The sequence below is a fragment of the Gossypium arboreum genome, chromosome 6 (assembly GCF_025698485.1).
Source record: "Gossypium arboreum isolate Shixiya-1 chromosome 6, ASM2569848v2, whole genome shotgun sequence".
NCBI classification, from domain to species: domain Eukaryota; kingdom Viridiplantae; phylum Streptophyta; class Magnoliopsida; order Malvales; family Malvaceae; genus Gossypium; species Gossypium arboreum.
In genome coordinates, this window is record NC_069075.1 from 103,727,049 (window position 1) to 103,799,137 (window position 72,089).

General features: G+C 34.5%; 4 protein-coding genes and 1 non-coding gene across 6 annotated transcripts; 1 reads left to right on the forward strand and 4 right to left on the reverse strand.

Moving 5' to 3' along the window:
• Positions 1-8,402: 8,402 nt before the first annotated feature.
• Positions 8,403-12,611, reverse strand: LOC108485548 (transmembrane 9 superfamily member 10). Its single transcript, XM_017789403.2, has 7 exons — positions 12,282-12,611; positions 10,596-10,760; positions 10,397-10,506; positions 10,202-10,310; positions 9,987-10,099; positions 9,745-9,895; positions 8,403-9,628 (listed from the first exon to the last, which is right to left on the reverse strand). Exons 1-7 carry the CDS (start codon positions 12,402-12,404, stop codon positions 8,471-8,473), a joined length of 1,929 nt encoding a protein of 642 aa, XP_017644892.1. The 5' UTR covers positions 12,405-12,611; the 3' UTR covers positions 8,403-8,470.
• LOC128294592 (small nucleolar RNA Z279/snoR105/snoR108) lies at positions 11,729-11,831 on the reverse strand. The gene has a single exon (XR_008284900.1). It is a non-coding gene; the product is annotated as a small nucleolar RNA Z279/snoR105/snoR108 (small nucleolar RNA).
• Positions 12,612-16,350: 3,739 nt separating the features above from the next.
• Positions 16,351-20,526, reverse strand: LOC108486472 (leucine aminopeptidase 1). The gene is made up of 10 exons (XM_017790534.2): positions 20,192-20,526; positions 19,178-19,592; positions 18,891-19,085; positions 18,529-18,754; positions 18,054-18,180; positions 17,772-17,867; positions 17,576-17,653; positions 17,409-17,469; positions 16,883-17,070; positions 16,351-16,775 (listed from the first exon to the last, which is right to left on the reverse strand). Exons 1-10 carry the CDS (start codon positions 20,417-20,419, stop codon positions 16,647-16,649), a joined length of 1,743 nt encoding a protein of 580 aa, XP_017646023.1. The 5' UTR covers positions 20,420-20,526; the 3' UTR covers positions 16,351-16,646.
• A 15,019-nt stretch (positions 20,527-35,545) lies between these two features.
• LOC108486741 (uncharacterized) lies at positions 35,546-39,262 on the forward strand. 2 transcript variants are annotated; one of them, XM_053029593.1, is made up of 7 exons: positions 35,546-35,690; positions 35,917-36,023; positions 36,251-37,052; positions 38,068-38,125; positions 38,242-38,325; positions 38,402-38,543; positions 38,726-39,262. In XM_053029593.1, exons 3-7 carry the CDS (start codon positions 36,578-36,580, stop codon positions 39,089-39,091), a joined length of 1,125 nt encoding a protein of 374 aa, XP_052885553.1. In that variant the 5' UTR covers positions 35,546-35,690; positions 35,917-36,023; positions 36,251-36,577; the 3' UTR covers positions 39,092-39,262. The 2 variants fall into 2 exon arrangements, with proteins under 2 accessions (XP_052885553.1, XP_017646437.1); XM_017790948.2 differs by lacking the exon at positions 35,546-35,690 and having other exon boundaries at positions 35,700-36,023; positions 38,726-38,860; positions 38,956-39,262.
• Positions 39,263-40,759: 1,497 nt separating this feature from the next.
• Positions 40,760-44,329, reverse strand: LOC108484189 (probable WRKY transcription factor 32). The gene is made up of 5 exons (XM_017787890.2): positions 43,884-44,329; positions 43,681-43,730; positions 42,172-42,837; positions 41,891-42,042; positions 40,760-41,317 (listed from the first exon to the last, which is right to left on the reverse strand). The coding sequence occupies exons 1-5, from the start codon at positions 44,131-44,133 to the stop codon at positions 40,960-40,962; spliced, it is 1,476 nt and encodes a 491-aa protein (XP_017643379.1). The 5' UTR covers positions 44,134-44,329; the 3' UTR covers positions 40,760-40,959.
• Positions 44,330-72,089: the final 27,760 nt, after the last annotated feature.

Consider the following 72,089-nt stretch of genomic DNA (forward strand, 5'->3'; position numbering starts at 1 on the left):
AAAATCAGTCCTACTCCACATTTCCAACCCTTATATTCACACATAAGGGATCAACTTAACCAAAGGCCGGAAGCTCATTAATTGACTGAGCGAATAATATTCAAAAGGAATTTACTACTCCAATGCATATACGAAACGTACCTCATCGTTGGGATTTACGAGCGTATCAATTTAAATTATTACAGCAAGATCGCTCATTCCCAAACCAAGTACCTTCAGAGTTTAGCCGGATATAGCTACTACCTCAAATGCCTTCGGGACTTAGCCCGGTTATAGTAACTCGCACAAATACCTTCGGGACTTAGCCCGGTTATAGTAACTCGCACAAATGCCTTCGGGACTTAGCCCGGTTATAGTAACTCGCATAAATGCCTTCGGGACTTAGCCCGGATATAGTAACTCGCACAAATGCCTTCGGGCTTAGCCCGGAATTAGTCACTAGCACAAATGCCTTCGAGACTTAGCCCGGTTATCAATCCGAATATCCATGCACATATCAATAAATCATGACACATCAATATTTCATTTTCATAACTAGAATTTAAACACAAGTCACTTATCAAGCATTATCATTTTCGGCTCAATAGCTACATACAAAGGGCATGATTTTGATTTGCTTATAACATAATCTAATCGAATCATAATCTAAGTTTCATTACTCGAAAACTTACCTCGGATGTTGTCGAACGATTTCAATGGCTATTCGATCACTTTTTCCTTTCCCTTATCCAACTTTGGTCCTCTAAGCTCTTGAGCTAATTCAAACAAATTTAACTTATTAAAGTCTCATTATGCTAGCTTATGGCCGAATATGACAATGAATTTGATAGGTCATATGGCCACCTTTAGCTCAAATACAAAATGGTCATACGCATTTTTAATCACATTAAGCAATTTAATACCATTAATCTAACATTTCCTCATGTGCAACTTTATGACCGAATACACATATCATTAACTCAATATCAATTAACTAAGCACTTAAACAAATTCTCTTTAACTATACACACATTCGACAATGACAAAGGCAATTTAGCAAACCTTAAATTCAACTTATAACTATATATATATACTCCATATTCAAAGCATTTAACATCACTTCACCATAATTTTTACATTATGGCCGAATGTTCCTTTGAACCATTTACCCTTACAAGGCATAAATTTCACCATCAAAACTAACAAGCTTATAATCCCATGACCGAAACCTCTAACAACACCAATTAAAAATACTTCATGGGTTTGAGGTAAAACCAAGAAAGAAACTCATAAATATCGAGATATAAGCACTAACATTGTTCATCTAGATTTAGCATGAAACAACATCCATCACCCTTATAATTACCATAGCGAAAACCTTACTCATTCCAAAATCCAAATCTCAACTTGGGTCACAAAAATAACTTGATATCTCATCAACACAACATCAACACCAAGCAAGAATGATACATCCATGGCCGAGTGTCATCTCCATCACATAGCAAGATTTAGACCATGGGCTAGGTAGAACTCAAGCTAACAACTAAAACATGCATGCATCTCATGGAACATCATCAAACATACCTTAATTTAGATACAAGTATGGCCGAACCTCTTCAACCCTTTCTCCCCCTCCTTCCTTTGATTTTTCGGTCAAGAAGAAACAATGAGAACTTTTTTTCTTTTTTTCTTTTTCATCATCCTACTAACCATTATTATTTTATGGCCCATGCTCTTTATTTTATTCTTTCCAACATGAACATTAGCACACCATGCTTAAAATATGCTATGACCCATAGCATGGCCGGCCACTAGCTCAATTTTTGGGCAATTTGACATGCAAACCCCTCATTTCTATAACTTGCATTAATAGGCCACTTTACAATTGCCTAGCACATTTCTAAATTTTCTCACATAAGTCCTATTGACTAAATTCACATGCAATTTACTAAATCGAAGCTTAAAACTTTCACACATTCATATTCACATATTTTAGACAATAAATATCATATTCAAATAATTTGGTGACTCGGTTTAGCGGTCCCGAAACTGCTTTCCGACTAGGGTCACTTTAGGGCTGTCACACCTAAACCTCTAACCTCTAAAGCTTAAACCCCAACCCGTAAACCATAATCTATAAACCTTAAAATAGTAACTCATAAACCTTAAACCCTTAACCATACACCTTAACCCGTCAACCCTAAACTATAATAATAATTAATTCAATATTTTAAAATTAATATTATCTCTTTTACAATTATATAAGAAAATATTTATCATATAAATTAATAAACACTAATTAATCTAAACCCTAAACTTCTAATCCCTAATTCTTAAACCCTAAATCCTAAAACATAAACACTTAACCCTAGACCCCTAGACCCCTAACCCCTAAACCTTAATCCCCAACCCTTAAACTATAATCCCTAAACCCATAATCCATAAACCTTAAAATAGTAACTTATAAACCTTAAACCCTTAACCATATGCCCTAAACCGTAAACCCTAAACTATAATGATAATTAATTCAATATTTTAAAATTAATACTATCTCTTTTACAAATATTTTAAAATTAATACTATCTCTTTTACAATTATATAAGAAAATATTTAACATATAAATTAAAAACAATCAGCTATATACCAAAAATCTTTAAAATTATTTTAAATAATAGTATATTAATTTTTTCATTTTAACAAATATTTTCTATGTTTTTACTTTCAAATTTTTTCTACGTGTCATTATTTTTTCTGAAGAATTTAAATATTCAATTAAAATAAATTGTATTTTAATACAAATAATGTAATGCCCTGCACCGAGACTGTCACGAGTCTAACACGAGGTGTTAACAGACTTAATTCATTACTTAAACATTTCATACAATTCATTTTAAAATTTCAGACAAGTCGCCTAAGCGCATCACATCGCTTTAAATATCATATCTCGAGTTTCAAACTCAAATCCAATCCGTAAATTTTTCCTGAAACTAGACTCATATATATATCTAATTATTGTTTTCTAGAATTTTTGGTTAGGAAAATTAGTACATTTTACTAGTTAAAGTCTCCCCTGTTTCAGGGTTCGACTACTCTGACCTCTGTGTATTACGAATCAGATATCTCCCTGTACAGAGCTTCAATGACTATGCTGTTTGTCTCTAATAAAACAAGACTCAATAAGGAATCTTTAAATATAAATCATGACTTCTAATTATCTTTGTAAAATTTATGGTGAATTTCCAAAGTCAGAACAGGGGATCCAGAAATTGCTCTAGCCCTGTTTCACAAAAATTTAAACATCTCATAAAATATAGCTCATATACCTGTTTCGCTTCTTCCATATGAAAATAGACTCATCAAGCTTCGATTCCATAACTTATTCATTATTTAATTCCATTTCTACTATTTTTAGTGATTTTTCAAATTCACATCACTACTTCTGTCTGAATCTATTTTATGGTAAATTTTACCTATTTCATGGTTTCCATGGATTAGCTAGCAATTTGACATACATAACACCAAATATGATCATGATTAGCCATTCCAATGGCTAATCATTACCAAGCATTTCCATACCACTCAATAACCATATCATAAGACCATATATACAAAATGATTATAATGTTATACATGCCATACTCAAAATATACAAGTCATTATGCCAAGATGGTATACGGATAGTGTGAGCGAGCCTCCGACCGTTCCCGATTTCCGAGCTGGCTTGTCAAAACTACAAGGAATGAAAAGGAGGGAGTAAGCATAAATGCTTAATAAGTTCACATGCAAATAGCAAGTAACATAACCATATAAGCAAACATAAAACATCATTTGCATAATCATCACCAAGACATTCATATCACATTTTCATTTATCATCTTACCATATTGTTGTTATATCGATTTTTCAACCCGAGGGTTAAGTACATACCTGTTCAAAGTACCCATTTCACAACATTTACCAATACGTCCCTTTCATCTTGAGTATTCCTCCATTTCAGTAGAACTTTACCCGTTGAACACATCAGAATATAATTCGGATACATGGAAAGTTTGCACATAAGTGCCACATATGTAGCCAAGCTACCATGTAACCCGCCCATAAGCGAACTCGGACTCAACTCAATGAGCTCAGGTGTTCGCATCCATAAGTGAACTCGGACTCAACTCAACGAGCTCAGATGCCTAGTTACATCTCACGAACTCGGACTCCACTCAACGAGTTCGGACGCTCGCATCCATAAGTGAACTCGGACTCAACTCAACGAGTTCGGATGCCCAAATATCCCAGTGACATGTCACTTGTATCCTAATCCATTCCTAAGGTTCAACGGGACATTTTTCCCAATCATATGTCTCAACCATCTTCTATGGAATGTCGATACCGATAGTCGGTAGTATTTCATATTTTCCAAGTATATCACATAATTTGACATATTATCAAACAATTGTCACAAGTATGATGTTTCATAATAATTATCATATCATTTAAATAACATTAAAACATTTAAAATAATAACTATATTACCAACATTTACATATGAACTTACCTCGTATGCGAAAATGGCTACTTTTACCATTTCGTCTACAACTTGGTATTTTCCTCATTTTAGCCCGAATTTCAGTTTTCCTTGATCTATCATTTAAAATATATTCTAGTTAGGACTCACATTATTCAAATTGACCCAAAATCATATTTTGGAAAAATTACAATTTTGCCCCTAAATTTTTGCATATTTACACTTTTGCCCCAAAGGTCGTAAATTAAACTTCAGCCTATTTTCTTATGTTTTATGACATGCTGATCATTTTTCCCTTCTATGGAAACATCAAATTCTCACTCTAACATGTGCTTATGACTATTAGGTATTTTTACCGATTAAGCCCTTTTGCTCGTTTTCACTTAAAACCGAGTAGCACAAGTTGTCTAACATAATTTAAAACCTCATATTCTATCATAAAACACCAAAATACACAAATTTCACCTATGGGTATTTTTCCAAATATAAACCCTAGGTTAAATTATTGCTAGCATAAGCTAAATCGAGCTAGGGACTCCAAAACGTAAAAATCATTAAAACGAGGCTAGAACGGACTTACAATCGAGCTTGAAAGCTTGAAAACCCTAGCCATGGTTTCTCCTTGCCATATTCGGCCATGGGGTTGAAGATGAGCAAAATTGGCTTTAATTTTGTATTTTAATTCATTTTACCCTAAATGACCAAAATGCCCTTACTACTAAACTTTCCAAAATTCCATCCATGTCCAATTTTGTCCATAGACTTAGAAATTGGTAAAATTGCTATTTAAGACCTCCTAATTAATATTTCAAAACAATTTCATACTAGAAACTTCTAGAATGCAAGTTTTGCAAATTATTCGATTTAGTCCCTAATTTCAATTTAAGCACTTTATGCATAAAATTTCTTCACGAAATTTTCACACAATCATGCAATCATATCATAGACCTTAAAATAATCATAAAATAATTATTTCTATCTCGAATTTTGTGGTCACGAAACCACTATTCCGACTAGGCCCAAAATCAGGATATTACAAATAAACCAGTTAAATTATAAATAGACAGATGAAACGTTTTAAAAAAAAACGCTGCTAAAGCCACTAAAAGCTCAATATAAAACGAAAAACTTTTTGCGGCGTTTTTAAAGATCAAGTATTAGCGGCGTTTTTTAAAAAGCGCCGCTAAAGGTCTACCTATAGCGACGTTTTTCTAAAAAGCGCCGCTAATACTTGATCTTTAGCGGCGTTTTTTCTCAATATAAGACGACGACATTGTGCAAAATTTTTAGCTGCGTTTTTTCAAAGCGCCGCTAAAGATCGAGCATTAGCGGCGTTTGTTAAAAAAGCGCCACTAAAGATCGAGCATTAGTGGCGTTTTTTAAAAAGCGCCGTTAATGCCACTGAAGCTTAGTTAAAACGACGGCGTTGACCATAAGTTTTGCGGCGTTTTTTGAAAAAGCGCCGCTAATGCTCGATCTATAGTGGCGTTTTTAATTCAAACGCCGCTAAAAGTCAGTTTTGCTGTAGAATTTATATGTTAATGTTTAAATGAAATATAATTTTTTAAGAAAATAATGTAAAATTTGGTATTAACTATTTATCTATAGTTCAACCCTAACAAGTTAGTAAATATTCTAATTAAATATTGAGTTTTACAAGTTTTATAATCGAATTTTTAATGTGTAAACTACACCGATAGTCATCCAACTATTAGTGAATTTCTTTTTTGGTCACTTAACTATGAAATGTTACAAAATGGTCACCCAACTATTTGACATTTTTCTTTTTTGATCATCCAACTATTTGAATTTTTCTTTATTTTATCTCTTGTTGTTAACTTACTAATGGAAAGATAACTTGGCAACTTTTAAAATTGACATAATAACAACTTTAACCCTTAATATTTACACATATATATATATATATATATATATATTGCGCTTTACTTTTATTTGTGACATAGAGGTTAATTTTAAAAGAATGAGAAAAAATGAAAATTATTATCTTAGATTTTAGGTGTTCCTATTTTGGGGATATTTACGGTCAAATTTAGTTGATAGATTTGTTTTTCTTTTTAGCTTTTTGATGAAATTGTCACAAAGAAAAGCAAAATTAAAATAAAAATAAAAACAAATTACACAATGTGTAAACATTGAGGGTTAAATATTTTAGAATCAAGACTAAATTGACACGGTATATAAATACTGAGGGTTGAAGTTGCTATTATGTAAATTTTAAAAGTTGCCACATCATCTTTTCATCCGTCATTAAACGATATTTGATTAAAAAAGAAAAAATCGAATAGCTGGATGACCTAAAAGAAACTTACCAATAGTTAAATGACTAAGAGTGTAATTTATCATTTTAATTAAATGAAGAAATAGAGATTTAATAAATTTTTAAGTATTATAAAATTCTACTAAAAAAACATTTTCAAAACCTTCAACTCAAAAAATATCGGAATTGAACTTATCTAGAAATTTGTACTTATGTTGTCCAAACTTAAACTCTTAAAATTAGATTGATTCGTTTCAAATTGAATTATAAAACTAAAAATGAGAAAATTGTTGGATGAAGTACAAAAATTATCACAAATTGGGTGATGTTACAAACTCTCCTAGGTTGGTTTTAGTTGGTGATAATACAAAAGCCTCCTGAGCTTAGTTCACTGCTGTAGATGCAGATATGGATATGAAGGAAATGAAGTATACTCATATCCATTCATAAAAAATCTGAATTGGACAAATTTTATATATATGTAGTGAGATACACTTCACGTTGTAAGATACATGGTATAATAAAAACTCAGATCTCCCCAGAAACTACGAAATCAAATCAAACCTCGTTCAAGGACTTTTTTCTTTTACAATTACATTAATAAGAAAAGACATTTGTAGATTAATAATACAAGGGATCCGTGGCGCAATGGTAGCGCGTCTGACTCCAGATCAGAAGTTCACGTCGGGTTCAACTCCCAATGTTTCCCTTATTTGAAAATTTTCACTTTCAGTCCTTTTGCGTTGGATTATTTTCGGATCAATCACTTACAAGTTTGAATGATTTTAGTCACTTTTGCTTTGGAATTTTTCAAACGGTTTGGATTAGTTTTGTGTTCATTATCATTCAATAGGGTTAGCTTGTATGAAGCCATAGAGGAAGTCATTTAGGTGTTTTTAATTTGAATCAGTTTTAAGACCATTATGAGTTTAGATTATTTTCAAGTTATTTTATGTTATTTATTTGAGTCATTTCTATTCAGTTATTTTTAGTTTCAGTTATTTTAAATCATTTTGAGTTTGAATCAATTTATATTCAAATTAATACAAATTCAAGTTGAACATATTTAAATGATTAATTTTTATAATCAAATCAAATTAAATCAATTTAGATTTAGTCTAAACATTCAAAAACATTTATAAGTTTCATATGCTTGAATATAACGAAATTACCATCTGGATATTATGAATCCGACGTGAATATGTTTGGGTCATTATTATTAACTCTATGTTCTATATGCTGTGAATCCTCTACCCACTCAATTGCTTCATAAAAAAACAGTAACAGTAAATTAAAAAAAAAAAAAGAGATCGAGTAAAAGTAATGGATCCAATTAAACAAGTAGAAGAAAAACACGAGAGTTAAAATATGTTTTCAAAGAATTTAATCTCACTTTCATTTTCAAGAATTAATCCTTCAATTTTTTGGATTTAAAAATATAACTTCAATTATAACATTATTAAAATTCTTGAGTCAAATCTTTCCTTTTATATATATATATATATATAAAAGAGTATAGGAAAACCAGTAACACCAATGAACCTGTAATGCTAAAATAATTAAACAATTTGTATGATCAATGATTCAAAAATTGAACTCAAATGGCAATTTCCATGGCCAATGATTTCCTGCATTTCTGATTCTGTTTGGGATAATACCTTTGATGAAACAAATTTGCAATTTCCCCTCAAAATAGATCATTCAATCTTCACTGATGAGTATATGAGCCTCGTGAACCGGAAGCATGCATAGAAACCGATTGTCCCCGTCAGCACGAAGAATGAGTAAGACACGATCAACATGTACCCGAAGTACAAGACTCCGGATACAGGCTTGGTGATGTCGAGTTTCGTGAAGAAGTAGAAGGCAGCGTAGAGGAATAAGTAGAGAGCAGAAGAACCTGAAGTCAAGTAGGATCTCCACCACCATCGGTAATCCTCGCTGCATAGCTGGAAGTAGCAGAGCACAATCGTGATCTCGGCGCAAGTGACAATGAGGATGACAAAGACAATGAAGAGGAAGCCAAATATGTAATAAAACTGATGCAACCATATCGAAGTGAGGATGAAAAAGAGCTCGATGAAAACAGCCCCGAATGGAAGTATGCCCCCAATTAAGATGGAGAATGTTGGGTTCATGTACCAAGCCTGTTCCGGGATTTGCCTTGGGATTTTACTAGTTTTCACTGGATCCTGAACTGTTGGCTTCTGAAAACCGATATGACTACCTATGAAAACGAGGGGGACTGAGATACCAAACCATAGCAATACCAGAGCAATCATGGTTCCGAATGGCACCGCCCCAGACGATTTCTGTCCCCATATCAGAGCATTCAAGGCGAAGAAAATGGAAAAGACGGTAGCAGGGAACATAAAAGCCGTTTTGAGTGTAATTTTCTTCCATTCTGTTCCCTTGAACAGCTTATAAAGACGAACTGAGGAGTATCCGGCAAACAGGCCCATGAAGACCCAGAGTAGAAGCATGGCTGTCATTAATCCACCTCTATTTGAGGGTGATAGGAAGCCTAGGAGAGCAAAGATCATGGTAACAAGAATCATACCAAAAAACTGAACCCCGGTTCCGACATACACACAGAGCATGTCAGAGTTTGCTGGAGCCCTAAAAACATCTCCATGGACCAACTTCCACCCTGTCTCCTCTTGGGCTTCTTCTTGGATTTCGAGTTGGTTATACTTGGAGATATCCCGATAAAGAGTTCGCAGCATGATCATAGCCACCATTCCTGAGAGGAAAAGGACAATCATCAATGAATTAACGATTGAGAACCAATGGATCTGATCATCAGCCATCAGAAGATAGGTATCCCATCGGTACGCCCACTTTACATCACTTTCCTGCAAGACGACAACAAGAACCAAGTCAGTTAGAATAAAATAACATCAGGTAGAGTAACCAAGCTGTAAAAAGCAGCACGCATTCTCTTTTTACGGAGTGGCACACAAGGCCTTACCTGGAGCTCGACATCATATGTAAATATGATTTCCCTTGTTTCTTCAACCTCCTGAGGAGATTCGGAACTAGTAACTGCACGTTTTGCCTGGGGATCACAGGTTGTCAGACGGGTCTTCTCATTCCACTCACCCTTGTATTCATGTTTAATACTGCATTCATCAAAATGATTTGCCAAGAAGCATAAAAATAAACACACCATTGGTAGGAGAAAGTAAAGGTAACAAATAAGAAAAAATTAACCTGAATGGTTTGACCTCAAATCCGACAATCCTAGCCGAATCCGCATGTGGATCCTTGTGATATTTGACTGTAAATGTCAAGTGATTGTTGATAAACTGTTTTTCTTCCTTGCTCTGCAAGTAAGAACAGCAAAACAAGCATTGCTTGCACGGAAATAATATTCTGACCAGTAAATTCTAAAAAGATACCGAAATGCCGATCAATCAAGCACTTACACCAGCATAACGTCCTTTGAGACCGACATGAAATCCATGCTGATACACTACACCATTTTCCTGGTTGAACCTTCTTACAGGAACAACCAACGGAAGGTTATCCAAAATCCTATCAATAAGACGTAGTAAAAACCAGTCACTAACCAAAGAATAAACGGAAAACTACAATAAAGATTTTCATAATGAGATCCTCACATGTTAACTCTATATTCATCATCGATCTTCTCCTTGAATGCCTTTGCAGTTTTCTTATCAAGAACTTTACGACATACGATATTGCACATTCGTGGTTCTCTCATTTTGAACTGCAAACAAACAATCCTATAAATCTCTAAGGAAACAAAAATACATAAAAGAGACATACACAAGTATGGTCTAAGGAGTTAAAACTCACCTCATAAGGGGAGTTTTCGATTCGATCGCCTCGAAGGACTTCCCCAAGATTCTCAGCATTGTCAACTATACGCTCGGGCTGACAATAAGGTAAGGAATAGTAGGAAAATGGGAGTTGTGTTTTAGTTGAAGTCAGCTTATTCACTTTTACATACAACGGATCCCCCTGCATAAAAGGAGATAAGGATAAAAGTACATTAAACCCTCACTTGGGTTAATTCGAAAATCCGCAATGTTGATTATTGAGCATCAAAGATCCATAATCTTTAATCAACGTAACAACGTTTAAATTTCGTAAATGTTCCTCAATTTTTAAGCATGAAATAAAATGAACTCCTTTTCCGAATACAAAATTTAGGTGAGTACTGAAACATATCTCACATAAGCAATGTATCTATGCTCTTAAGAGATTAATACTTATTCCAGCATCATTTATACTATGAACATATCCAGACTGAAGATTGTTAAAGCTTGAGATATGAAATCCACTTATCTTAAGCATTTCAGGCTTGGCACAACTGAAAGGTTGCTTGATGGTGAGTTAGGGCTAAGTGTTCAAGTTGCAAAAAGTAGGAATATAGTTGCTTTTTATCCAAGTAATAAACAATTGGAAGAAATCTCCAAAATATTGCTTGAAAGATCATGTTTCAGGGGGCTTAAAGAGCCTTTTCATTTCATGAAAGATCATTGGACATTCGAAGCTCCGGTCAATGTACATGAAATTTCAGGTCTTCTAAATTTTAGTCAAAAGGACATAATTCTGTTCCAATGGCATACTAGATACGTGGAGGAAAAAACCTAAGATTTGGCAAATTATCTGCAATCAATAATATATAAGGTAAACGAACTTAATGATTCAAAATGAATTTCTGAAGGATCATGTTTTCTCCTCCATTGCTAGAATTTTAAAAACTGGTGTTTTAGACTATTAGAGTTTCTTGGATGGTTTTGCTCAAGGGTTCAATTGGTAAAAACCTATTGGGAATTGGCAACCAAGGTCGAAGGGGATCAACCTGAACTGGGTCACCAAACAGCAACAAGAGCCTAGCTATCCACAACACCACCATTAACCAGCCAGGCTTTAATCTGGGCTAAAATTTGTTCTTGTTTTAATTATAGTATCCATTCAAGATTGGGATCAGGTGGTAAAAAGGAGAGCGCCCGAGTGTCGTAACCAGGCTTTGGGGCGGACACTCATCCCACATCGATTGTGAGAAATAACCACTTATCATCTCCCGTTACTGCCTGAAGGATCATACCTTTGACCGGATTCGCGCATCTACTTTATAGGAGATATTAGCTCATACCTCGTCTCGCTAGGCGGTGTGGGATTACCAGTGCACCGTAAATTTTAAAATTAGCTTAGGCTTTTGAGTTTTAGCCAAGTAAATCAACAGCTAATTATAATTTAATCTTCTCTTATTCTATTAGGGTAATTATGTGGTCACAAATTGATTCGAAACTTTTCCTATTCTCTGTATGGACAATAAAGTACAGGGAAATACAACTTTTTTATGTTAAATATGTTTGATAATCTTATTCATAACCATTGAAACCAAAATGGCGATTCTAGAGATAATAAAACGCAGATCTAAACAAAATCCAATAACAGAATGGAAAACACAAGTCAAAATGCATGATGATGATGTTAAATCAACTATGCATGCATGCATACGAAGAAACTGACCTTTTGTAAATCTTCAGGGGCAACACCAGGGAGGTAGAAGCAATGGGCAGGGAAGAAGAATAAGAAGAAGCAGAGAGGGAAAACGGAGAACACCCATCCCACCTGAAACCTATGACCCTCCATGGGTTATGCTCTGATCTAGACCCGATTATCCGAATTCTCACTTCCCCCCTCTATCTAAAATGGTACTAATTATATATATATATATATATATAAACAGCCTGCTTTGCTTTGCAATGCTATGTTTTGCTTTGCGTTTGGTGTTTATTAAGTTTAAATTTTCTTGTTTGTGAAGCAAGAAACAAGAAGAGGGAGAAAGGGTTGTCAGTTGGGAACAACAAGAAGAAGCAGGCCGATTATTTATACATGGTTAAATTAAATTCTAGCATACCTCCCCAACCTATCTTACTTATTTCAAACCAGTCTCTAAATTCTAAATTTTCTAATTGAGTCCCTTGAAGTATTAGTATTGTATCACTAAATGCAATGCTTTAATAACCGAACTGATTGATTCAACCACTAGTTTAACAATAATTAAATAAACAATTAAGATTCATGAAAATTTAAATATATATATATATATATATATATATATATATAATGGGATAGTTTCTAGTTTTTTTTAACAGTTTCAAATGGTTCGTTCAGAGATTAGTTTAATCCCTATTATCTAAATAGTATACTAACTGATTTTTAATCCAAACGGCCAGTTCATCCCAATTAAAATAACACTGACAAAATGTTAACCTATTGGTACCTGACTTTAACTCTCTCTTTTTTAACGTAATACATGCCTTGTGTTTTATTTTTAATGTTAATGTGCTACTTATATTTTATAAAATTATACATTTTAGTTCTCAAAAGTAAATGTATTTTAATTTTTAATTTTAATTATAAATTTTAAAGTTAATTTAATGAAAGTTAATTGTTTAAATCTTTATGATTTTATTAATAGAATAGATTTGGTGTTAATTATGAATTTATTTAATATAGTTTGATGGCTATGAATTTTTCAAAATTTTAAGATTAATTTGATAAATTAATAATGAATTTTTATCAAATTAATCCTAAAATCCAAATTAAACATAAAAAACTAACCCATTATTTTCAAATACCAAAAATATAATTTTTAACAAATAAAAACAAAACATATTTAAATTGTTGAAATAGTAAATACTTATAATTTAATTCCATATTCTAATTATAATCCATTGGCTCACATTTAAGCATTCAATTAATGATTAAATTGATGTAAAAAACTAAATTATTTATCGATCATTTTGAATTGAATATCGTACAATTATCACCGTTTTCTAGTAACAATTTTTTTAAAATTCATTGAAAGTTTTAAAAAGAAAAATCAATTTTTTATGTATTTCGTGTTTAGAAAGTTACTTAGTAACTGTATTTGAGTGTAATTGTACAATGATCATATATTTGGTTAACCATTGTAATTTGTGAATCTTACTAAATTGAGTGTAATTGAAGCACCCAATTACATTTTTCAGTTCTTAATAGGGTTGAGAATCGAAATAATTACGCAACTAATTACCCTTAAATCCAATTTATGTCTTTTCAAATACTCATACATGATTTAATTTATAAAAGATCTATTTTTATACAATTTTAAGTTATGAAAATTATATTATAAATATGAATACATATGAGTGTTTGAGATGATTATGACAAAATTTTTCTATAGTTATATTATAAATCCTAAAAATAATTTATATGTATTTATAAAGTTATAACCAATAATTATATTGTTTAAATCTTAAAAATCTAAAATTATGGCTAAAAAATATCAACATACATTATTTATATGTTAGTTATATTATAAAAATAATATACTTAATTTTTAAAAAGCATTATAATTTTTTACCATAATTTATTTATAAAAATGATTTTTAGAGTTATGATAAAATATTATATTATTTATAAAGATGATTCAACACTATATAATTTTTTTATATAGGTTACTTATATTATTTTTAAATTAGTTTACGAATCAAGGGTTATTATATAGGATAAGTCTTTCTCCAAATTAGTTTTATGTAAGTTTTATAATCTAAGGTGCAAATTGTTTGCACCGTAAATTGTACATGGAAGAAAGAGATCTTGATAATCTTAACAATACAAATTCGATTCAAATAACGAACTCGGTCAATGACCAATAGATAATGATAAAGAGTTTGTGTTGAGTGTAAATTGAATATGATGCTTATTTTCTTATTATTTTTATTAGTAATCATATTACCAACTACTTTATTGGATTAATACATTTTATATGATGATTTTATTTTAATTTTTGTTAGTTGTTAAAAAATTTATCGTATTGATAATTTTATAATAATTAATGTTCTTTTAAAAATATAAACTATGTAATTACAATTTTGTACTACCAAAGATACATGGGAAATACAATATAATACTCTCTGTCAACCAAATACGTTTACGGAATTACAGTTTTTGTAATTACAAAGGATGCAATTACTACCCTAATAATTACATTTTCATTCAATTACTCTATGTTATCTAAACAAACCCTTAATATGTAGTAAAAATCACGAGGAGAGACAAGTTTTTGACAAGAAATAGAACGGCATAATACATAATTTCATATTCAATTTTGATATTTTTAATATAATACTAGTATTTGATAAAAAAATATTTTAATAGCTAAAATTTATAATGTTAATTTTAAATATTTAACTTTCATTGAATCAACTTTAAAACCCAAATTAAATACTAAAAATTGATATGATTATGTTTTAAGACTAAAATCGTGTAGCCAAGCTTACCCCATTAAATCATTCTATTTAAACTCTTTAGTTATTAATTGAATGAAAAATGTTTCATTTTTGACCTTCAAACAAATAATAATGCAATTTTGATACTTCCAAAAATTTATAATTTTATCTCAATCTCCTTAAATAAACCTTTATCTTGTGTATAATTTTGTCAAATATAAGTATCAAATTAATTAAAAATAAATATGAGGGTACCAAAAGAATATTAAACCAAAAAGAAGATGAGTTTACATGTTTTTAGAATTGGTTTCAAGCTCATTGTCAGTCTCTATCTAAATGAACATTAAAAGGAATAATAATTGCAGATTGAATAACCCCTTTATTATCAGTTCTATCATATTTTCCCAGAAAAAAAAGGAAAATGATTTAGACCTCTCAAACATGTATGATTTTGATGCCCCTTTTCTCCTCTATAACGTGTAGTAAAACAATGGGAAGCAATGTGGATAGTGAGAGAGTGATCTCCTAACAGAGGAAGACATAAGCTCATCATCAAACCTTTAAGACATGAAAGGGATGGGATATTTTGTTTATGCACAATAATCATTCAACGAAGTTGCAAGTAACATCATCATTTCTCCAACCAACTTAAAATATTGTTTTGTTTACAAGCTAGTTAGATCAAAATTTGATGACAAGTTTATAGATTGAAATGGACTTAATTGTTAACTTAAGTGGATAAAAAATATGTATCAAAGTGAATTTAATTATCAAATTCAATTGCTAAAATTAACTTAATCATCCTTATTTCAGTCTTCGGTAGCTTTTTGGGTCCAATCCAATAGCACCTAAAACAAGTAGAGTTGAAGCAAGGCTGCTCCAATCCTAGGGAAGCTAGCCAATGTGTCGAACACACAGCTATCTGTCACAAGTCTGTTTTGGTGTTACTTATTTGGACAGTCTTTTCTTGTACAACTTAGTTCCTAACATAAACAAATCACCGCAGTAGATAATTCTTACACCTCAAACTCATGAGGTGATTTGTGAGATAAACACCAATAGGTCTAAGCCTAAAAAACCTCATGATGTGATTTGTGAGATAAACAATTATAGTCCTTTTTAGGCCTTAATCCTTGCTACAAGGTGATGCTTGTGGTAAAAGCACTTTATCTTTCTCATCTTTTATGTACCAAAAGAAACTAAAAAACTTGTTCACAGAGGAGAAAGTTTTCAATTTATAGTACTTTTCTAATGTGTGAATAGAAGAACAAGTATCATACACCAAGATATTTTCTGTCTATTTTATGATCTATAAAAAATTATTTTTTCAAAATTTGTGATTATCCTTTCCAACAATTAAGCTTAAACTTACGTTTATCCAAGTTCTTCACTTCACAAAATATCACAAACATCAAGGTAGAACACAATCACCATGAAAAAGACTTGGTTCCATAATTTTACTTTAAACAATCTCAAAGGATATATACACACACGTATATATGTATATATCTAGCTTCCCTTTCCTTCCCCCCTTAATTACCAAATGTTTTATTCATGAAATGGATCTCACGGTACCCAACAAACAAAGGTTTTCAATCCTTCTCAAGTTCTTCATTTAAGAGGAGTTTTTCAGCACCCATTCCACCAAAGTTGAGACGCCAAAGCCGGTTGCTACGCGCTTCTTTTCATTCCAGACAGGGCCAGCCAAGTCAATGTGCATCCATTGTACTTTTTCATCAACGAACTGTGAAACCATAGTTCAATAATCAAGTTTTAGCAACCAGTGTAACTAAGGGATTCAAATATTCAAGTGTGTAAAGTGCAGATAAAAATGTCAAAATGATCACTTACCTGTTTCAAGAACAGAGCAGCTGTGATAGCACCACCTGGACGACCACCGGTATTTACCATATCAGCAACTCCTGATTTCATAGACTCCCAATAGCTTTCCTCTAGTGGCATCCTCCAAAATTTCTCACCACTGATCTCTGAAGCTTCGAATACCTCCTTTGCAAGTTCATCACTAGGTGTGAAGACGCCTGAAAAAAGAAATAGAACCCCGAAGAATCAAACATGGAGGGAACTTTTGCTTACAATTGAGCAACAACAAATGAAAATGAAATGGCCTTCTGAACTATGAATCGAGAAAAAACTTTCCACGGAAAGAAGGAAATTCTTTGTAGTTATCCCTACCATATGCATGATTAGTGTGCAAAACATTCAGATACCCTATTGCTTCTCCAAGCTTAATTGTCATCGAGAAAGTGATCATCATAATTATTAAAAAATAACAAAATCTTTAAGTTTCCAAAACTAACAAAAAGGACGCATAACACTATTTTCCAGCAATTATAGAATTCAAATGTCATGTACATACCTGCAATCGACGGTCCAAGAGCAACAATACAAGCCCCAGTTAGTGTTGCCAGGTCGACTATCTGCAATATAAGCAAATGTAGTCTTAGAATACAATTCCAATCGTCCATATAAGATCAGGTTTAAAACTGTCATCACAAAAACCGGATGTGCATCATTTGGCTTTACCTTCTCGACACCTTGGTTGCAAGCATATACCAAAGCATCTGCGAGTGTAAGCCTGCCTTCTGCATCAGTGTTATTAACCTGAAAATCAGCAAAGTGAGCAACAAGCCACTTATTGCAGTTATAAATGTCACAGCACCAAATAGTTTATGAATACTTCGATTTTCCTTTCTTTTAATCAAATCAAACAGAGTATTACCTCAATAGTCTTTCCATTTGATGCTGTGAGGATATCTCCAGGTCTCATACCCGTTCCACTTATCATGTTTTCACAAGATGCAACAATAAAATGAACCTGCATGTAAGGATAATTTTACTAAGTGACAACATAGGTTCCATGAAGAAATCGGAAAAGCATATGAACATGAATGAATAAATAAAACACAAGAAAAGAGACCCTTTTAAAATATAACTTTCAAAAGGATACAGCGAGAGTAGTGGAGCAGAATAATAGCAAAATGAGACCAAGCAAATGACATACCTCAACTCCAGGAGGTTTGATTTGCCCGAGAGCTTTCGCTGCACCAAGAACTGCTGCAGAACCTCCCATGTCTATCTTCATGACATCAATTGAGCAACCAGGTCCAGTCTTGATATTGTAGCCACCACTAAGAACATTTAAGACAAGTATTAAAAACCTATATGGTATACATAGCCACCAGGGTAAAAAAGAACAAAGGTAGTATTCCAACCACTCATTTTAGAAAGATCCCAATAGCATTAAGAAGAAATTTTGTTCAAATTATTCGTGTAATATACTGCACATAGAAATAAGTGAAAAAAAGGGAAATGAGATCCCATGTTTAGTGGTAACACTAGAGATGTGCGCATAAATATACTTAGTGAAGAACAAGTTATTATGGCATCTCGTCTTTATCCTTGTTTTATTTCCTAACGTAACTAAAACATGAAATATCTTCTTACTAGTATATGCCAGTAAGTACATATGAAATTACCTGTCAAAAGTCAATCCTTTTCCAACTAATGCTAACTTGGCTTTAATAGGTCCACTCGAGGGTTTGTAGCACAAATGGATGAAATAAGGGGGATTATCAGATGCTGCAGCAACTCCCAGGTAAGATCCCATCTTCAACTCCTTGCATTGCTCTGCGGTCAAGATGTTTGCATATATAACATCGCTGTACGAGGAAGCAATTTTTGAAGCCTCTTCTGCTAGTGCAGCTGCAACAAGAAAAAGACAAATTAGATCAAAATTTAATATTTCTCTCATCTTTCTCAAACAAAAGCAGCCCTATCACCAAGTTAGAAATTCAGTTTTCGATACTTGATGAAAAGCAAGAATAGCACTCATACATACCGGGGGTAAGTACATTGGCTGGTGAGTTCACAAGCTCTCTTCCAAATACTATGGCAGAAGAAACATCTTCAGCATACTTGAGCTTCTTCTCCAACTCTGGTCCAGTTCCAAGACCAAGAATATCCAAAGATTTAAGCTGTGGTTTCTTTGACTCTGACTTGTATCTATTATCTTCGTGTAATCCCAACACCGTTCCTATGAGAATGCAAACCATTCAACATCGATCAATCTCAATCTTTGCAAATAATAACATCAGTCATCATATTAAGAAATCATAAGAGCACTACCAGATGCTATTGCTGAAGCAAACCCAAGCTTGGACTCATTTGAGAGGCCTTCGGATGAGGCAAGGACCACAGCCACGCTATTGGCTTGAGCAGTCTTTGCTGCTGCAGCAACAGCCTCGCCGAGTCCACGGAAAGCAGATGGTGATAAAGCTGATTGTCCAAGACCAATCAAACCAACCCGTTTCGAGCCAAGGCCAGGAAGTCTAAGAACTGTTGATTGGCCAGATTTCCCTGTGAAATCCTCCTCGGAGGAGACCTCAGCTAAAAGACCACCTAACAGCCTGTCTAAGTTCTTCAAAATTGAGTTTTGAAACTTGGAGTTTTCATCCTTGGTCATGTCTTTCTCAGTGACACCAACAGCAAGCATGTCCCCTTTCCATTCTCCCACATCGATCTCTTTTGCAGCAAATGCGATCTTTCCAGCATTTTTCACAAGAGAGACAACAACCATTTTAGTATCATTGTCTTGGAATTTCATTACAGTGAAACATACACAAAGAAACAACCTTTACATATTGAAACCAAGAATGAACCCAAGGATCTAATTAAGATTATCTTACCATATTAATATTAAATACTGACAAAGTTTAGCTATAGCCCTCAAAGATCAATTCTTTAGAAAACAGAATTATCTCTTTTGCAGCAAAACCTATATTTCCAGCATTTTTAACAAAAGAGAGAACATCCATTTTAGTACCATTTTTTTGGTATTCACTAAAATGAAACACACACAAAGAAACAACCTTTACATATTGAAACCAAAAGTGAGGCCAAGGATCTAAGTTAGATGACCTTATCATATGAATATTAAGTAGTGGCAATTGAGCCTATTTCCCTCAAAGGTCAATTCTTAGAAAACATAAGTATATCCTAAAAACCTACCAAAAAGTTCACATTTTTTTTTCTTGAGAAAGATATCCCATTAGCAAAAGGGTAAAAACAATCAACCCAAAACTCTCAATCTAAAACCCATTTTTTTTCTTAATCCCACGAGAGCAAAAAAAGAGAGGTGACCTTGGGGCTTTCGATGTTGGCGGGCTGAGTAAGACCAAGATTGGCGGAAGCGAGAGTATGTGCCATAAATTTGGCTCTTCGAGAACACAAAGGAGCAACTGCAAAAGAAAATCTGAGCCTTGGTGAAGACCGTAACTTGTTGAAAATCAAAGACGAAGTAGAAGAAGAGTGAGCAACAGATGAAGCTAAAAGAAAAGAAGGCAAAGACGCTACAATGGTGGCCACCATTTTTTTCAATGTGGGATAGTCTATGTTACTTATAATGAACCCCCAATCTCAAAAGCATTGCACTTTTTAAACTGATTGGTGCATTGACACCATTTTCTCGGCCATCCCATCTGATCTATTCTCACTTTTTGGGACCTTATGTTATAGTTCTGGGCTCTTGATGTTGAATTCTTAAACTTGTTTTCAGTTGGGCTTCATCAAAAGCAAGTCCAAATAACTTAGGGCCTATGCCAGCATCAAGCTCCTTTGCAGGTGCTCACTAATATTGCAGATTTTCCCGGGGAAAAAAAAGCCAGAAACTCTACAGAACCTCCCAACAGCACTAGCATATGGAATTACTGCACTGGTTGAAAGGTTAATATTAATAAAGTTAGAAACTTTCTTGCACCATTTGCTTAGATCAATGGTATTGCTGTTGCAATCTGTGTATTAGCTCAGGATTTCACTTGATATGGATGTTTGAAATAAATACCCTTTTACAAAATGAAACTAATGCACCTTTGCAAAACCTTTGAGAGATTTCTAGCATACCCTTTGCAAATGGTTGTTGACATAGCCCATGTCATCATCCCTTGATGAAATTGTTGGAAGGAGGTAGAAGCGAAATAGCTTTTTAGAAAAGAAATGAACACACTTTGTATTAAACTTTATCTTCTTTATATTGTCTCTTTCCATGCTTCACCACTATTTATATAGTAGTTGTAAGTGAGTATTGGATTCAACACATTCATGTATCCTAATTAAATACATGCATGACTACTAGATGCATCTTCTCAAAATACATTCATTAAATATAAATACATGCAAGTAATGCGTAAATATATTCTAGAATGTTACAAATTATATCCAACAGTTCCCCTTAATTTGATCTTTTCTTGATTACGCCAAGTTTATCACGCATTCTTCGAAAACTTTCAACCTTGAGAGGTTTTGTAAAAATATCCGCCATTTGATCTTGAGTCTCCACAAACTTAAGCTTCACTTCCTTCTTGCCAATATGCTCTCTAATAAAATGATATCTTATGTCTATATGTTTGCTTTGATCATGGAACATAAGATTTTTCACAAGTGCTTGTGTAGACTTGTTATCAATGCAAATTTTGGTTGCTCCTTCTTGTGGCAAATTGTAACAGCCCGATTTCAATGGTGTTGGAAACAGTGGTTTTGAGACCACAATTTTCGACAAGAAAGTTAGTAAATATTATTAATTTAATATTTATGAACAATTAGTAAAGTTGTAATACCCCTTATCTGTATTCGATGCCAGAATAGGATACGAGGCATTACCAGACTCATATCGCAAACAAACATACAATTTCGAGTCATAAATTTTCATCCAAATTAAAACCATTTGTATTCAAACATAAAGTCCCTAACCTACGAAGCCCAAAACATGTTTCGGAAGTGGTTCGGGACTAAACTGACAACTCCAAAAATTTTTACAGAACTTAGAAAATTTTTGCTATGAACAGGGGTCATACGCCCGTGTGCCCCGTGTGGGCTGACCATGTGGTCACACACTCCAATGTCCCTAACTCCTGTAACTCTCTGTTTTGCAATGCATAAACAAATTGAGATTACATAGCCAAGTCATACGCCCGTGTGCTAGGCCGTGTGGTTAATTTAATTTTCATAAAAAAGGTGCAGACTTCACATAGTCGGGACACATGCCCGTGCCTGAGGCTGTGTCCCTCACACTGCTGAGACACACGTCCGTGTCTCTGCCCGTGTGCTCAATTCTAAGCATTTTGTTTCTCAAAAATTAAGGTGCAGGGGACACACGGCCGAAACACATGCCCATGGGGCAAGCCGTGTGTGGCACACGGCTTAGACACATGCCCATGTGTCTACCTGTGTGGACAAAATAAAAGCTATTTACCAAGCCATTTGTCACCCTTATTTACTCCTACACATGCCCAAGTTCAAGGCATAATTCATAGCACACTTGAACTACCAATACATCCACAAATAAGGCATATACATGTCATTTCATTATCCACACTCAACATATTTACATCATCATATTTTTCCAAACCAAATCACACCAAACTCACATGCTACAAGTTTCAACATGGCTACCAATAACATGCATAATTTTACTTAGTTTTCTTAGCATACCAATGAGCCATCCTTAACCATTAAACAACAACCTATTAAGTCACATTCAACCATTTATCGAGCATTTACAAACCACATCACACAAGAGATAATTGCACATGTATGTATATATATATAAGCTTACAACCAACTCAACCAAAATGAGCCAAGTTACATGGCTAAATACCACATCAAGCCTTTGACAGTTACAAGCCAATACATTTGACCAAGTTCATAATGACACATATAACAAAATGACCAAGTCCTATACATGTCATATTCTCAAAATATTTAAAATCATCGGTACCCAAAATAGCAGTTCAGTAGTGTGATACAATCTCCGACGATCTCTAATCCGAGCTAGCTTGGCGACACTATAAAACATGGAAAATAAAATGGAGTAAGCTATATAGCTTAGTAAGCTTGTATGAAAGAAATAAGCTAACCTTACCATACATTAACATGTAAGTAATACATCATAAGGAAATGTAATTTACCATATTCTCATGATCATAAATTCATTCCATCGCAACTTACCTTGAGTTCCTCATTTAGAGAATTTAATAAATCATAAGTTAAAGTACATACCTGTACCATATCGTAATAATTTCATACTTACTATCATCGTTGTCATACCCAATGAACCACTCGGAATAATAATATCGGATACACGAGAAACCTTGCACACAAGGTGCCACATATGTAGCTATTGTTGCCTTTATCTCATAACACATATGTGCTCGCTCTCGAGCTATCAACGGGTCTGCTCACACAAGTTGTCAGTCGAGACGTAGCTACACTGTGATGCTCACACAAGCTGTCAAGTAACCGCAACATATGCCGGTATACTTAGCCACCGGTAGGACGTACAGGACCATCACCTGTGATCACATAACATAAAACTCTAGTGACATGTCACTTGTATCCTAATCTATTCCTAAGGTTCGATCGGGATTTCTCGCTTGTCAAAATGTCATTAAATGTGTCTGTAAGATCGATTACACAATTCATGCATAAATTAAAGCATTTAGAATACATCTAAAGTAAAGCCTATTTAACATACAAACTTACCTCTGTTACAAAAACGACCAAATGACCTATTCGTCAAACACTTTGTCTTTCCCCCGATCTACACTCGAACTTCATTTTTCTTGATCTTTAATACTACATTTAACTTATTTAATCATTACATTATTCAATTCAGCCCAAAAACACATTATAGAAAAAATTATATTTTTGCCCCTAACTTTTCAACATTTTACAATTTAGTCCTTAGACTTGTAAAATGAATTTCATCATAACCCTAGCCTAGCTAATTATTATTTATACTCATAATAGCCCAAAATTTTCATTTATTCACACTTTTCTACACATTTTATAGACTTTTACAAATAAGTCCCTATTTAACGTTTTTATCAAAAATCACTTTGCAAACGTTGTTTAACTAACAACGAACATGCATTTTCTACCATCAAACATCAAAATACAAGCATATTTAACATGGGTAAAATTTTAGACTTTAGTTTTCTTTCAAATTCGTCCTTGAAATAGCTAAATCAAGTTACAACTATCTCAAAAATATAAAAACTGTTAAAAAAAACGGGACAAGAACGGACTTACAATAGAGCTTAAAAGCTTGGCCAAACCCTAACTATGTCTCCTCTTTTAATTTTCGGTTATAGGGACTAAATTGAAGAAGATGACATCTTTTATTTAGTTATTTTGGCTTTATTTACCAAATTACCTATTTACCCCTCACTTAAACTTTGAAATTTTACCTACTCCATATCCATTTTTGTCCATTCTAAAGTATAATGGTCTAATTACCATTTAAAGACTTCTAATTTAGAATTTCATAACAATTTACTACCTTTAGCCTATAGAACTCAAATTTTGCACCTATTGCAATTTAGTCCTTCTAGTCAAATTGAGTACTCAATCGATAAAATTTCTTAACGAAAATTTCACACAATTATTCTATCATGCTGTAGACCTTAAGAAATAGTAAAACAAATATTTCTACTTCAAATTTGTGGTCCCGAAACTACTGTTCTGATTTGACCCAAAAACGGGCTGTTACAAAAGTTATATTAAACTTTAGTTAGGAAATTTAAACGTTTAAAACACTAATTAAGCAAAAAGGATTAAATCGTAAAAACAAAAAAGTTAAATCCTATTAGTTAAATAAATTAAATGGTCATGAAAAGGGAAATAGGTGGACCTAAATGGCAATTATGCCATGTCAATGGTTAGCGGACAGTTTGGTGACCAAACCCTTGATATTTTCATGATGCAATTATAATATTAATATATTATTATTAGGTATTAAGTGATAAAAAGGAAGGAAAAAAAATCAGTCGCCAAATTAGGGTTACGGAGCATTGTAGTACAAATCAGGACATTTATCATCAATCTGAAACAAAATATGTAAAATAAATAATAACATTCAATAGCTTATAAAAATCAGGGTAAAAATACACTTACGAGGGACTTAAATCGAGCTTACGGGGCCTTAAAAATAGTTTGGGAACAGTCTGGGACAAATTTGAATCAAAACAGGCAAATATGCAAAAATTTGAAACTTTAGAAACAGGAGTCACACGGTCGTGTGGCCAGGCCGTGTGGAATAGCCTAGGTCGTGTGGTTTCACACATGGCTGTGTGGAACATCCCAGGCCATGTGCACCTTAAAAAGCTTCTAAAACAAGGTAAACTTTCATCCAACCCTTAGGTTCCAAGCCAAATTAAAAACCAACAATTTCCATACTTTAAAAACACATTTAAACAAGCTTAAAACATGCCAAAACAATTAATACTATTCACATTCAAAAGGGCATGCATAAGAATTTAACATCACATATCTATACCATGTTTACAAAACATCCTAAAAAAAGGCAATAAAACACAAATAGACTTGACACCTAATCAAAACAAACCAAGATAATATTTAAGCCCTATTACATGCCATTTATAACCTTAACCAAAGTAACTGAAAGCTACCAAAACGATGATTGGATAGTGTGATTGTGCTCCAACAAAATTCCAACCGATAGAGCTTACCGATGATCTACAAGAAAAGAAAGACACATACATAGGCATATAATGCTTAGTAAGAATGTATAAACTTAAACAAAAACTTACCAAATAGGCTCAATTTATAAAGTTAATACATTATTCCATTAGCATGCTCATATGTATAATTGATTCCTAATTTCAATCACCATTCTTACAAGTTAGTGAACCGGTACATAACATTCAACATATATGTAACATTTATACATCTCACACATTTGCTTAAACTTTAATACTTATTGAACCAAATGGATTTACTTAGGATATACGGGAACTATGTTCACACAAAGTGTACCTATACATGTAAGTATAATTGTATCATGTAATGCTCACATGAGCTGTGGGTCAGGATGTTAGGTTATACGATGCTACTCACACGAGCTGTGGAGAATCCGTAACAAATGCAGGACCTCAGCCATCGACGGGACACCCAAGAGCAGCACCCGAAAATGTATAATCTCTAATGACGTGTCATTTGTATCCTAAGTATTCATAAGGCTCAAACGGAGCATGTTTCCATATCATTCCCTAATCCTCAATGTTTTACACACATTATCTTAAATTACACAAACTTACAATATCACCCAAATATCAAATTAACAATTTATATACAAAGCGCAATATAAATAAATTTTCCATCAAATTACAAGGTTGGTTAGTTTACCATTAAACGAACTTATCTCGTCTACACGATCGCATAAAAAGGTACTGACGACTAATTTAAAACTTTGGCCTTTCCACAATTCAAGTTCGGTTGTTACGTGTCTTGATTTGAATAATAATTTTATTCAATTAAATCATTCAAAGTCATCTTAAAAATAATTAATTTGAACCCATAACCCTTTTGAAGGTGATTTTACAAAATTACCATCAACACTTTAACATTGGTATAATTAAGTCCTTAAACCAAAATTCACAATTTAACCATAATCCATGCAAAAACCAAACTAGCCAATTTTTCTATGTATTCAATTCAACCTAAATTTTCTATCATTTCCTATTATTCATATTGCATTTTACTATCCTCTCAAATAGGTTCTTAAACTTAAAATGATCAAAAATCATCTATTAAAAATACTTATACTTAACCTTCAAACTCAAGGATTTAACAACCAAGTTCACAGGCTTACTTACCATATTCATGGTAAGTCCTTAAACTTCTAACGATTTCACAAAAAAAAACCCCTGGGATAGCTAGACTAAACTAAGACGAACTCAAAAACATGAAAATCAAAAGAAATGGAACTTAAAAACTCATCCAAGCTTAGAAGAGAGTTTGGCCGAACCTTCTTTGCTCTAAAAATGGAGTTTCTCACGTTTAGGAAGATAAACAAAAGAAAAAAAAATGTTTTCCTTCCTTTTATCACTTAATATCTAATATTAATATATTAATATTATAATTTCATCATGAATATATCAAGGGTTTGGTCACCAAACCGTCCACTAACCATTGACATGGCATAATTGCCATTTAAGTCCACCTATATCCCTTTTCATGGTAATATATTTAACTAATAGAATTTAACTTTTGTTACTTTTATGATTTAATCCTTTTTGCTCAATTAGCGTTTTAAACATTTAAATTTCCTAACTAACGTTTAATATGACTTTACTAAATGTTTGTAAATATTAAATTAATAATATTTATTGACTCTCTTGTCAAAAATTGTGGTCCCAAAACTACCATTTTCGACACCATTAAAATCGGGTTGTTACACAATTGAAGTTCTTTCAACAATTATCTGAGTCAAATAGCATAACAAGTACAAGAAGTTGTTGCCACATATTCAGCCTCACAAGTTGAAAGTGTCACAATAGGTTGTTTTTTAGAACTCCAAAAGATACAACAATCTCCTAAGAAAAAAACAAATCCAATTATGTTTCTTCTATCATCAATGTCACCGGTAAAATCACTATCACAAAATCCCAAGAGTTGAAAGTAATAAGAAGATGAGTAGAATAACCCAAATTTAATCATACCTTTTAGGTAACAAAGAATCCTTTTATTAGCCTTCATGTGAGCTGAGGTAGGAGCTTTCATGTAGCAACTCACTACACCAACTGTAAATAAGATGTCAGGCCTTGTACATGTTAAATATCTCAAACTTCCCACAAGACTTTTGAAAATAGTTGGATCTTCTTTTATTCTATCATCAAACTTTGAAAACTTCACTCCACACTCCATTGGAGTTTCAACAGGATTGCAATCAAACATTTTGAATTTCTTCAACACTTGTTTTACATAACCTTCTTGCGAGATGAATATACCATCATCCGTTTGTTTCACTTCTTGGCCCAAATAATAAGACATGAGCCCCACATTAGTCATGTCAAAAACAAGTGACATGTGCTTATTGGTTTGTTCAATTAAATTTAGAGTGTCTCCTATAAAGATCAAATCATCCACATAAAGACAAACTATCAAGAATCTCTACCATCATTTATCTTGACATGGAGTGCATGTTCATGAAGAAACTAAACAAATCCATTGTCGCGAAAATACTTGTTGATATGGCTATACCATGCATGAGGTGCTTGTTTTAACCCATATAATGCCTTTTTCAACCTTATGCATTTATCTTCTTGTCCTAGGACATTGTATCCCATGGGTTGCTCAATGTACACTTCCTCTTCCAAGAAATAGTTAAGAAATGCCGATTTCACATCAAGTTGATGTATTTTTCACTTTATTTGAGCCACTAAGGAAATAAGCAAATGAATTGTTTAGATAACTCCTAAGTGTTATTTTTCTCAATGGATTTTATTTTTTTATCCATGACTAGTCTCCATCTTTCGTCCTTCATGACATCATCGAAATTAAGTGGCTCACTATCTACAAATAAATAAAACAAATCATTAATAGCTTCAGTAGCATCATACAAGTCATATATACTTTTCATTTTTCAAGGTTTTTCAGTCGGGCTTTCTTTCGAAGTTGCTTCATTGATTGAAGTAGGTGAAGATAAAGGAGTCATGTCTTGCACCAGTGCCACTGTGTCTTGTTCTTCCTCAAAATAAGAAAATAAATCATAAGCTTGTTCTTCTTGGGCCTCCCAATTCTGACTTGCTTGTTTATTGAACTCAACATATAGACTTATGATAATCCTCCCATTGCTTGGGTTATACAACTTGTAGCCTTTGGAGTTTGAGTCATAACCAGTGAAAACATATTTTGAACTTTAATCATCGATCTTCAATCTATCTTGGTTGCATACATGCGCATAAGCAATGCTACCCAAACACTGGTAGATGTCTAACACTTGGCTTTCTTCCACTCCATGCTTTTTGAGGTGTTATACCATTCATGTTCTTTGTTGGTGAGTGGTTGGACAAGTAAACTGCACAAGAAACAAATTCGACCCAAAATTCCTTAGGCATATTCTTTGCCTTCAACACACATCTAGCCATGTTAAGAATAGTTCTATTTTTCCTTTCTGCTACACCATTTTGTTGTAGCAATCTAGGTACCGTTAAAGGATGGTGAATTTTATATAGTTTGAAAAATTTATTGAATTCATTGGAAGTGAATTCACCTCCTCTATCAGACCTTAAAGATTTTATCTCATAATCACTCTCTTTTTTTTAACAAAAGCTTTGAAATTTTTAAATGCAACAAAGGCTTTAAATTTTTGCTTCAAGAAGTAAACCCAAGTCTTTCCACTATAATCATTAATAAAAAACAAAAAGCATTTACTTTTACCAAATGATGGCGGATTGATTAGTCCACACATATTGGTATGAACAAGTTGAAGAGGCTCGGTTGCTCTTGATGTTGCTTCTTTCAGAAAGCTTGATCTTGCATGCTTGCCTAGGAAACCCTCCTCACACAATTGATTAGGATGGCTAATTGTTGGAATTCCTTTAACCATCTTCTTTTCTCCGAGAACCTTGAGTGCTCCAAAATTCAAGTGGCCAAATCTCATGCGCCAACACCATGCTTCATCCTTCACGCTAGCCTTCAAACACTTTACTTCAATTTTCTTGAGATTCAATATAAACATTCTATTCTTCGACATGGATACTTTAGCAACCAAGTTGGAATATTGAACTCTTAGCCAAAAGAAACAATCTTTTATGTGAATTTCATAACCCCTTTTAAGTAGTTGCCCCAAACTTAAAATATTGTTTTTTAACTTAGGAACATAATAAACATCGGTAATAAGGCTATGACCACCATCCTTTAGAGAAATTAGAATGGTACATTTCCCTTAGATTTGGACTTTCGAAGAGTCTCCAAATAAAACATTGCCTCTAACCTTCTCATCAAGTTCTACAAAAGCCTCTTTGTATCCGCACATGTGATTGCTTACTCCATTGTCAAGATACCATATGCATGCATCAGTGCTTTCTTCATTCTTGGGTGCTAACAATAAAGTTGGCTCTTCCACATCTTGCTGATCTTTAATGAGATTGACCATCTTTTCATTTTCATTAGAGTCATTTTGGCTTTCCCAAGAAAAATGGCCAAATTTATGGCAATTGTAACATTCAACACTAGACTTGTCATACCTCATTTCATTTGATCTTCGATAATTACCTGTTCCTCTTTCCCTTGTTCTTCCATGATTTCTAGTTGATGGGCTCCCATTATCGTTGTTGCTATTTTCACGATCACTTCTTCCACGTCCTCATTGATCATAACCTCTCATCGTCTTCGTATTCATCCTTGTCCGCATTCGCGTTCGCGTTCGCGTCCGCGTCCGCGTCCGCATCCACAGCCTCTACAACTTTGGTTCTTTTCTTCTCAGAAATCTTTCAAAGATACCTTGTCTTTGAGATTTTGTTCTAAAGACTCATCTTGTCTCCTCTTGAAGTTGTCTTCTTGTGCTTGAAACTCACCCATTACTTGTTCAATAGTCATAAAGTCTAAATCTTTTGACTCAATGACACAAACCACAAAATCAAACTTTGGAACCAAAGAAGGAATGATCTTTTCAATAACTTGAACATCTTCTAAGGTATCTCCATATCTCTTCATTTGATTAACAATATCTAACACCCTTGAATAATAATCCGAAATTGACTCGAATTCCTTCATCCTAAAGTTTCAAACTCATATTATAATACTTGGAGTCAAGCCTTCTTCACTTTGTCAACTTCTTGGAGAGAATTTTACAAAATCTCTCAAGTTTCCTTGTCCTCGCCAAGGTGTCTCTATTTTGTTGCGACAAAGATGCCTCGTCTTGAAGAAAATCATAACCATTTTGTGTGTTCTCCTGCACATCTTGTGAGCCAAGTAGAGCTTTCATAAGGAGGCACAATTTTTATAGTTATCTTTCATAAGATGAGGAAATTGAAATGGAAACATTCCATTGTTGGTCATCGCCTTTTACTATCGAACCAAGCTCTTGATACCACTTTGTTGGATGGAGGTGGAAGAGAAATAACTTTTTAGAAAAGAAATGAACTCACTTCGTATTAAACTTTGTCTTCTTTATACTTTCTCTTTCCATGCTTCACTATATACAACTATTTATATAGTAGTTGTACGTGAGTATTGGATTCAACACATTCAAGTATCCTAGTTAAATACATGCATGACTACTAGATACATCTTCTCTAAATACATTCATTAAACTAGATACATCTACTCTAATACATTCATTAAATATAAATACATGTAAGTAATGAGTAAATATATTCTAGAATGTTACAAATTATATCCAACAGAAATAGTTGATGCCATCATTCCTCCAACAACAAAGAAAGCACATTTAACCCTAATCAACCAACTTGTGATGGATAGTTACATTGGAAGGTAAGCATCATCACCTTATGTTAAATTGAGTGATAAGTACGTTTCAATTTTGAGTTTTGTGAATATATATATATATATATATATATATATATATATATATATATATGAGTTTTAACCCGACTTGATTCCAAATTTAAAAGTTGAAGTCTAATATAATTACCAATCACATTAGAAATCTCAAACAAAAGAAAAGTAGATATTCATGGTTAAAATTATGGTTTCACAGCAAATTTTGATTTGTGATTGATACATGCATAGAAATCATGATGAGTGGTAGGCTACATTTTATGCTTTTTTCCATCTTGAGTAGAGACCAACAACTAAGTAAATCTTTTTTGATTTGAAGTTTTGAAGAAATGAAACCTTTGTCTTTTTTTTTCACTCCACTTTTGATTATATGCAAGAAAGGGTTTTGACATGCTTTTTCTTCTTTTATTTTATTTTATTTTATAAACCTTCTTTCACATATTTTAACTTTGATCCTTTCTTCTGATGTACTAATGATAGGTATATATTTGTCAATGGAATGGCAAAATGAGAGTCCCACCCACCCACTGTAAAAGAAAAATCAATGGCAGCCATTAAAATATAATAAAAGTGATTGGTAAGAAAACTTGATTCCTTCCTTCCCCATGTTTCTCGGTTGATGGCTCCCACTTCAAATCAAAACTTGATCTAATGTATCAATCTGCTTAATAGGTTACTAGGTTTCAAATTCTATAATGCTTGGTTTTCATCTTTATTATATTAGTGGTGCTAGTTTATCTTTTCTTTTCTGAAAAGTGAAATTATGCTATTAATATCTTTAGACTGGTTTGTATATTTTAATTGGGTTATTTTTAATTTTATATTTTTAATTTTTCATTTTGCTATAAATAATGGTTATTAAATTCTACTATTTTGAAATTTTTATCGGCAGACATATTATCTGTAATATGATGTCATCTTCCTCTTTCTATTGAAGATTTACAAAAAAACTATATCATTTTAATTAATGGAGTTATTGATTATTATTCAAGTCATGATTAAAATTTTAAATTTTAAAAATTATAAAAATTAAAAATATCAAATTAGATAATAGAAGTTAGATTCATAACTTACGCATGATAAAGATGAATAGCAAAATTTATTATATCTACTTTAACTACTATTATTTAGTAGGAATTAAAATTGATATTCAACTTACAGATAGTGCATGATCTAAACATATAAATCCCACAAGCTTGAGGAAGTGGATTGTAAAAGTGCCGTGGTGGTTTTTGTATTGGGAATGTGATTCAAAAAATATCAAATTAGTTTTTATACATTAAATTAAAGTGTAAATTAATTTTTCATTAAAATTTTCATCTATAAGTGTTGACTTCACTAACAAAGCAATCAAACAATGATACGCGGTGTGTATCTAATACTAATATAAAAAGACTAATTCAAATAAAATAGAATGAGTATTTTTATAATTTGACATAGAAAAATGGGCGATTCCTATTTGACCTGTTTTTTTAGTTGAAAATACCTTACACCATAAAGGTAAGAAAATAAATAAAAAAAAAAAAACATCTTAAAAAGTTGAAAAATTGAGTAGACAATAGAGAAGATTACTCACCTAAATACCAATTACCTTCAGTTTTTGGTGAGATGAAATGGTATGGTTTAAAGATCACCTTCAATTCAAGCATTACTCAAAACTGGGTACTACTATTTACTCTACATCCTGCAAAAACACCATGAATTTTCCTTTTCAATAGATTAAGCTGCCAACTTTTTTAATAATTTTTTTTCTCTATTTCAATCTTTTTGGTTGATATACATTTTTCTCTCTAAATTTAGATATTATGTTTATTTTTATATTTGTATTTTTTTCTAACCTATTTTGATACATAAATTTAGTAATTAGGTCCATTTTATTTTTAAACTTGAATTTCATCAATATTTGATAACAAGACATTTTAAGATTTTCATGTAATAACATGACCTAATTTTAAAATGTGACATTTTTAAATTTTGATCCTAAATATAGAAATTTTTCTCGAATTTGTACCTAAATTTTTTTGTTCACATTAATTTCTAGAATTTGATAGATTTTTTTTTATTGATTTGCTTGCTAAAAACTCAAGTTTAGTAAGTGTTCGAACTTTTAAAAAGTGTATTTATTGAAAATGTTGGAACTTTATAATCACTGAAAAAGTTTTTAAAGGTAAGTTTGAATGGGTGGTGTGTTTACTTGCTGTTAGTGTAAAGATAACAGTGGCGGTGAAATTAGATACTATAACTATATTGTAGCGTGAGATAAAAAATAAGTTAAACGCACCGCACCGCACCTCACCGTCTATCCAAATCCACCCTTAATTTAAATGTTTTCAATTTGGTAATGATTAATCTCAAATCCAATGTAATTTTAAAATTTTTTGAATATTTTTTAAAAAAGTCAATACCGTAATTGATCCCTCAATTTTGGAATTTTTCTCATATTGATATTTAAATTTTTGTTCATATATTAATATTTTTAAAATTTCTAGAATTTGATTTTTTTTTCCAATTTGTTCATTAAATTTGAATTTCATTAATATATGATGAGATGAAATTATAGGATTGTTTCACATGATCATATAAAAATTTTAAAAATAATTATATTATTTTATTTATTAAAATTTTAAATATTTTCATATGATGATCTCGAGTATTAAGTCATCATTCCTCAATGAAATTCGGCTAAATTAAAAAAAAAAAATTGTCCGATAAAAATGTGGAAAAAGTTTAGTAATGAAATTAAAAAAACATGATTAAATTTTGTTTGATCAAAAAAAAAATATACACACTAAAAACCATGTGTTTATATTTGGTTGAATGAGTCAAAGTGATTCTGACATCACTAACTAAACCCCAAAAATGAAATGTTCCTTTTTCTAATTAGTTGTTTGAGTAGAGACAAGTAAATTGAATGCCCATGGTGAAGGATCACATAGGATACTATAATTCAAGTTACACCTCTGCTCATTGATTTCTATAATTTAATATTCATCTAATTAAATAATATACATAATCCGGCTAAACTTGAAATTTGAAATTTGATATCTAACTCGAGATATAATTGAGTTATTTGAGTTCAATTTAATTTGTTTATCAATTTTTATATTCAAGTTCAACTCAATAATTAAATTTAGTATTAATAATATATATTAAGGGTAATAATATAATTCAATATGTAAAAATATGAAAAACTTGATAAGGCTCGTAAGCCGTTTGAGTCAAGTATTATTAAGTTCAAAATCGACTCGATTGATAATTCGATTGCTCAAACTCGACTTGATAACTACCGAATCGAGTTTGAAATATTTTTTGAATCAAACTCAAATAATTTACAAATATTAATGTTTTGCTTACATCCGTGATATGAAACATTAAAAAAAAAAAAAACTCATTAAATGAGTTATTTGGTGCACCAAATCTTTTTTCTAATCAATAAATATAGAGTTAAACACCTATTGTTTTTAAGGACTCGGTCGATTTCTTCTTGAAGAAGTAGAAAATTTTATTGTTAATCTGGTGTGATTCACAAATTAAGCTATATGTATCGATTTTAATTTTTTTGTTACAAAATTTGAAACATTTTGAGCAATAGCATGATAAAAAATAAATATAAATAAAATTAAATGTAGAATAAAGATAATAAGAATATGATGAATTTATAATAAAAGTTAAATAATATTACTAGATAATAAAACATTGAAGGTGAGAGAACTAATAAGGTAAGAGAATGATTGTGGAATAGAAAATTTTTGAGGAACCTTGTTAGGCGACCCATGACATTATGGTAACTAAAACTTCCATTCCAATGATAAGATAGGATGAACAAATTTCTGCACTTCCGAATACATTTTCTATTAAATGCCTAATTAGAATTTTAAAATCATTTCTTTTCTCTACACATTAAAAAAATCTTAAATAGACTATAACCATAATAATTTATTAAATTAATTCATACCAACTTAAATAAAACCCAAAATTTGTTATAAAAGTAGTTATGTGTTTTTTTAAAATTATATAGCATAAAATAAATTTTAAAATAGTGAATAGTGAAGTTGAGAAATTTAAAATCAATTGGGTTTGAGTTTAATCTTTTAACATTCATGTTAGAATCTAATATATTTGTAGTTATTATTAGACAATAGTATAAAGATGATACAATGTTTATGTTTAAGAAAGATCAAAATTTTAAAACAAAGAAAACATAAACTTTGATGCTTAAACCTCAATTCTTACCATCTGTGATGAAATGGAAGAAGTGAAAGCAAACGTTTTTTTTGACTCCCAAAAACAGTAACCCGGAATAGCAAGTAATAAACAGGTCGCTCTCTATTCTCAAATGCAAAGAAAATACTGTGAATAAAAAGCCAATCTTTTCTTTTCTCTCTCTTCCACGCTTTGGCTGCTTCTCTTTTTTACTTCCGTCTCTGAATTATATAGATAATAGTAATGTAGAGAGAGAAACTTTCAATCTTATAGATCGAACCCTTTTTTTCTTGTTGTCTCTTCTAGCCCCTGATCGAATTTTCTCGGTTACTTTCCCGCAGTTTCTCGGGAAAAGAAAGGAGGAAGAAAAATATGGACTTGTTGCCAGCAAGTGTGTCAGCTAGTGACTGAACAAAAATACTACAAAACCCCTTTTTTTTCCTTTAAGGTAAATAGAAATTAGATACTCTTTTCTCTCTTGTTTTTTTTTTCACAATGCAGAATGGACTCTCTGTTTTTTTTTAATAGGCTAAATTTGTACGCTTTAAATGAATATGTATACATATAACATGATCCCATTTTCCCTGTTCTTTTTGTTTCTTTCTTCTTTAGCTTTAAAGTTCGACCCTTTATCTGATTTTTGGTTTTAACTTTGGTTTGGGTATTGGTTTTTAGGGTTCCCAAGCTGGTTTTTTGGAAGACTTTGAGAGTGAAGGAAATGTGGGTTTTGTGTGGTAATGTGGGATTTTTTTAGGGTTTGAATGTAGCTTAGAATGGTAGAATTGTAAATTTGATTATGTTTTCTGGGGTGAAAAGGGTCAAAAGCTGAGATCTTGTGTACTGTAAGTTCAAGCTTTGTTTGTTTTGAGTAATATGATGATTTTACTGGTTTTCATAGTTTGAGGGTTGGATAGGCAATGTTTGATAACTTAGGATTGCTTTGAGATTCCGGGAACACCGATATCCTGATAATTAGTGTTGGTTTAATCGGTTTCTTGATATATGTTCGGTCCTCCGAGACTGAGGTCCATGAATACGGCCGATTCCGAGGCAAGGCCTGTATTGGGACCAGCGGGGAATAAGACAGGTTCTTTGAGTGCAAGAAAACCAGGTTCAAAGCCTTTGAGGAAGATTGAAAAGTGTTCAGCTGAGGCCACTTTAGCAGAGGAGAAAAATGGCCTTCCATCATCCAAAGTTAATTCCCATTCTGTTAGCGTTGTTCCTTCGGTGCTACGCCGCCATGAACAGTTACTACATTCTAACTTATCATTAAACGCTTCATGTTCGTCTGATGCTTCCACGGATTCATTCCACAGTCGAGCATCTACTGGTAGGTTAATTTGGTCTAATAGTGTAGGAACTAGGAGGAAGCCATTCCCATCAACTCCGAGAAGTGTTGTTTCGGATGGCGGTTTGGATTCACCGCCTGGTGATTCACATAGGAGGAAGAGATGCGCGTGGGTGACCCTAAATACAGGTGCGTTCTTTTTTATTTTTTCAAATATTGATTAGAAATTGTATTAACATTATTTTCTTTTCAAATTTATCTCTTAGGACACGGAATTTTCCCCTGCACTAAGAACACCTTTTGTATTGTTTATGCCTTTCGAGTTATTCAATCGCAAAACTGCAGTATTCGGTTAGGTTCGATTTACAGTCAAAGGCGCAAAAAAAGCTTAGCATCTAGCGCTATGAACCAAATAGGGTTGTATCTCAAATTTTCTACTTAGACAAAATGTAAATGGTGGCTCCTCTTATTACGATCACCGAACTTTACTGTTCTTATCGAAAACCTGATCTTCTAATGCATATAGTTGTTGGTTTCGTACAAAACATTACTATGCATGAGGTTTGCTTGTAAACGGAGGCAATGATACAAGTTACGTGGGTGAGTTTGCTATATCTTGTATGCATTTCCAAAAGATGATTCTTTTGGTTTTCGACTGGCTCATTATAGTGCAACTCGATATTGTACCGACCTTTGACCATTGGAAACCACTTTATCAGCCTGATACCAGAACAGAACTGGTGGAGGCATTCTGAATCTGGAACGTGTTAGATTAATCAGTCCTGAGGTTTTCCTAAGCCATGAAAAAGAAATTAGCCTAACATGCTCAGTAGTGCCATCTAATAACAAATGTTGTAACTCGATACTATTTTGATATATTTTTATGATTTAAATCGAGCAATAGGTTAAAATGTGTTGTATTTTTTCTTTCCAACTTTCATCTGCAATCCATTTACTTGATATTTCTAGATTTTACACACTTGTACATGGTATTGCATTTTAATAGCATGAATGCAAATTGGTTATGCATTTATAGGTTCAAGCATTATATTCTGAATGAAACTGTCAGCTCCACGGCATCACTCACTAACTTTTGATGGAGTTTTTATTCCATTGAATAAGCATGCTTATTTCCATGATGCTTTAATTGCTCGTATTTCTTGTTTCCATTCACCTAGTTTTCTTTTTTCTTTGTTGGCATCAGATCCGAGTTATGTTGCTTTCCATGATGAGGAGTGGGGAGTTCCCGTACATGATGATAAGTATGTGATCTTGAATTTGCTCGCATCTGGTTATCACTGATTAAATGAGTACTTCTCTGAGAAAAAAGCATTTCATTTGATGAGTTCTTGCTCAAAATTGTTTAATCCACATGCAGGAAACTGTTCGAGCTACTCGTACTTGCGGGTGCATTGTCTGAACTTACATGGCCTGCTATCCTAAGCAAAAGACACATATTTAGGTGTTGTTCCGATTGAAGTTTGATCTTGCTTCCATTGAATAAGCAGACTCAATTCTAAAGTACAAATTTATTGCAGGGAAGTTTTTGCCGATTTCGATCCTCTTGCTGTATCAAAATTGAATGAGAAGAAGTTAATAGCTCCTGGAAGTACAGCAAGTTCCTTGTTATCGGAACTAAAGCTGCGTGCTATTGTTGAGAATGCACACCAAATATCTAAGGTAGATTCTAGTTCTTCTTTGCACCATTTTCTAACCTTGGTTGGCATGAAAACAGTGCTCCATAAATCACTTGTATGCGGTACTTGCCCCTTGTTGCTGAAGTAAAAGTACCATAACTGATCTATCTATAGTGGCTATGATTATCATTGCGGCTAACTTTTTGCAGGTTTTGATGATGCCAGGTTATAAACGAGTTCGGGTCATTTGACAAGTATATTTGGGGTTTCGTGAACCACAAACCTATAGTTAGCAGATTCAGATATCCTCGACAGGTTCCGGTTAAAACTCCAAAAGCAGATGTCATAAGCAAAGATTTGGTAAGAAGGGGCTTTCGCAGTGTGGGGCCTACTGTCATCTACTCTTTCATGCAAGTGGCAGGAATAACAAACGACCATCTCACAAGTTGTTTCAGATTCCAGGACTGTATAACAGCAGCAGAAGGAAAAGAAGAAAATGGGATCAAAGATATGCCCGAAGAGAAAAAAAACAATGATAACATGATCGAATCAGAACTATCCATATCCATCGATGAATTGAGTTTCTCCTGAGAACGAGGTTGGATGCCTGTAGATGGTGCTCCAGGTTCGATCATTGGTTTGATCACATTGACTGATTCACTAAGCTGGTTGTGTATAAAATTTCATGAACACTCATGCATCATGAATTTGCTACATTGTAGATCTTAAGTAAATTAAAATTACCTGATGAAGTTGCTAATACTGATGGGGCCTGTCTGTCATGGAAGTTTTACAATATGATGTACAATTTTTCCGGTCCCTGTATAGCTAGAATGGTTAGTAATTACATGTGATGTTTTACAAGCTAGATCCTGGCATGGGGAGCTGCAAGAAACTGGATTTGCCACCGGATCTGTCAACATCGGATTATCAACCATACGGTTAATTAGTGGGACTGGTTGAGTGCGAATCAATTTAAGTGTTAACCCTGTAAGTTGCTGGACAGCTAAAACGTACACTGACAACTTCATTTGCTTTAAAACGATGGCAATAATGGTTAGGGGCAAAATGTTTGTGCCCTAGGACCTTGGGCAAGGGCTCCATCTTACAAGACATGCTTATATTGTACCTAATACTACTAATGATGTTGGGTCCCTTTGTTTCCTTCTCTTATTGAGATAATAATGTCTTGGTGGGTGTCTTGTCTGAAAATGCCTAGAATACTTCCAAGCTGTACCTATTTTATCCTACTAAGCTTTGCACTAGATCTGGATAGTAACCACTAGATTTTTTTCTTACAAATCTCGAGTCATATCAATTAAACCAAAAAGAAAAGAAAAAAAAAGAAAAGGATATACTTGAGGGCTTAAAAAGGGATTTGTAATCTAAATAGTTCTTTACCATGTGAAATGGCAAATATCACAATCTTAGCCCCAGTTAAAACTTAGGAATCCAGGCATGGTCATGAAATGTTAGAAGATTAACATGTAAAATGCTAGGGTTCGATCTTGGGTTGCCAAATAGTGATTAAAAAATTGTTACAGCAGTAGTGCTTAGAAGCATGCACCTCTTTCAATATAAAGTCTAAAAGCAATACTTTGATTTTGTACAGATTAAAAATTATGCTGTATCTTTGAAGCAGCTTTTTTGGGTAAACCAGATTCCTTTAATATCAAAGGAAGACAAAATCTAAAGTTTAGGTCAGGCACCTCCAAAAGAATATAAAACCAGTGACCAAAAAAAAGGCCGACAGAGTTTTTCGGTGTATTATTTTAATGGGTAAAATACACTTTCTTTTTGGTAATTTGAGTGTACCTATGCTTTCTTTTCCAGATTAGTATCCAATTATGGCTTTTGTCCCACGTTTTAATCCATATTTGTAACTCTCTTAAAATTGGAAGATGTGGACCAACATAAGCTGATGTACTTGCCACATGTCTAAACCTAATTGGTCCACATCATTCAATTTTAAAAAGACTAAAATGTATGACAAAGGCCAAATTTGGGTATCGATCTGCAAATGAAAAACATAGGTACCAACTAGAACATTGAAGCCAAACTCAAAGTAGTAAAAAATATATTTACCCTTTTTTCATCAAATCAGATATGCATAGATAAGCTCTTAAATGCTGCAGCCGTACGCCTGTAACCCCAACAAATATGCATACCTTAGCTAAGCTCTTAAATTCCAGCTCATGTGACATAAAAAGGGAAGGGAGTAATTGGAACATAGTTCCAACTAAGGTGACAAGAAGAGGGTTGCCACTCAAATCTATATTTCTTTCGCAACTATAATAACCTTGCTCCTACCAGATTGGGAGGGAATACAACAGAAAAACATTCAACTTCACAGGAAACTAGAGCACTAATAAGGAAAATTACAAATACGAAAAATCAAACCTGTGTTCAGTATTTATAGAGTGATATGCCTGATGTTAGCACAAAAGCTCCATTTAAGTTCAGCATGGCTTGATTTCGAATCCAATACTCAGAAGTGTTCGAGCTGATTCTATTGCCTTCTCACCTCCTAGATCTAGGGCCTCACCAGTTAATTCACCTTCTGTACCTACTGACCACTGGGTTGATGTAACTGGGCTTTGCCCTCCATCGGTTTTTTTATGTTGTAAGTTGTTCATAGAAGCAGGTGCAGCAGCGGCAACAAGAGGAGCAATTGGTTGGCCATGACGCTTCTTTGGTACAGGCATGTCATGGTCATGAACACCTTTATATGTTATAATGATAGCATTTGTATTATCTACAGCTGTCTCAATATGCTTACGTACAGGACACCCAGCAGAAGTGCATCTATAGTAGTTCCTAGTGAACATTCATCAGCCAAAAAAAAAAAAAAAATCAAAACAAAACCAATAGAACGTGTACAGGTTCAAGTAAATTGGCACATAACAACTGAGTTAAACAAAAGAACTTGGAAGGACCAAATTGGTCATGCAGAGAATTAACAGAAGCATCATAAAGGCAGGCTCTTTTACAACAGCCTCATAAGAATATTTTGCATTGGTTCGGAAGAGATATAGAGATGCACATATAATGACAACATTTGTCGAACAAATAAACTTACAAAGCTTTACACACGGTAAAAGGTGTGCTGAGACCAAAAAAGCAAGGACGAAGGACACTGGAACACTCTAGTATAAATTCCAACAAAACTCTACTGTACAAATGAATGGTTTTTCTAGTATTTCAATACAGCAAAGAAATGTTGTAAACCTTGAGATTGGGTCCCATACTACAGACCCATAAAAGAAGCAAGCCACCATAACATAAATTTACAATGATGACAAGCCTGAGCAGCCATATGAATTGACTAATTATTTAAAGGGATAAAATAATGAAAACTTCTAGGGAAAAATATGAGAAGTGAACAGGCACCTAGGATTAGGATTTCCTTTCACCATTTTCTGTCCATATTTTCGCCATCTGTATCCATCACCTGAGATCCCTACATCACCAGCTGCATGCACCACAAATCTAGGTTTCTTCCGAGTTTTCGGGACAGAATCAGAACAAACTGTATTGCCTTTCTTCATACTGATTATCAAAAACAGTGAGAAACAATTAAAACCAGACTCACAGACTGGATGCGCATACATATATGTATATCATGAAGCAAAAGAAAACAAAGGCAATGAGAAGCTTACAGGAATGCTTGCCTTTTTTTTTGTCTCAGGTTCACTCATGAGCTCTTCCTTCACTTGCACATCACCATTCCCATCAGAGCCACTAGAAAACAGTCCTTTTCTTTCAGGATTTACAGTTGTTTCAGGTACAGATTCTTTAGAAGATGTGGATGGGTCAGAATCATTAAATATTCTGATGGGCTGAATATTATGTGAAGCACGTGCAGCAGAAGATACAATCTTACTTTCCCTTGTAAAGTTATTTTTTCGTGGTGGTTCATGACTATGCATGCCTTTATTGACAATCTCTATTACATGGCCAGTGTCATCAGAGCATTCTATCTTTTTGGCCTGACAATCAGAGAAAGTGCATTTATAATAACTTCGAGAACCTTTAGGACTCTTCACTTGCTTCTGACCATATTTCCGCCAATTGTAAACATCAGACACAGGTGTCTTCACAATGGAAACAACAGATACCATTTTAAGATTATAAGATTTTTGCTGCTTTGCTTTTGGCACAGTTGCACCGTTAACTTTCTGATCATAAAGGCTTTGTCCTTGTAGGGTTGGAGTGGGAGCAGATGATATACCTTGTGTAACAGAAGTTAGTGCTTGTTGTGACACAGAAGTTGGAGCTTCAGGACTCAGGACAGCCAAACTAGGGGAAACTTCCTGTTCAGCTGTGTTAACCTTCTCCTAAGAAAGTTAAACCAAGATGAACTCCATTAAAAGAACAATTCAATCACAGAGAAATTGAACTGTACATATGTCCCTTTCTCATTTCGGGCATTTTTTATAAGTTTGTTTTCTCTGAGAGAACCTTAAGTAGTAAGACATGCAGTTCCAAGAAAAAATTTAAAGCAATAAAGACCTTTTACATCATTGCAATTGTTCTGAAGAACTTATTCAACAATCAAACGTGAAGGACAACATAAATAATCACTAAAAAGAGCAAAAGGCAACAACATTTGAAGCTAAAACTGCCAGAGCTTCGATAAGGATAATCCAATGTTAGCAGGGAATCATTCTGCATCCTTTTGCACATTTATTTTCCAATTTTATATTTGCTTTTATCCATCTGGCTTATGTTTCTACATTTAAAGTTAAATTCAATCCTTGAGTTCCCTCGCAATAACCCACAAATTTCCAAGAATTCTTTCATTAAAATGATCGGGAATAAGTTTTATTGGATTCCAAAGATGAGAACTTTTAACAACAAAAAGAACAGACTGCATATGAGGTGGTACCACATCCTATAATTCAACTATAGAGAAGAACCATGGGGTGTACTGACTACTTATGAAAGCTAAGATAATCAAGTCCAAAGTACTTGATTCAGTTCACTATAACTTCAGGTCATGATAGCATAAAGGCGAAACACTCTTAAGGAAACAAAGTCATTAATTTTAATTCCTTGTAAAGAAAAGAAGACCCTAAAACATTGTCAATGAGAACAATAAAACATAATCTCAGACTTTGAAAAAAAAACGAAATGGAAGTCTTAAATATTACGATTTTAACTGCTAAAAGAAAACTAACCTTAAATTCAGCTCCTTCCTTGGATTCCGAAGTAGAATTTACCTGCAACCCTGAGAGATCACCATATACTCCCTCAAAACAGTTACAACATTATCCTTAATAAAAGAGCTTACTTTATGGAAAATTATGGGAAAAGAACAAAATTCTTCCGTAAAAAAAAAAAACACACACACACACACACACACTTAAAAAAGATAAGTTACCCTCGGGAGGATCATCATTGGGTAGGGTATCCAATTGAGAGTGTTTCAATCCAGCATCATCACTCGGAGGCGCGGCGCCAGCACCCTGTGACTCACTGACTCGACTCGCTCCTTCTTCTTCCTCTTCATTCTCCAATCCGTCCTCTTCTTCTTCTTCTTCTTCATCATCATCCTCTTGTCCTTCAGAATCGTCGTTTTGGTGATGGTGATGTCGTTTCGTGGGAAGTGCTTGGCTCTCAGTCTCGGCCATGCCCGATTTTCCCTCGGCGAAAAAAGAGAGTAAAGTAACCAACCAGTTGGCTTTCGTGCTCTTTTTTTAAAAAAAATATATAAAAAACCTGATACTCTCTTTTCATCTAATAATAATAGGTTCAAATATGCCAAAGTCACTGCGTAATCTTTTGAAATTTAAAATTTTAATTTTGAGATATTAAATTGCTTGTGGTTTTTTTTTTTATCCAAAAGTCTTGGTCTCTTCACCTGAACTTTCATTAAAATTAACGGTTTCAAAAGTAAAATAATTTTTTATCCTTAACTTTTATTTTTTTCAAATTGATTCTTATTTTTAAAAATACATAAAAGATTTAATTTTTTTCATATTTTAAATAAAGACATAAAATTTTAAAAATTATATATATATTTCAAAATAAATAAATTATGAGAAAAATAAAACACTTTTAAAATTCAAAATAAAAAATAAAAATGATTTTAAACATTTTTTTAACAAAATCTAAAATTCAATATTATCTAAACAGGTCTAGATCAACCAGCGAGAGATAAAAAATCGATTGATCTGTGAACTGGTACGGATTGATAGAACCAAGTTAAAAATCGGTTGAATTGATTTCGAACTAACCTGACCAATGGGTTCACAGAACAATTGATTTGACTGTTTCGAAGCAAGTAAATTATTAAAAAATAAAAAATGAAAATTTATAAAAATTGGTTTAACTGCCAATTTAATTGATTTTTTAGCTCGGTTCAATTAGTCTATATTGATTTGCAGGTCAACTAAATTTTCACTTCTCACTGGAACGATACCTCAATTGATTCTAGATCCAATCGGTTTAGTCCGCTTTAGATAATATTGAATTTTGACATTTTTTATATATTTAAAATATTTTTACAAAAATATTTTTATTTTTGAATTTTAAAGAGGTTTTTATTTTTATTTTTATATATGTAAAATTTTATGCCATTAAATTGATAATTTCCTAACCCTAACATACAAATTAATCACCAAATTTATCAATAATAAATATTCATCTATAAATGTTAAAAACAATTTGCATAACAATCGCATGCATACATAATATTTTAAAAATAAAGTCAAATTGCTTGCAATGATTTTTTTAAGAATATCGCTTAATATTTCAACCTTGAAAATCAAATATCTCTACACTAACATCCAAAACATACATATAAATATTTTATTTATTTAAATATAAGTTATTTATAAAGATGAAAATGAAGAAAAAACACTTTATAATTTCACCTTATTAATTCGGTGTTCCAAATTGAAATTGATCACATGTATTTTTGTACTTTTTGATGGATTATTTTGGTAGTTTAGGTTTTTCGGGTGGTTTAGAGTTAAAAGAAATAAGGAGCTTAACTTTTTTTTTTGGCCATGCTTCGATATATATTTTAATTTTTACCCATGTTTGTGTTGCTTTGTGGGGGCAGAGAATCTCTACCCAAATAAGAATGGAGCAAGTATTCCAATTTGGGCATAGATTCCGCTCTGAACCCTCCCTTACCACCTTATGCTACAATAAAAAGGATCGATACAAAGACCAAGGCTCAAGAGGACACCTTCTCTGCACCAGTCTATTTATTGTACGAAACATATTATTTTGGTAAAAATTTTTGAACCCATATTATTTTAGTAATAAATTATTTTTCTTATCATTTTAATAATTTTCTTGAAATTATGTTAAATCATCATTTAAAAATTAAAAAATATAAAATTATATTTGTTAAAAATTTCAAGTGATAACGTGACGCATTCTTAAAATGTTACACTATTGCATTTTTTATGGAATTCAAGTTTAATGACTAAAATGGAAAAAAATATCAAGTTCAAGTATCAAAATAGACCAAAAAATTATAGGAATCAATGCGAGCTTAGTAGCTAAGTTCAAGAGCTAAAAGTTACATATTAACCTTATCAATCTTAAGGGTAAACTACAAAAATAATCATTTACGTATAGTTTAAATTACGTTTTGGTGATTGAATTTTAAATTGCTACTAAATGGTCATTAATGTTATCGTTTTATTGTAACACTAAAAAATTTTTGAAAAACCAAAATTCAAATAAATGCTTGGAATTTCTAAATCGAGCCATTTTGAAAAGTTAAACCAAGAGATTTTCAGGAATGGGCAATATGTCAAATTAACAATTCATTAATTAGCTAGTTATGAGTATTAAGTTGTATTAATTAGTTGGTATTTAAGAGTTAGGATTTTGGCCTATGAATTAATTTGTAAAAGAGATAAAATTAAAGAGGTCAATGTCTAAAAGTGTATAAATAAGATTAGAAATAGGAAAGGTCCTTATGTGGTAGTTAAACCAATGGTATAAGAGTATAATTTCCAGTTGGGATATGTAAAGGGAACAATTATTTTCACAAAAACCACTTTCATCTTCTACACAAATCTTTCTTCATTTTTTCTCAAATCTTCTCTTGCATTTTCTTCACCCAAATCTTGATTTCAAACCACTCATTTTAAATTGGTAAGTTAATTTCTATTAATCTCTTTATTAAAATCAAGTTTGTTTAAAATAAAATTTAACATTTCCTCTTCATTTTCCTAAAAATCACCCAAAACTTACTACTTAAACTAAGCTAACAAGTCATTGCAGAAAGCAATCTTTCTATCTCAGATTTGCTAGACGACTTTAATCTCATCTCAAAATTTGGTGATGACTCGACTATGAGAGTCAATGGAAGCACTAAGGTGATCAACCATTTTTTGATTAAATCCAATTGGGTTTTGTGCAAGGTCAATTAGAGTGGTTGCTAATAGAGTAACTAGTGCGATTTCAGTTTCATGATCAACTCCTTCAACTGAATCAATATGGGTAACAATGGCATCAGGGGCTCTAACCCCCACTAAGGTGGAAATTTTTACCTTTAGTACCTTTATAGTTTATAAAATTTTAAATTAGTATATGGTAAAATTGCACTTTGGCCCCCTCAAAAATGAGAAGATTTTGATTTAATCTTTTAAAAATTATAAAGATACATGCTAGTAAAATGATGAAATTGTATTTTTTATATCATAAAAATATACTACTTAATTCATGTAACATTCCGCCTCTTGAAGCCTTAGTATTCGAATACTGTTGATAGAAGTAAGGCATATAAAGTGACTTCTGAGTAGTAAGGTGTTCAATTCAACTAAGTTTAAGTATTCTTTGAGTGCGCCTTTGGACAAAGTCTGCATTAGGCGAGCTGGGTGGTTTGGTAGACTCTTCTAAAGAGTATATGCCACCTTAGCTGTTAGAAGAAATGTTAAGTCCTTAGTGTTAACACTTTAACTTGAAAAAACCATATGCTTTATTATTTTTTCATTATCCTGGTTAAACAATTTGGTTAGACAAACGAGAATTTGGTTAATATAGAACTAAGTTTCTGTAACTTGTCAGACCCGTATTTATGAAGAGAGAAATGTTCTTAGTCATAATCGATAAGAGGTTTGGAGGGAAATCAGATTTATCCACTAAGTTTTTCCTTCCATGTATGTTTGTACAAAGTAAGCTTTGGCTTTATCAGTAAGTTTTATGTTTTCTTTGGCAACCATATTTTCTTCCCAAACTTTCTCTGAAATTCTCTTGGAAAATCCTAGACCTAAGACTTATATGAAGATTCGAGTTCGCTATACTTAGCCAACTTCATCGTCGTTTGGTACTTGGTAAATATCGATGAAACTCAAATTATTTTCATGGTTATTTATAGGGCCCTAGGGTTTTGTGCTTTAGGGTTATTTGAGGTGTAAGTGAGGAAACTTCCAGATTATGGGTTTCCTGTTAATGTTCTTATTTAACTTGTTTAGTTTTTCTGGTAAAATGATATGATAAGTTAACTCTTTATATTATAGCTCAATAAAATTCTAAAAACTCTTATGATAAGGGCAAGAGCTCTGCTACCTAATCTTGCTACATTTTCTGGTGAGTTCCTTCTTGCTTCCATGTGTGTGTTTTAGATTCTCATTTTTGTTTAATCAAGGTAAGCTCTATTATTCCATAAGAAGATATGTTGTGTATGAGAATGAAGGATCATGGCTATAAATCTAAGTTGGTTGTTTATGTAATAAAGTAAGGGCCTTCCTTTATGATTAAGCTATTACCCATTGTTTTTGAAATGAACAATATGAACTGAGTTATGAAAATGAAATCTTGGCTATGCCTTCAATGAAATGAGCATTGGACTGGCAGATCGTGATACATGAAAAGGGATTATGTAGCCTCTGGTAGGGCATGTGTTAATGCAAACCAGATTAGTAAATAATGATGGAATGAATGAAATGAATGCCAAGACTTGATCATGGACTTGGTTGTGGTTGGCATGAAAGAGGTAGTCTGCATGGTTGCATGGGCGTAGTGTATACGCCAAAGGAATAGTGTTTGTAGTAGAGTCTGTTTGTGAATAGTACTCGCCAATAGGCAAATTGTATGATTTGTTGAGTTGGAAAGGCTTATTGGTGATATACATAAAGCAATTGAGATGTATGCTCTGGAACTCACTAAGTTCTTTAAACTTATTTAGTTATCTTCCTTTCTTAGGATTGCTGAAGAAGTAAAGGACTTCTCGAAGTACATCTATTCCGTGAGATTTTTAAGTATTCTGTATTATACATGACATAGGGGTGGTGTCATTCAAAGACTGAATTTTGTATTTTAAAGCTACTCTTTTGAAATCGTTATTTCAATGAAAACTAAGTGGAGTGATTACGTTTTTGCAAAGTATCAAATTATTTACTTCGAATTATTAGTGTTTGTCTAATGTTTATATATACGGCGCTGTAGTTAAATTTAGGTTTATGCCAAATACTGTCTTAAGCGATTCTATGTTTTTCATCTTCCTTGGAAACGTATAATCCTATATATTTTTTTTATTTCGCTAAGGATTTACAATGCCTATTTATTTGAACTATATTTTTATAAAGACCAAGCTTGTACAAATTTTTAAGAAAAAGATTCTAAGACAGTGACACACTTGGGTCTTCCTTAAGGATCAGGCTTAGGGTGTTACAAGTTTAGTATCAGAGCCTAGTTTAGCCGATTCTCAAAGAAATCGAAGATAATGTCACACCACTATCATGCATAGTACAAAACTGACATAGTCTTTAATATTTTGTACTAAGATAATATCTCTTTTGTAGTGAGAAAAGAAACATGTCTAATAGTTTAAGGGAAGCAATGGGTGAAGAGATGGAAAGCCATGTCCCCACTCAGGAACAGGCTACAATGGCCAACAACAACAATGCTAGGAATGTAGGAAACACATTAAAAAACATGTTTTTCAGTATGATGGCCCAACTATTTGACCAGTTTATGGGGAATGAATAAGAACCCTAGCCACAATAGCCTCAACACCTTCTTCAACCACAGTCTAAAGTGGTTCGCCCAGCTTAGCTCGTGCCACCTGCACCTGTGACGACTCCTCCTAAAATCGATCATGTTCAGAAGATTAGGAAAAGAGGCACTAAGGAATTCCTTGGTGTAACACCCTCTAACCCTTATCCGTCGTTGGAACAAGATTACGAGGTATTACTAGACAGTTTAGAATAAATATGAGCATTCACATATATGTTTAACATATACATCATAATTTAATAACAATGTTCCTTTAATGAGTTCTCGAGGTCCAAAACACGTGTTCGGAACTAATTGGGACTTAATCATAAGGTTAAAGAAATTTTCACGAAATTTCAAAATTTTTCCTAGGTGCAGGGCTCAAACGCCCGTGTGGTTTAGAGACACGCCCGTGTGACCCTAAACATGCCCGTGCTTCAGATCGTGTCCTACCCCGTGTAACTCTCTAACTTAGGCTACACGGCTAGCCACAAGCTCGTGTGTAGAGCCCGTGTGCCTAGCACGGCCGAGATACACACCCGTGTCTTTGCCTGTGTGCAGTTTTCCAAGCATTCTATTTTGCGTTTTTAAGGTACAGGGGACACACGGCCTATCCACATGCCCATGTGTAAGCCGTGTGTCTTACATGGTCTAGTCACACGCCCGTGTGCTAGGCTGTTTGGACTCAAAATGAGCCTTTTACAACAAGTTTACCAACCCTGCAAAAATTGTACGATAAGCAATTCATTTTTCAACCTTTCTACTAGTCCAGAACAAGATTAAATACATCTAAAACATGTCAGAACTGTCAATATAAAAATCTAAGTCATGCATATTTATAGATATCTAACATATGTTATCTAATCAATTCATTTAAATACCATTCAACCAATTCAAACTAAAACCATATAAATGGCTATATTATAATACATATGTTTGTATATATATAGATCAACGAATATTATCTTATACACCATCAATATACACATATCTAAATGACATCAACAGATAACCTAGGTACATGCCATTTTCAAAAGTAAAAATACTTCACCACGTGATTTGAGTTCGGGATCGAATTTGGATGCTGATTCAATGTTTGAACTTTAACCTAACCTGCGTACGGAAACAAATCGTACGCTGAGTATAGCACTCAGTGGTATTTCTATAATCTAAATACTTATTAATAAAAAAATTATAATGTTTATATACATAATCATACATAATAAAAATCATTCAATAAATAATCAATTTCATAAACTCATCATATCTTCTATTTCAATCTCACAGTTGCTATTCAATAGCATTTCACAATAAATTTCTCAACATCAATTTCAATATCAATATCCATTTCATATTTAATATTATTCAATGTTAATCATTTGATCAATTCATTTATATATCCCTATTAACACGACTTGGACTCCAACGAATACGCGGATCCAACCAAAACATACCAGTACGGCACTTAGTGCCTCATCGGCCATGCCGAAGTAAAACAATACGATACTTAGTACTTCATCGAATTTATCCGAAGCAATAATAATACAACACATAGTGCCTCATCGACTCAAAGTCGAAGTATCCCTGAACACTTCTAATCCTATGGCATGCCAACTATATCTGACTTAGCCCGACATTGTTAATAGGGTATTTCAATACATAATTCAATTTTCAATCAATATACAATTTCAATCCATTCCAATTCAATACACTTTTCAATCATACACATACTTTCACAAAATAATTCAATTCAATGTCAATATATCAAACTCACCTCAATTTCATTACATAATAATAAATACAACAAATAATTTTAGTTTTCGGATTATAGAAATACAAACCGTATTTTCTTAGCTAATCCTCGTTGACTTTCTCTTTTCCTTTCCTAGTCGAGGCTATCGGTTCAATGTTAGCTACGGAATTAAAAAAATTAAAATTTATCAATACACTACAATTTAATATTGAACATTTCAATTTATACTCAACTCTTGCATAGTTTTCAATTTATTCACTAACCAATACTAATTTTATTTCTTTACAATTTATTCTTTATTTTTCATTCAATTTATCACTTAAAACTAGATTTAACTCTCTAATTTCATCAGAAAACCCTAATTTTGAATTTCTTTCAATTTAGTCCCTACTATATAAAACTTATGATTTACTTTATAATTCAATCCTTTTCTCAATTCTAACTTGAAATTCTATCAATTCAAACCCTAATTCCTCAATTAATTCAACATAACCCAAACCCACATCTAAAAATCAACTCACTTTCAAAATTTCCATATAAATCAAGTAGTATTTTGTTCTAGGATTCTAAAAACATCAAAATTACAAGAAAGTGATTAAATTGACTTACCACTTAAGCTTGAAACCTTAAAATCCCTAATTTTTTTCTTTCTTTTCTTTCTTTCTCCCCTATTTTTCTCTGTTTCGTTTCTTTATTTCTCTTTTTCTTTGTTTTATTTACTTTAGTTTATTTATGTTTTAGTATATTATATTGTTATATTATTATATTAATATATTATTATATTATATACTTAAGTATAAATATATGTCTATTATACATACACATGGGATAATATTTTCCATACATTTGTCACTTATTTCTCTTATGGTTTATTTGCTAATTTAGTCCTTTAACTTTTCTTGATTCTATAATTTAATTTTTACCCCATATTCAATCTAGTCCTTACACTAAATTAACCTTAATTCAAGCTAGTTCACTTAGCCAAAATCTAATTAACCACTCTACTGACTTCGTAAATGTTTTTAATAAATATTTGCGAATTTATTTTACAAAAATAGTGACCCGAAAATACACTTTTTCGATACCCATAAACTTCGGGTCGTTACACTTGGTGACAAGGGAGATGACCTCATGATGGCTAAATAGTGGTTGTCTCGTTTGTGTAGGGTCAGTAAGGAATTAAAATGTAATCAAGAAGATAGTCTTAAATGCATCGCGTCTTTACAAAAATGAGTAGCATACCAATGGTGGGAACCTTGGTCAGTGTTACCCTTGAGTACATAGTGAACTGAGAATTCTTCCTGGAAAAGTTCAGAGATTAATCAGATGTTTGTCAAAGAAATGAAGAAAGACATTTTGTATTTAAAACAATGCAGGATGTCGATTTTGTAGTATAAGCATGAATTCTTTTGACTTAGTAGACATGATAAGAACATGTTTCCAATAGAGAAAGAGATGTGTGACAAGTTCAAATAGGGGCTCTAAGATGAAATTTGTGCTCTTGTGGGAACCTCCAAATGCAAGACTCTGGCAAAGATAACGACCAAAGTTCACAAGATGGAATCCATTATTAAGGACATGAGTAAGAATTTTGAAAAAGAAAGAATGAAAAGAAGCATATCAATTCCTCCACCTCCATCCAGTTTCAAGAAAACCAAATGATCAAAATTTTTTAGCTTCAAGGAAAGACTCACAGTTCACTGGCTACAAACGTGAAGGGTTCAGCACACCAACAACATCTATGGCAAGTTTTGGAGGTCTTAGAATGGAAAAAGTGAATACAACTACTATAGAAGGAATCATGGTGGTGAATGCAGAAAGAAATCGAGGGCTTGCTTCAACTATGGATCTAGAGATGACCTAATTAAAGATTGCCCGTCTAAGCTTGAATTTAGTACGAAGCAATCTGTTAGAAGGCCACAAAAGTTTCAAAATGAGGGCAGATCAGAGATGACAGTCAATTTTAGCTCAATGTAACGATCGCAAAGAAAGAACTATAGCAAGACAAGTTCTAGCGCCTCAGCTCGTGCCTATATAATGAAGGCCAAGGAAGATGCCGACTTACCTGAATTTATAACTAGTAACTTTTCTTTCATTGGAAATAATATTTATGCTTTGATTGACCCTGGGTTTACTCATTCTTGCATATGTACTAAGGTTATAAAGGGTCTTAGTCTTGAGGTAGAGTATTTTGAGACGAACATTTTGGTTACAAATCCCTCAGGGCAAAGTGCAGTAGTGAATAAATGAATCAGGAATTGTCCTTTGTCTGTTGGAGAGCATGTGTTTTTGGTGGACTTGCTATTGCTAAGTTTTCACGAGTTCGGTGCTACTTTAGGGTTTGATTTGTTGACTAGGCATAATGTTATGGTTGACTGTTGATCTAGAAGTGTACGCCTTGCAAGCACCGAGGGTGAAAAAATATTGTTGTCTGGTAATAGTCAAAATTAACGAATAAAATTATTTCTACAGTGCCATGAAATTGATTGTTTCAGATGTAGATGCCTATTTGGCGTATACCTTCGATACGCCCAAGTCCAGAAGTGAAATTAGCCAAGTACCGATAGTGAGGGAATTCTTGGAAGTGTTTCCTGAAGAACTGTCTGGTGTGCCCCCTGAAAGAGAGATGGAGTTCTCAATAGAGTTGGAGCTAAGGATAACTCTTATTTTTGGGAAATGTGCATATATTGTAATAAACATGTAACTTTTTTCTATTTATTTGAATAATTAATAAAAAATAAAGTTAATTTCACATTTCACTATTATGTCTTTTGTATTTATGTCTTTCATATTTTGCATGAATAGTGAAATTATGACAAACAAATATTACCTCATTGATTGTCTAAGTTCAAACTGATTATAACTGGCATTGTAAGAATGTTTACATTGCAAGAAAGACAACTTACTTCAGTAGAAAACCTAAATGAGCCCGTAATCTCGTAAAAAATCAAACTGAGCATTTGATTCAAATATTGAGAAGGATTATTATGTCGTCTACAATTCTAATTAAGGAGATGACTAGTCTTGGCTATTCGAACAGTTGACTCCACGAGTAGAAATATAGATGTATTCATTGAAAGAATGATACATTGGACTGGACCCAAAATGAATTAATTTTGAATCTGTTTGTGAAGTAATTCACTTGTGACATTTAGGGTGTGATTTACCTAAATCTTAAGTTAGTCACTGACCATGTGCATGTAACTCATGTGCTTTGATATAAGTGGAGGCATATGCTCTAAAGATGATCGAGTTGAGAGCCGGTATGTTGGGTACATAACTTGTATATGGCATGGCTTTACTAGTAACAGTGGAATTCATAGCTAAATTAAAGAGTTAACAATATCCTCTCATTGGCATTGTGTGGATTGATAAATATGGAACGTGGTCAAGAGTTACTTGTTCTCAAACGAGCAATTTATCACAGTCATTTGTTGACAGTGGTCATATTAATCATTAAGATGACACAATGGTGACAATGAGATAAAATAGGATTGTATTGAGCGAACGGATTTAACGCAAAGGAATCAAGTATGAGGGTAACACGCACATGACGAGGTCGTCGGACAAAGCAGTTAGATGAATTGCTTTCGTAAAAAGTATACAATAAGGAGTTTTCAATCATGGTACTTGTTATGGACTGACTCTATGATTAAGTAATTGCGAATTATCGAAACTATGCTTCTGGATAGAGTTGCAACTACTAGAGCCTAATTGTATATGTCCGGTTAGTCCTTCTGCTAGCTCAAAAAAAGCTCAGTTGGACTGTATTTGAATCAGAAAGAAATTCTACGACTTTAAAAATAATTTAATTTAGTTGATTTATTCTATGCATAATTAAATTGTGCGATCGTAAGAATTGTTCAACTAGAGAATTTGATTAAAGAATTTTATTTAAAAATTAATTTGAAAAATCTAAGTGATTTTTGGGTGGTTGAGCAGTGAAAGAATTACATTCCTACTGAGACTCTACAAGAGAATTTGATTTCAGATTAACTATTCTAAAAATAATATTATTTTAAAGAATTTAATATTAAATTAAATTTAATACTTATCTTAATAGTATTTTATTAATTTAATATTAAAGTGATTATCTTAATATTAAATTTAATTTAATATTTATCTTGTAGATAAAGATTCTATTAATTTAATAAGATTTAATATTAAATTTAATCTAATATTTACCTATTAATTTAATCTAATATTTATCTTGATAAGTATTATATTAATTTAATATTAAAGTGATTAAGATTAATCATAGTTGAGCTCTCTAAACTCTCCTATATAAAAGAGTTTTGAGTCATTATTTCACACACTTGAATTCAAGAGAAAAGTTGTAGAGAGAAAATTATCTGAAGAAATTACTTTAGAAAATTTCTAGAGATATTTTTCTTATTTACAACTTGGCCCAAAAGTTTAAAGAAATTACGAAATTACCTCATTAGTAATTTTTGTGATAAATTTTCTGATTCAAAGCGAGCCCACACTCGATAGACGTGAGCTTGAGGATAGCGGAAAAGACTACTCAATTGAAGTGTTCATCCTAGACAAATAAAAAAGGTACAATTTTGATTAAGTGTTTATTACTTTAAATATCGCAACCAAGTTCTTGTATTGGAAAAAAATTTTAAAAAAATTTGATTTTTCCCGAAATTTATTTTCCACTATGTTTTCCAAAATCAAGTTTCCAACACCTATATCGTGCATGCCCTATAGAATGATGTCATTGGAGCTTAAGGAATTAAAGGATCAGTTGCAAGAATTGTTGAGTAAGGGTTTTATTAGGCCCAACTTATCACCATGGGGTGTGTCGATTTTGGTTGTTAAGAAGGATGATCTGAACTAGGTCACAATAAAGAACAAGTACCCTTTGCCCAGGATGGAAGACTTGTTTGATCAGTTAAGTAGGGCTTTAGTTTTCCAAGATCGATTTAAGGTCAGGATATTACCAGATAAAAATCTAGGATGATAATGTGCCGAAGATAGCCTTTTGATCAAGATATGACACTGTGAGTTTTAGGTGATGCCATTTGGGTTGACGAATGCCCTGCCAGTATTCATGGACCTAATGAACAGGGTGTTCCAGCTTTACTTGGATCAATTTTTTGTAGTATTCATTTATGATATACTAGTTTATTCTAAGAGTAAGAGTGATCATGAGAAGCATTTAAGAATTGTACTAAGGACCCTGCGTGACTATCCGTTATATGCAAATTTTAGAAAAAAGTGAGTTCTGTCTGAAAGGGGTGCACTTCTTGGGACATGTTATCTCGATATATGGTATTATGGTAGACCTTGCTAAGGTAAAGGTAGTTTTAGAATGGAACTCACCCAAGAATGTATCTGAAGTTCGCAGCTTCCTGGGTTGGATGGATACTACAGAAAGTTTGTAAAGAGTTTCTCGATTATAGCATTGCCTTTCACCAAGTTGTTGAGAAAGAATGAGAAGTTTGTATGGAATGATTAATGCTAGTAGAGCTTTGAGGAATTGAAAACAGTCCTAACTGAAGCTCCAGTGTTAGCTCAACTAGAGCCTGGTGTTGAGTATACATTTTTTACTGACACCTCTCTGAATATGTTAGAATGTATCCTTATGTAGAAAAGAAGGGTCATACCTTATGCATCACACCAACTGAAACCTCATGAGAAGAATTACCCTATACATGATTTGGAGTTAGCAGCAGTAGTCTTGACATTGAAACTCTGGAGACACTATTTGTATAGGAAAAGATGCCACATATTTTCTAATCACAAAAGTCTAAAATACTTGATGACCCAGAATGATTTAAATTTATGCCAAAGAAGATGGATGGAACTGTTGAAAGACTATGATATGATCATTGAGTATCACCCAGGGAACGAAAATGTCGTGACAGATGCTTTAAGTAGGAAGACTGTGGTGGCCTTGCTGTCCCTTCAAGTTAATGTGACCATGTTCGATGGTGGAGCCTTACTGGTTGTAACACCTCTTAACCCGTATCTGTCGCCGAAACAGGGTTACAGAGCGTTACTAAAACTTTCAGAACATTTACAGATAATTCATGTAAATTACTATTCATTAACCGAGATTATTCATAATGTCATTTAAATGGACCCTTGAGGCCCAATATGAGTATTAGAATCAAGTTAGGACTTAATCGAGAACTCTAAGAATTTTTCACGAAATTTTAAAAATTTTCTAAGTTATAGGGCTCACACGCCCGTATGGTCTAAGGGACATGCCCGTGTGACCCTAAGACATGCCTGTGCTATAGGCCATGTTCGACCCCGTGTGTAACACCCCGAACCCGAGACCGTTGCCGGTGTCGGACATGAGGGGTTAACAAGCCAAAACCACTTATAGCACCGACCAACTTGACATTCCCAGGCAAGCTGGAAAACTGCGTCACTGTTGCCTTAAAAAGCATATCTCGAGTTACAGAACTCGGAAACTGATTCCGTAAATTTTTCCTGAATTTAGACTCATATATCCATCCCTGGATTTTTTTCTAGAATTTTTGGTCGGGCCAATTGGTACAGTTTATTAGTTAAAGTCACCCATGTTACAGGGGTCGACTACACTGACCTTCGCGCGTTACAACTTGAATATCTCTCTGTACAGGGTTTCAATACTGATGCCGTTTGTTTCTAATGAAACTAGACTGAAAAAGGAATCTGGACATATAAGGAATGACTTCTAATTCATTCTGGATAATTTATGGTAAATTTTCAAAGTCGCGACAGGGGACCCAGAAACCGTTCTGGCCCTGTCTCACGAGAACTTTAATATCTCTCAGTATACTGTTCATATGATTGTTTCGTTACTTTCATATGAAAATAGACTCGTCAAGGTTAGATCACATAATTTATTCACTATTTAACACCATTCCTACAAATTTTGGTGATTTTTCACATCCACGTCACTGCAGCTGGTAGCCTCTGTTTTTAAGGTAGGCTTTACCTATATTGTAGTTCCCATGGACCAACTATAGTCTAGTCATACTTAGGTCCACATATGATCATATTTAGCCATTCCAATGGCTGATCATGTGACCAACACTCTCATTCCAAACCATAATCACATCATGAAACCAAATATAATTACAAACCACATATGGTCAAATTCCATACTCCACTTTTACGAACCATTTTGGCATGGCCGCACACATATACATCACAAAGAACTTAAAAACAACCGAGGGTGGTCCTATACATGCCATATCCAAAACTCAACTAAAGGAGTACCAAAAAGGGCTTTGATAGTGTGGTTGACTTCAACTTCTATGATCCCGAATCCGATCGCTAACGAGCAAAATCTATAAACAGAGAAACAAAGAAACGGAGTAAGCAATTTATGCTTAGTAAGTTTGAGCCATAATATACACACAACCAAAGCATAGCATTCAAGTAGCTAAACAATAATTCATATGCACAATTTCTCAAAGACATGCTTACTTCACAATCCCAACTCTTATATTCATACACAAATAATGGCCTAGTTAATGCCGATAGCTCATTTATCATTAGAGCGAATATTCATACGCACTTACTCATAGTGTGCGAAGCACACACAAAACATACTTTGTTGTTGGGAATTTCACAAGTGCATTAACTGAAAATTTTCCAGCAAGTTCAAAGTTCTCGAATCACATACCTTCGGAGTTTATCCGGATATAGCTACTGGTTCAAAACACCTTCGGGACATAGCCCGGTTATGGTAACCCGCACAAATGCCTTCGGGACTTAACCCGGATATCACAACTCGCACAATTGCCTTGGGCTTAGCCCGATATCATAGCTTCGCACAATTGCCTTGGGCTTAGCCGGATATCTGGTCGCACAATTGCCTTGGGCTTAGCCCGATATCTGGTCGCACATTCATTCACATCTTTGTTTCAACTTCATAACAAACTTTTATGCACATTTTACTTAATCAAAAATATCATTTCGGCTCAATGGCCATATACAAGGGCACAATTTCGATTGCTTATTACTTCATTCAATCGAATCAAAATCTAAGTTTCGATACTCGAAAACTTACCTCGGACGTGGTCGAACGATTTCGACGGCTATTCGACGACTTTTTCCTTCCCCTTATCGGATTTAGCTCCCCTTTGCTCTTGAGCTTAATTTAACAAATAAATTGGTTTTATCATTTGAGCATCGAAAGAGGAATTCAAGATGCCTAGCCAATATATATGCTCATTAGGCATCAAAGTCGCATATGTATGAAATCACGAATCGAACTCAACACATTAGTTAATATTCCTCTTAGCGAATTTTCTAAGCCAAGAATAGGCATCAATATGCTTGCCTCTAACCGAATGCATGCACACCAATTTCCCTCATGTGGCCGAATATGCATGTCCATGTTGAGGCCAATTATGCACTTAATACCACACAAAACAGCATGCATTTTACTAACTAACGCATTACATATTGTAGCTCAATACACATCTCTCATGTACTTTATAACCGAAACATCATCACAAGCAAATATATACCTTGAAATAGTATATATGTCATGCCAATACATCATGTGCAAACATGTATACACATATAGGTGCAAGGTCAATCTCAAGGGGTTCATACCCATCCAAACACAAATTTTACCAATCAAGTAACAAGCATAAATCATGCTCATGAATGCACCATGGCCGAATACATCACAACCATACTCTTTCAACTTCGGTCATGGTTAAACAAAGAATTCAATGTCCTACTCAAGAATACTAAAAGAAATTTCAAGAGTAGTCAATCCATCATTACATGCATCATCAACAAGCTTCACATTTAGCATGCAATGGCTTTAACACAATATCAACCTTGGCCAAATACCATTTTTCATGGCATAGCAAGGATTTGAACCATGGCTAACATGCACATCAAGTTAGCAACCAAAACAAGCATGAATCTCATGACACAACCTCAATATACCTTAATCTTGATGCAAGTATAGCCAAATCTCCTTCTAGATCTCTTCTAAACTAAAAATGGAGCAAAATTTCCTTCCTTCTTAGAATTTTCAGCCCAAAGAAAATGAGAATGGATGAACCAAATTTTTTCTTTTCCTTTCTCTCAACTCACGGCGGGGGAAGCATGGATGAGACCATTTTTTTCTTTCTTTGCCCATGCTCTTTATTTTATTATTTCACCCTAATGCACCAACAAAACATGTTTCATGACATGTTTTGCCCATCCACTCTTGCCATGGCCGCCACTTCATGTTGGGGGAATTGACATGCAAATCCCTTATTTTTGCATGCATGTTCAACTAGTCATCACACCTTTCCCCATCATACTTTCAAAGTTTACTACTAGGTCCTTTCTAATGAAATTCACATTTATAACTCTAAATCGAAACATCAAAATGTCACACATGAATTAACACATATTATAGGCATCAAAATAAATTATAAATTATTTTTATGCCTCGGTTTTGTGGTCCCGAAACCACCTCCCGACTAGGGTCAATTTTGGGTGTCACAACTCTCCCCACTTAAGAAATTTTCGTCCCGAAAATCTTACCGTAAATAGGGTTGGGTATCGCTCTTTCATAGAGTTCTCGGTTTCCCAAGTAGCTTCTTCTATCCCGTGTTTGAGCCATAACACTTTCACTAGCGGAACCCGCTTGTTTCGCAACTCTTTCACTTTACGTGATAGGATACGAATCGGTTCTTCCTCATAACTCATATTGGCTTGAATTTTAACCTCTGATGGACTAATCACGTGCGATGGATCAGATCTATAGCGTCGAAGCATCGAAACATGAAAGACATCGTGAATCTTTTCGAGTTCAGGGGGCAAAATCAAATGATATGCAACTGGACCGACTCGCTCGGATATCTCATATGGCCCAATGAACCTCGGGCTCAACTTGCCCTTACGGCCGAATCTAAGTATCTTTTTCCAAGGCGAAACCTTGAGAAACACTTTATCTCCCACCTGATACTCGATGTCTTTTCGTTTCAGACCCGCGTACGACTTCTGACGATCGGAGGCTATCTTCAGACTTTCACGGATTACTTTCACTTTCATTCAAACATCTCTAATTAAATCCACCCCGAAAATTTTGCTTTCACCGAGCTCAGTCCAAAACAATGGTGTACGGCATTTACGACCGTACAAAGCCTCGTAGGGTGCCATCTTAATACTTGATTGAAAACTATTGTTGTAAGCGAATTCAATCAAAGGCAAATATCGTTCCTGTGACAGCCCAAAATTGACCCTAGTCGGAAGGTGGTCTCGGGACCACAAAACCGAGGCATAAAAATAATTAAAAATTTATTTTGATGCCTATAATATGTGTGCTCATGTATGACATTTTATGATGATTGATTTAGTGTTATAAGGGTGAATTCCACAAGAAAGGACTTAGTAATGAACTTTGAAAGTATGATAGGAAATGTGTGATGACTAATTAAAGCATGCATGCAAAATAATGGACTTGCATGTCAAATTCCCCTTTATAGGTGGTGGCGGCCATGACAAGGAGGATGGGCTAAACATGTCATGAAACATGTTTTGTTGGTGCATTAGGTGAAATAATAAACAAAGGTGTATGGGTGATAAAAAATGAAAAAAAATGTGTGTGAGTGTGGTAATCCCCCATTGCCGTGAGTTGTAGAGAAGGAAAGAAAAATTTTGTTCATCCTTTCTTTGAGCCAAAACTAAGGAAGAAGGAGGATTTTTGCTTCATGCTTGGTTTGGAAGAGATCTAGAAGGAGATTTGGCTAAGTTTGCATCAAGATTAAGGTATGTATGAGGTTGTGTTAGGAGTTTCATGCATGTTTTGGTTGCTAACTTGATGTGCATGTTAGCCATGGCTCAAATCTTTGTTAAGCCATGGAAATGGTATTTGGCCAAAGTTGTTATGGTGATAAAGCCATTGCATGCTAAGTGTGAAGCTTGATGATGATGCATGCAATGATGGATTGTCTACTCTTGAGTAAGATTTTGAGCTTTCTTTTGTTTTATCATGATTGAAGTTGAAAAGGAGCATGATTGTCATATTCGCCATGATGCATTCATGAGCATGGTTCATGCTTCTTGCATGTTAGTTAAAATTTGTGTTTTGGATGGCTATGGACACCTTGAAATTCGCCATGCTCATATATGTATATATATGTTTGCACATGATGTTTTGGTTATGAAGGAAGTGATGAATAAGTTTGTTTAAAGAAGAAGATGTTGAAGAATAATTGTGAAATTGTAAGCACATTCGCCTAGCACACATATGAGTGCTTGATGCTATATTGTAAGTTTTGAGCTACAATATGCAAAGCATTAACTAGTAAAATGCATGCTGTTTTTGTGTGGTATTAAGTGCATAATTGGCCTCAACATGGACAAGTATATTCGGCCTTGGGTAGCCTATTGAAGGCCTTAGCTTTTCCTTGATGCTCGAATAAATTGTATTGAATTGCTTGATGTAGTATAAAATGTGCATGACCATTGTGTATTCAAGCTAAAGGGTGGCCATATGACCATTTAAATTCCTTGTCATATTCGCCATAAGCTAGCACAATGAGGTTTTGATAAATTGAATTTGTTTGAATTAGCTCAAGAGCTAAGAGGGCCACAATTGGACAAGGGGAAGGAAAAAGTAATCGAATAGCCGTAAAAGCCGTTCGACAACATCCGAGGTAAGTCCTCAAGAAGTGACCTTACTTGAATTATGTGGAATGAAATATGGATGTATTGATTATTGATTTATGTGTGTATGAGTATTCGAATGATACGGGCTAAGTCCCGAAGGCGATTATGTTAGTGATTATAATTGTGTTTGAGCCTTAGTAACGAAAATAAATATGTATGTCCAATGATTATTGATGTATGTGTGCATGAGAAATTGAATGATATCCGGGCTAAGCCCAAGACAATTATGCTGGAAATTATAACCGGGTTAAGACCGAAGGCAATTGTGCTAGTGGCTACATCCGGGCTAAGACCAAGGCATTCGTGCGAGTCATTCTATCCGGGCTAAGACGAAGGCATTTGTGCAAATCGTGATATCCGGGTTAAGTCCGTGAGGCCTTGGTGCGGGTTACCATAACCGGCTATGTCCCAAGGCGATTGATCGAGTAGCGACATCCGGTTAAACTCGAAGGTATGTGATTTGAAAATTATAAGCTTGCTGGAAAATTTCAGCTAATGCACTTGTGAAATTTCCCAATGACAAGGTAAGTGCGGTGTGTGCTTTGCTGGCGCTAGGAGTAGGCGTGTGAATATCCGCTCCTATGATGGAACGAGTTATCGGCCTTAATGAAGCCGTTATTTGTGTATGAACATAAGAGTTGGGATGGTGAAGTAAGTATGATTATGTGAATGTGCATTAATGAAATGATGCATTTAACTATGTGAATGTATTGCTGTAATTAGAGTTGATTATATTCCTTGAGACTTACTAAGCATAAAAATGCTTACTCCGCTACTTTGGCTCTCAGTTTTCTAGATTTCGCTCGATAGCAATCGGATTCGGGATCGTTGAAGTCGAAGTCATCCACACTATCAAGCCCCCATTTTGGTATAAATTCTTGGTTGAACTTGAAATGGCATGTATAGGACTACCCTTGTTGGTTTAAATATGTTATGATGTATATGTGTACGGCCATGCGAAAATGGCTCGTAATAGTGAAGTATCTACTTAAACTATTTGCGGTTTGTATATATATATATATGGTGTCATGATGTGACTATGAATTGGAAATGGGAATGTTGGTCACATGATCAGCCATTGGCATGGTTAAAATGATCATATGTGGACCTATGTAAGGCAAGACTAGTTGGTTCATGGAGACTACAAAATAGGTAAGACCTACCTTAAAACAGATGCTGCCAGCTGCAGTAACGTGAATGTGAAAAATCACCAAAATTTGTAGGAATGGTATTAAATAGTGAATCAGCTATGTAAATGAACATTGATGAGTCTATTTTCATATGGAAGAAACGAAATGGTCATAGGAGTTACATGTTAAGAGATATTAAAGCTATTGTAAGACAGGGCCAGAACGGTTTCTGGGTTCCCTGTCGCAACTTTAAAATTTACTATAAATTATCCAGAAATAATTAGGAGACATACCTTATATGTGCAGATTCCATTTTGAGTCTAGTTTCATTAGAAACAAACGGCACCAGCATTAAAGCCCTGTACAGAGAGATATTCAAGTTATACCGCGCGAAGGTCAGAGCAGTCGATCCCTGTAACATGGGTGACTTTAACTAATAAACTGTACCAATTGGCCCGACCAAAATTCTAGAAATAAATCCATGGATGGATATATGAGTCTAAATTCAGGAAAATTTACGAAACCAGTTTCCGAGTTTTGAAACTCGAGATATGATTTTAAGGCGACAGTGACGCAGTTTTTCCAGCCTGACTGGAAATGTCCAATGGATGGGCAAAACAAGTGAACTTGGCTTGCTAACCCTCGTGTCCGACACGGCGATGGTCTCGGGTTCGGGTGTTACAATTTTATTGGTATCGAGCCACGGTTTAGTCGATTCTAGGACTACCGTGAGGTGTATGGGGTCTAGCTATACATGCCATTAAATGATGAATCGATAGTGTGGTGATTTCGACAATTTGACTTTGAGTTTGTTTATAGCAATGGATCCGATCCCAACCGAGCAATAGCTGATGATGTGGAGAGTGTGGCGCCTGCTCTCAAGACAAGGGACAGCGCGGCGGACTCTCAAACCTATGGCCAACAATCCGAATGATGAGGCTAGGCAAGCCTTTTATAGTGTGATGAGCGAATGGTTTAATCAATACATTCGAACTAACACTACTGTCCCACAACCTCCATTCCCGACAAATGCAACCCCGCACCTACAATACCTCCGAAATGACCAAATAAGGTCAAGTAAGCCCCCAATCGATAGGATTCAAAACATGGGGCCACTGAATTTAAAGCTACGGATGATGATGATATCGAGCGAGCTGAATTTTGGTTGGACAACACTATCAAGGTGCTCGATGAGCTATCTTGTACACCGATGAGTGCTTAAAGTGTACCATCTCCTTGCTACGTGATTCCACCTACTATTGGTGGAGTACTCTGACTTCTGTGGTACCTAGAGAGCAAGTGACTTGGGAATTCTTTCAAACCAAGTTCGAAAAAAAAAAAAAAAAGAAAAAAAAAAGTGAAAGTATATCAGTCAGAGAGTCATCGACCAAAAGCGAAGGGAATTTCTTGATCTTAAGCAAGGTTCTATGTCGGTTACCGACTATGAACGAAAATTTGTGAGGCTTAGCCGATACACGCGAGAATGCATTTCGTCCGAAGCTATTATGTGTAAACGCTTCGAGGATGGGCTGAATGATGATATAAGGATGTTCGTTGGCATTCTCGAAATACGAGAGATCGTAGTACTTGTTGAGCGAGCTTGTAAAGTCGAAGAGCTTAGAAAGGAGAAACAAAAGCTGATGTGGGAATTGGAGAATTCGAAGAGGTCCTCGGAAAGTCTCTTCAACAGCAGAAGAGATTTCGAGATGATGTGAACCGGTCTAGAGGCGCTTTGGGCTTTTCTAGACGAGGACGCGATCGACCCCTGTGACCACACGAGTCACTTCGATCGCTGATGGTGGAAATGATCGCCGAGAGAGGCGGGTGTCAACATTGTGGCAAATGGCATTCGGGAGCTGTTGGTTTCGTGATCGCTCGCTATAAGTGTGGATCGGCCGACCACTTTAGGAAGGATTGCCCGAGGATGCTTGAGCAGAATGTGAGTCGAGTGGAAACTCGGGTGCTACCATCGCCGAGGTAGGCCACCTAGAAATATGGGCAATGTCGTTGGCGGTCGAGAGGATCTAGAGATGCTACCATCGGATCCGAGGCTCGTGCTCTGCAAGGACTTATGCCATCTGGCAAGACGCGAGGATCTTGCCTCTCGGATGTCATTCTGGTGCTTTCACTCTTTTCAATACTAATGTGATTGCTTTGATTGACCCCGGTTCTACTCAATCTTATATATGTGAAACCTTAGCATCCAATAAGACTTTGCCTATTGAGTCTCTTGAGTTTGTAATTCGGTGTCAAACCCTTGGGTCATTACGTGCTTGTCAACAAAGTGTGCAAGAAAAGTCCCTTAGTGTTCCGAGGTTCTTGTTTCCGCGGACTTGATGCTTTTGCCGTTCGATGAATTGACGTTATTCTTGGTTTGAATGGGTTGACCATGCGATGTGGTCGTAAATTGTAAAAGCAAGACTATCGATTTGAGGTGCGCGAATAACGAGATAATTCGGGTTAAGTCTACGGACTTAAAGGGGTTGCCGGTATGTAATATCGGCAATGTTGGCCCGAAAATATGTAAGAAAAGAGTGCGGCGTACCTTGCGTCGTGCTCGATGACAAGGAATCGAAAAGAAAACCGAATCTGTGCGTGGTTTGTGAATACCGGATGTTTTCCACGAAGAATTGGGTTTACCACTGTTCGGAAATAGAATTTGGCATCGAATTGGTACTGGTACCACTCAATTCGATAGCTCCGTATCGTATGGCACCAACGGAATTAAAGGAGTTGGAAGCTCGATTGCAAGAATTGGTGGATAGAGGTTTTGCTCGCTTAGAGTTTTTCGCCTTGGGGTGCACCGGTGTTGTTCGTGAAAAGAAGGATGGAACCATGCGGTACGTGCATCGATTATCGTCGACTTAATAAAGCGATAATAAAGAACAAATATCCGTTGCCACGTATCGATGACTTGTTCGATCAACTAAAGGGAGCCTCGGTGTTCTCGAAAATAGATTTGAGATCGGGCTATTATCAATTGCGAATCCGAGATTGGACGTACCCAAGACGCCTTGAGCGAGATATGGTCACTATGAGTTCCTAGTGATGCCGTTTGGGCTCACTAATGCCCTGCGGTATTTATGGATTTAATGAATCGGATCTTTAGACCATATTTGGATCGATTCAGTAGTCGTGTTCATTGATGACATCTTGGTCTATTCAAGAAATGAGACCGAACATCTTTGAACACTGCGGTTAGTCTTTGCAAATTTTACGGGATAAGCAATTATATGCTAAGTTCAAAGAAGTGTGAGTTACGGTTAGAGAGGTTAGCTTCTTGGGTCATGTGGTATCTGCATCGAGTATTCGAGTCAACCGAATAAAATTTCAGCCATACTTAATTGGAAGCCTCAGAAATATTCTTGAGGTTCGAAGCTTTTTGGGGCTTCTTGGTTATTACTGACAATTTGTAAAGGCTTCTCAACGATAGCCACGCCGATGACGGCTTCTCCAAAAGGATGTTAAGTTCGAATGGACGGAGAAATGCCAAAAAGTTTCGATCAATGAAAACTTATTTGGTGAAGCCCCAATTCTAGTGCAACCCGAGTCGGCAAAAGCTTGTCATCTATAGCGACGCCTCTCTACTTGGGTTAGGTTGCGTATTAATGCAAGAAGGTCGAGTTGTGGCCTATGCGTCGAGGCAATTAAAGCCACATGAGAAAAATTATCCGACTCATGATCTCGAATTGGCCGCCATCGTATTCGCCTTAAAGATTTGGTGACATTACTTATTTGGTGAAAGGTGCCATGTATACTCGGATCACAAAAGTCTCAAATATTTGATGATCCAAAGAGACTTAAATCTGCGACAAAGGCGTTGGCTCGAGTGTTAAAAGATTACGAGTGGTCATTGACTATCACCGGGAAAGGCGAATGTGGTTGCGGATGCCTTGAGTCGTAAATCATTATTCGCTTCGAGCGATGAGCGTGCACTTATGCATTCGATCCGATAGTGTGTTAGTAGCTGAATTGAAAGCCAAACCACTATTGATACATCAAATTCGAGAAGCTCGAAAGTCGACGACGAGTTGGGCGCAAAAGCGGGGTGAGTGTGTTCCAAACAAGGATTCGAGTTTCAAATCGATGATAACGATTGTTTGAGGTTCAAAAGTCGTCTGTGTGTTCCAAAGAATTGAACTCATTTCGATAATTCGAATGAAGCCCATTGTAGCCGAATGGCAATCCACCCGGGAGTCTGAAGATGTACAATGATTTGAAACGTCGGTTTTGGTGGCATGGTATGAAGCGAGACATCTCCGACTTTGTTTGAGATGTTTAATATGTCAACAAGTGAAAGCGGAACATCGGTGCCTTGAGATTACTTGACCAATCACGATACCCAGTGGAAATGGGATCGAGTCACAATGGACTTTGTATCCGGACCGCCATTGTCGACAAGTAAGAAGGATGCGGTTTGGGTCGTGGTAGATCGATTGACTAAGTCGGCCCACTTTGTCCCCGTCGTCTGGATTTTTCAATTGACAAATTATTTGAATTGTACGTTTCTCAGTTGTGAGATTACACGGGGTGCCTATTTCCATCGTGTCGGATAGAGATCCAAGATTTACCTCGCGATTTTGGAAAAAGTTGCAAGAAGCTTTGGGTACCAAGTTGTATTTCAAAGACCGCCTTTCACCCGCAAACCGATGGTCAATCCGGCGGATAATTCGGATACTTGAGGATATGTTAAGATGTTGCGTCCTCGAGTTTAGTGGTTTATGGGAGCGGTATTTGCCGTTGATTGAATTCGCTTACAACAACAAACTTTCAATCAAGTATTAAGATGGCACCCTACGAGGCCTTATGCGGTCAGTAAATGCCGTACACCATCGTTTTGGTGATCTCGGTGAAAGCAAGATTTTCGGGTGGATTTGATTAGGGATCTTTGAGCAGAAAGTGAAAGTAATCCGTGAAAGTCGAAGATAGCCTCCGATCGTTAGAAGTCGACGTGGACTGAAGCGTAAGGATATCGAGTATCGGTGGGTGATAAAGTGTTTCTCAAGGTATCGCCTTGGAAAAAGATACTCAGATTCTACCGTAAGGGCAAGTTGAGCCGAGGTTCGTTGGGCCATATGAGATATCCGGCGAGTCGATCCGGTGGCATATCGTTTGATTTTGCCCCGAACTCGAAAAGGTTCACGATGTCTTTCACGTTTTGATGCTTTGACGCTATAGATCCGATCCATCGCACGTGATTAGTCCATCAGAAATTGAAATTCAAGCTAATATGAGTTATGAGGAAGAACCGATTCGTATCCTATCACGAGAAGTGAAAGAGTTGTGAAACAAGCGGGTTCCGCTAGTAAAAGTGTTATGGCTCAAGCACGGGATAGAAGAAGCTACTTGGGAGACCGAGAACTCTATGAAAGAGCGATATCCAAACCTATTTACGGTAAGATTTTGGGACGAAAATTTCTTAAGTGGGGAGAGTTGTGACACCCAAAATTGACCCTAGTCGGAAGGTGGTCTCGGGACCACAAAACCGAGGCATAAAAATAATTAAAAATTTATTTTGATGCCTATAATATGTGTGTGCTCATGTATGACATTTTATGATGATTGATTTAGTGTTATAAGGGTGAATTCCACAAGAAAGGACTTAGTAATGAACTTTGAAAGTATGATAGGGAAATGTGTGATGACTAATTAAAGCATGCATGCAAAATAATGGACTTGCATGTCAAATTCCCCCTTTTATAGGTGGTGGCCGGCCATGACAAGGGAGGATGGGCTAAACATGTCATGAAACATGTTTTGTTGGTGCATTAGGGTGAAATAATAAACAAAGGTGTATGGGTGATAAAAAAATGAAAAAAAAATGTGTGTGAGTGTGGTAATCCCCCCCCATTGCCGTGAGTTGTAGAGAAGGAAAGAAAAAAATTTTGTTCATCCTTTCTTTGAGCCAAAACTAAGGAAGAAGGAGGATTTTTGCTTCATGCTTGGTTTGGAAGAGATCTAGAAGGAGATTTGGCTAAGTTTGCATCAAGATTAAGGTATGTATGAGGTTGTGTTAGGAGTTTCATGCATGTTTTGGTTGCTAACTTGATGTGCATGTTAGCCATGGCTCAAATCTTTGTTAAGCCATGGAAATGGTATTTGGCCAAAGTTGTTATGGTGATAAAGCCATTGCATGCTAAGTGTGAAGCTTGATGATGATGCATGCAATGATGGATTGTCTACTCTTGAGTAAGATTTTGAGCTTTCTTTTGTTTTATCATGATTGAAGTTGAAAAGGAGCATGATTGTCATATTCGCCATGATGCATTCATGAGCATGGTTCATGCTTCTTGCATGTTAGTTAAAATTTGTGTTTTGGATGGCTATGGACACCTTGAAATTGGCCATGCTCATATATGTATATATATGTTTGCACATGATGTTTTGGTTATGAAGGAAGTGATGAATAAGTTTGTTTAAAGAAGAAGATGTTGAAGAATAATTGTGAAATTGTAAGCACATTCGGCCTAGCACACATATGAGTGCTTGATGCTATATTGTAAGTTTTGAGCTACAATATGCAAAGCATTAACTAGTAAAATGCATGCTGTTTTTGTGTGGTATTAAGTGCATAATTGGCCTCAACATGGACAAGTATATTCGGCCTTGGGTAGCCTATTGAAGGCCTTAGCTTTTCCTTGATGCTCGAATAAATTGTATTGAATTGCTTGATGTAGTATAAAATGTGCATGACCATTGTGTATTCAAGCTAAAGGGTGGCCATATGACCATTTAAATTCCTTGTCATATTCGCCATAAGCTAGCACAATGAGGTTTTGATAAATTGAATTTGTTTGAATTAGCTCAAGAGCTAAGAGGGCCACAATTGGACAAGGGGAAGGAAAAAGTAATCGAATAGCCGTAAAAGCCGTTCGACAACATCCGAGGTAAGTCCTCAAGAAGTGACCTTACTTGAATTATGTGGAATGAAATATGGATGTATTGATTATTGATTTATGTGTGTATGAGTATTGAATGATACCGGGCTAAGTCCCGAAGGCGATTATGTTAGTGATTATAATTGTGTTTGAGCCTTAGTAACGAAAATAAATATGTATGTCCAATGATTATTGATGTATGTGTGCATGAGAAATTGAATGATATCCGGGCTAAGCCCAAGACAATTATGCTGGAAATTATAACCGGGTTAAGACCGAAGGCAATTGTGCTAGTGGCTACATCCGGGCTAAGACCAAGGCATTCGTATGAGTCATTCTATCCGGCTAAGACCAAGGCATTTGTGCAAATCGTGATATCCGGGTTAAGTCCGTGAGGCCTTGGTGCGGGTTACCATAACGGGCTATGTCCCAAGGCGATTGATCGAGTAGCGACATCCGGTTAAACTCGAAGGTATGTGATTTGAAAATTATAAGCTTGCTGGAAAATTTCAGCTAATGCACTTGTGAAATTTCCCAATGACAAGGTAAGTGCGGTGTGTGCTTTGCGCTAGGAGTAAGAGCGTGTGAATATCCGCTCCTATGATGGAACGAGTTATCGGCCTTAATGAAGCCGTTATTTGTGTATGAACATAAGAGTTGGGATGGTGAAGTAAGTATGATTATGTGAATGTGCATTAATGAAATGATGCATTTAACTATGTGAATGTATTGCTGTAATTAGAGTTGATTATATTCCTTGAGACTTACTAAGCATAAAAATGCTTACTCCGCTACTTTGGCTCTCAGTTTTCTAGATTTCGCTCGATAGCAATCGGATTCGGGATCGTTGAAGTCGAAGTCATCCACACTATCAAGCCCCCATTTTGGTATAAATTCTTGGTTGAACTTGAAATGGCATGTATAGGACTACCCTTGTTGGTTTAAATATGTTATGATGTATATGTGTACGGCCATGCGAAAATGGCTCGTAATAGTGAAGTATCTACTTAAACTATTTGCGGTTTGTATATATATATATATGGTGTCATGATGTGACTATGAATTGGAAATGGGAATGTTGGTCACATGATCAGCCATTGGCATGGTTAAAATGATCATATGTGGACCTATGTAAGGCAAGACTAGTTGGTTCATGGAGACTACAAAATAGGTAAGACCTACCTTAAAAACAGATGCTGCCAGCTGCAGTAACGTGAATGTGAAAA

Bases quoted from the DNA above. Each gene is read 5' to 3' on its own strand.
- LOC108484189 (XM_017787890.2), bottom strand. From the start codon at position 44,133: ATGGCCGAGACTGAGAGCCAAGCACTTCCCACGAAACGACATCACCAT. The intron at 42,838-43,680 runs GTTAGTTTTCTT...TAACTTTCTTAG, and splicing joins AGGAAGGAGCTGAATTTAAG to GAGAAGGTTAACACAGCTGA. The intron at 41,318-41,890 runs GTGCCTGTTCAC...AATGTTCACTAG, and splicing joins AAAGGAAATCCTAATCCTAG to GAACTACTATAGATGCACTT.
- LOC108485548 (XM_017789403.2), bottom strand. From the start codon at position 12,404: ATGGAGGGTCATAGGTTTCAGGTGGGATGGGTGTTCTCCGTTTTCCCT. The intron at 9,896-9,986 runs GTTAATTTTTTC...TGATGAATGCAG, and splicing joins TTTGAGGTCAAACCATTCAG to TATTAAACATGAATACAAGG. The intron at 9,629-9,744 runs GTAAGGCCTTGT...GTCGTCTTGCAG, and splicing joins CATATGATGTCGAGCTCCAG to GAAAGTGATGTAAAGTGGGC.
- LOC108486472 (XM_017790534.2), bottom strand. From the start codon at position 20,419: ATGGTGGCCACCATTGTAGCGTCTTTGCCTTCTTTTCTTTTAGCTTCA. The intron at 19,086-19,177 runs GTAGTGCTCTTA...GCATTCTCATAG, and splicing joins TGCTTCAGCAATAGCATCTG to GAACGGTGTTGGGATTACAC. The intron at 16,776-16,882 runs GTAAGTGATCAT...ATGGTTTCACAG, and splicing joins CTGCTCTGTTCTTGAAACAG to TTCGTTGATGAAAAAGTACA.
- LOC108486741 (XM_053029593.1), top strand. From the start codon at position 36,578: ATGTTCGGTCCTCCGAGACTGAGGTCCATGAATACGGCCGATTCCGAG. The intron at 37,053-38,067 runs GTGCGTTCTTTT...TGTTGGCATCAG, and splicing joins GTGGGTGACCCTAAATACAG to ATCCGAGTTATGTTGCTTTC. The intron at 38,126-38,241 runs GTATGTGATCTT...ATCCACATGCAG, and splicing joins GTTCCCGTACATGATGATAA to GAAACTGTTCGAGCTACTCG.